Source organism: Lathyrus oleraceus, chromosome 4 (assembly GCF_024323335.1).
Source record: "Lathyrus oleraceus cultivar Zhongwan6 chromosome 4, CAAS_Psat_ZW6_1.0, whole genome shotgun sequence".
NCBI lineage: Eukaryota > Viridiplantae > Streptophyta > Magnoliopsida > Fabales > Fabaceae > Lathyrus > Lathyrus oleraceus.
The window spans coordinates 256795379-256867467 of NC_066582.1; the positions used below are offsets into that span (position 1 = coordinate 256795379).

The 72089-nt window shown below is 38.6% G+C and overlaps 1 protein-coding gene across 1 annotated transcript; it reads right to left on the reverse strand.

Annotated features, from left to right (window-relative positions):
- Window positions 1–42418: 42418 nt before the first annotated feature.
- On the reverse strand, window positions 42419–45329 carry LOC127074947 (BTB/POZ domain-containing protein At1g67900). Its single transcript, XM_051016371.1, has 4 exons — window positions 45106–45329; window positions 44928–44997; window positions 43593–44771; window positions 42419–43182 (listed from the first exon to the last, which is right to left on the reverse strand). Exons 1-4 carry the CDS (start codon window positions 45162–45164, stop codon window positions 42682–42684), a joined length of 1809 nt encoding a protein of 602 aa, XP_050872328.1. The 5' UTR covers window positions 45165–45329; the 3' UTR covers window positions 42419–42681.
- Between the last annotated feature and the right edge of the window lie 26760 nt (window positions 45330–72089).

Here is a 72089-nt window from a genome sequence, read left to right on the forward strand (position 1 = left end):
ATGGATGAGTTATGTTCTTGGGAAGTTGACCCAAAATTAGGGTTTCAGTCAAAATGACCTATAATGTCTTGGAATGGATGATGATCTTCCAAGATTCAAACCCAATTTTGATGAACATGAAAGTTGTTCATATTGTCCTTAAGAACATTGTTTCTCTTGGGATCATCTCCATTTGACCAACACACGAAAAGTTAGGTCTCAGTGCATTTCAAAATAGTAAGATGAATTGACTGATCAACTTCTCAAGTCCACAACTCATATCTTGATGAATTGATGATTGAGGACACTCAAATAAGTTCAAATATGCATTAAATGATGAATTAAATAATTTCCCTTGATTGTTTTTTATCATGGGCTGAGGTTGCTTCATGAGCAAGGCATTATTGGTGATCAGATGAATTAGGGTTTCCTTGGGAAACAAACCTCAAACCCTTTGACTTGCTTTGATCAAAATTATGAATTGAGATGCTAGGGAGGCATATTTGATGGATGAGAGCTTTGGGAACCATTGTCATGCTTGCCTTTATCTTCTCTTGGCCATATCATTGCACAAAGGATCACCTAGAAGCTTTTGACCTTGTGATTGCTCAAGCTACAAACAAAAGATGTTAGTGACATATTTTTGTGCTTTTGGTTAGTAAACAAAAATGAGAAAAGCAATGATATACAAATCAAGCATGCTTGGTGATCTCAAACCACTCACAAGAGAGATCTCACCCAAAGGGAAGGGGAACCCAGATGCTTATGATCCTTGAGGCTTTGCAAATGCAATGTTATGATGCCATGAGGGATCTTAGGGACAAAATTGGGGTCTTACAGTAAGACCCTAATTTTGACCCTAAGATCCCTCATGTTATTTTCATCATATGCATTAACATTTGGATCACACCTTAGCATCCTCCTTACCCCTTATTCATTGGGTTTGCATTGGGAGAGATCACCAAGCACATTTGATTGTATCATACTTCATTTTTCTTTATTTACTAACCAAAATACCAAAAATATGTCATTGTATAGTTTAACTGCTTTTGTAGGTAGTGGGTATGCTCACCTTTGATCTATCAAGCTCATATCTAGGGTTCAAGACCCTAAATGCAAGGATATCAATCAAGAAATGGTTTACTATGGATATAAGTATCATATATGGATCCCCATGATCTTCACATTTTATTTTGATCAAGAAATTGTCAAGAGTTTGAAGCTTGTTTACCTTGGAAGCCCTAATTCATCTAGGTATCTTGTGTGACTTCTTTAACAAGTTTCTTCACCAATTGGTCGAATATTTCAAGGTATACTTCACATTTCATCACCTTATGCATATATGATCCTCCATGAGTCCCAAAAGTCAAGAGAATATCAAGCTAGCAAGTTGGCTAATAGTGGTTGACCAGAGGAATTCAACTAGTCAAAACTGGGGTTCCCTAGACCCTATCTCCTACAATTTTTATCATATTAAAATGATTCCAAGCTTAAAGTTACTCTAAATGACATTACAATCAACTTTAATGTTGAGGTCAAGAGCTAGTTTTGCTTGGAAAGTCAGTTTTTATGGTGAAAGATTATAGGTCATTTTGTCTAAACCCTAATTTGGAGGTCAACGTCCAAAGATCATAACTTTCTCATTTTGTATTATATGAATACCATTCAAATTGAATGATCAAATTCAATATGTCTACTTCAACTTTGATGCTTGGAGGAAGTGCAAATTAAACTTGCAAATGCATGTGCCAAGAGGAAACATTATAGGTCATTTTTGGCCAATACCATTGAGCAAGTGATTTTCCTCAACTTCTAAAATGCATAACGCCTTCATCCCAAATCTAAATAAGGTCAAATTTGTAACCAAATTGAAGGTATTTGAAAGAGATACAACTTTTATGAAGGAACGTTTCTCATTTGAAGTCAATAGAAAAAGTTATTCAAGGTGGAAGAAGTGAGCATATGGCTTGGTACTTAGGATTTTTTTGATATGTTTGATTTTCCAAATTTCCACCTCAAAATTCATCATGATCCAAGCTTCAAATGAAAAAGTGTTCAATAAGCAATTTGTTCCTCTTGATCTAACCTTTCTAAAGAGTCCAAAATCATCTCATTTGGACAAAGGATGAATCACTTGCGCATGGGTTAAAGTTGAAGGACCATTTCGATAATATCTGTAGCACCTCAAATTTGCACCTATCATTGTACCTACATTCTCATATTAGGTCATAGTATAACATGGTCCACTGCATAGCATTGCATTGTCCCATTTGCCTCAAGTACAAGCCAATCAAGAGAATTAGGTCAAACTGATCAGGAGATCAGTCAACCAAGCAAGCAAGTATGTTTCTCAAGGAGCCAAGGCCTCAGGGTTGGTCTAACATGTTCACATGACTTGGGGATCCATTTGAAGTGTTTAGGGCAAGGATTGGATGTTCAGAAGTCATCAGTCAATGCACAATCAGTCAGAAACCCTAAAAGTCAACTGTTGGTCAACTGTCCATTTAATCAGTGATTTGATGATGGAAATTGGTTTGAGAGGTCTCATTCATGTCCATATAAGCCTCATATATCATGTCAAACACCACCATGGAAGAATTTGAAGCCAGATCAGAAATTTCCAAAAAGGGAAACTGGACCTGTAACTGAAACCTGCCAAAAATGGAAAGTCTTGATCCTCAAACTTACATCATGATACAAGCTTCAAATGAATTTTTGCCCAACATGAAAGTTGAAGATCTTGTTCTCCCATTTCCAAAAAGTCCAAGAACACTCAATTCCCATATATGGTTGGCAAGTTATGATCAAATCATTTTCAGAAATTCTTGAACTTCAAAAGGCCATATCTCTCAAACCATTTGGCCAATTTGGGTGGGGTTTTTTCCTACAAGTCACATTTGATCCCCTCTTTCCAAATATGTCATCATCATTCACCAAAACATCACCATGCAAAATGGCCTTTTTGAACTTGCCTTAATTAATTTCAAGTGAGTTGAATTTTGACTTTTCAGAATAATCATTTTTAAACCATTTGGCCAATTGAAATAGTTCAGAAATGTGGTTTGTGTCATGTTTGAAAGCCCAAATTCGTGCAGTACATACACCCATGCCAACTTGCTTGAAAATTGGAGAAAAGTACACTTTTTTACCAACTCTATCCCACATTTTCATGGACCTTGATTCAGTACCACAAAACAGCAGATATATATCATTTTTTCTGCCATTTTGAAAACCCTAGCAGCTGCCTCCAAACTCAGAAACTTCACTCATTCTCTCAAACTTCATTTTTTGCATTTTCCAAAATCTGCCAAAATTCTCAAAAGTACTGAGCCTTGCCTTGCTCGATTCACCATCCAAGCATCATTGTGGACACATTTCAACTGCCATTTCACAACTGGAAGGAGTTTTACTCGGCTGTTATTCCAACAAATCATCCATGGCAGAACTCGATTCAAGCATCTCCAAGGGTTGCTGAGCCAAGATTCTTCCTCCATCCACCTTGTATAAGCATAAAGAGCAACTGTTTCAAGCATTAAGGACCAAACAACCACAATCCAGTTCAGTTCTTCAAATTTGGTAGGTATCTCGAATCCTTTATTTCACCAAACTTTGCCATGCTTAGTGTAGGTCTTAGTATGCTGATTGTTATGAGCTTTGCATCATGTAAAATGGTTAAGTATTTAGCAAGAAATCTGGAAATGAAAGTTGATGTTCATATGAAGTTTTGTTCGATTCTCTCCCAATAGCTTGTTTCCATGAAAATGAGGTGTGGATTTGTCATGTATGAGGTTTGATGGTTCTATTGATATGCTCTTTGCTCATTTCTGGGAGTTTTTATTCTTGAAGCAAGTTGGATGTTGTTTTTGATTTCTGCTCGATTCATGATATATGTGATGTTTTGATGAAAATTGATGTTGGATTTGTGCTTGCCATGCCTTGATGAACATTTGTGTGTATTCAATTTGAAATTCTGGAAAAAATTCTGAAATTCGATTTGGAGGTGATGAAGATGCATTACTGTTCTTGAAACCCTAATTTCCATGAATGCCATGCCCAGAAAATTGCATTATTCACGTGCTGCATGCTCCTGTAGAGTCATGCACCAATCAGATCATTTCCCTGGCTGGCCCAAAACGCAGCCGTTTGAGTTAGTGAGCCACAAAATTACATCCGTGCCACTCTCCTTTAATTAATCCAATTTATTTCATTTTTTATTTCAATAATTATCTCACTTTGTTCATCAATCTTTGAAAAATCATATTTCACTCATTTCAAATCCAATTCTCATGGGAATTTTTGCATCATCTTCATCATGATCTCTACTTTTTTAACATATTTTTTCCAGATTTTTATGATCATTGGATTTTAAATGGCATTAGGGTTTTGTTCATGTGACCAATTTTTGTACACTTTGCCAAAACATTTGTGAAATGGTGATACTTTATCCAATGGCTGCCAAATATTTTGTGCTTAAACTAGACACATTCATGGTGATTTTGGTGTAGAGTTTGTGAATTTATCATTGCTGGTTTGTGAGTTATGATTTTTTGAATTAGGGTGTGACAATTTGTGTCACACCATTGATGTGCAACTTGTTGATTTTTATAGCCATGCCTATTGACCTCAAAATGGATTGAATTGTTGCATGATTGAGCTCTTGTGTGTCTAGTTCACATATGATTTTTCTTGGAATTATTTGTGGCATTTCCTAATTGTTTGAGATTTTCTCCCCTGTTTGACCAAAATGTTGACCTCATGTGATGCATGTTGCCATTTCATTTGTGAAATTCTCATACTTTATTAGATGGACATGAAATTTTACATGAGATAACTAGACATCCTCATCTTTGCCATGGTCTTAGTCCCATTCATTTATCATACACCATCTCTGATTTATGATTTTTCTAAGTTGATGCATGTTTGGTTGACTTCTTTGAGCATGTTCAAAATTGCTTTGACTTTCTGATTTTCATTGACTGCCTTCCACTTGTCCAAATGTGATGAAATTTGACATGCTTACCATGCTATGTGTTAGGATTGATCATGATTTATTTTATGATTTTTGGAAATGTTTGAGATTGCTTTTGAGTTAAGTCTTGCTGTTGACTTCTATGAGCTTCTAAATGCCACACTTTGACCTAAACTGTTCATGAAATGATGATAGTGATTGATATGAATGTGAACCAAAATTGGGATTGTTTCTTGATTGATTAAGCATGATTTGGAATGCTTGCCCTTTGCTGTTTTGACTTTTTCATTCTCTTTTGACCCTAGGCTTGCCCTAGTGGTCCGGTTACTCACCTTTGAGCTCATGTTTTCAGGTTGACCAACAAATGACCAATGAAACCAATTCTTTTTGATTGAGCTTGCTTAAAATATCATTGTCTAACCTCTTTGTTTTGTAGGTTGCTTGGCTCACATGCCTTAAGCCTTATGCCTTGCACATCCATTTGCTTCTGATTAACTGTTGATGTCTGTTTCTTTTTGCTTTGTTTGAAGTTGTATACTAATGTCTGCTTGACTATTTCAGGTGCTTTTAGTTGCTCAGTTCCTTGTGAACTTTTGCTTTGCTTTGCTTATATAAGCAACTTGCATTGAGGTATATTTCTAATCTTCATGTAGTCTGGAAGACCTGGCCTGTTACTTGGCCAGGCAACTGTCTGAAGTCCTCCTTAAGAGGCAATGTTTGTGGATGTTTAATTTTGTCCTTGCATAGAGTCAAAGACCTCCTAAGTGAAGAGGCAATTGGCAGAACCCAAGGGATATGCAACCTATCCCCTGCTATTCTGTGTGTCATCTGTTTTGCTCACACCACTGTGTTGATGCATTGCAGATACAAACCCAAGATCTTGTACAATTGTACAGTTGAGTCAGTTTTAAATGTGTAGAAGGGTTCCCACTTTCTGAACCCACACATTCTTGTCTTAAGCTCTCCCAGGCCAGGGATAAGAGCTGTGAAGTCTTATCTTCACTCACCTTTCATCTGCTTCACCTTAGCCCCTCAATGGCAAGGTTAAGAGCACATTCACCCAGTTCCAGAGGTTTGTTTGTTGAGGTTGATATGACCCCTCGACTAAAACCTAACCCTTGTTTGAGCCACTTGCTTGTGTATAGTGTGTGCTATCTGTGCTTGTATGTTTGTTTGACTTGCTTCCTGTGCAAGTTAGGGTTAGTTTAGACTTGCTTCCTGTGCAAGTTAGGTTTTGCTTGGCTTGCTTCCTGTGCAAGTTAAGTGTGTGTGTGGCTTGCTTCCTGTGCAAGTCATGTTTAGGATAGGCTTGCTTCCTGTGCCAGTTAGCTAGAAACCTTAACTTAGGGTCGATTTTGCATGACAACATCTAGGCTCGAGTCGTAGTCTCCCTAGTGTTGCGTCTCCCTCTGTTATCTGGTTAGGCTAGTCCTGTATCCCTCTGTAGGGGAACTACGTCGCCCTGATCCTCATACCAGATGAGGTACGTAGGCAGGAGATGAGCTGATCTCTCCGGGCGCCTGTGTCTTTGTTTTGTCTTGTTGTGTGCTTGGAAGTTGATGTAAGTCCATCGAGTGGCGTTCGGGTTCCAGTGTGTGTTTGTTGGTTCGGATGCTGATATAAGTCCAATGATTGGCATTCAGGCTCCACGTTTGCCTTTGCCTGTGTTTGTTTGTGTGCGTGTCAGCCGAGCTACGAATGCTCTGATTCTTCTTCGTCCAAGAAGATACGTATGTATAGGATGCGACATCCTAGCGAACATGTGTCGTTTCCCCAGTCCGAACTACTTCGACTCTGATGTCTATGCCTGATAGACTAAGTAGGCCCAGGATGCGATATCCTGCCGAGTCAGTTTCAGTCTGTTTTCTTGTGTCTCTTTCAGCCAGTGTGTGTGTGTTTTGAGCAGTGTTTTAGCAACCATTTTCCTTTCTATTGTGCGTGGATCCCGTCGAGTACGACGGATGCGTAGGGGTGCTAATACCTTCCCTTCGCATAACCGACTCCCGATCCCAATCTCTTTGGTCGCGAGACCATGTCCTTTCCTAGGTTTACTTCGAGCATTTCCTTTCCCTCTTTTGGGATAAATAACGCACGGTGGCGGCTCTGTTGTTCTTGTTTTCCCGCCGGTTTTTCGCGTGATGCGACAGCTGGCGACTCTACTGGGGAATAAGAGAAGTTGACCTATGCTGGTCCATCTTCCCTAAGCGAGTCTCTCCTAGCGCTCTCTAGGTTAGGGTTTTGGTTGCTGTTTGCTGTTGTATTTATTGCATTCATTTGTATATATTTGCATTTACTGTTTGCATTTATTGTTTGCATTAATGTTTGCATTCATATTCATCTGTTCACCTGGCTGGTTGTCTGTTTCTCTCTGTTGGGGTGGGAGTTACATGAGGTAAAAGGCCCAATACCCAGGCCATGAGTGAAATCTAGGATACTTAGGAATAGAGTGATTCATGGGAAGCGGGTGGTATTGCGCCACTTAGCGGAACATTGATATCACGAGCAGTTCAGACCCTGGTGGGATATTATCGTTACATACTTCGGGTGTGTATATGATGATGTTCTGCGAAAGGTTATTTATGCTGCGTTTCTCTCGACCTTACCCTGGCCTAGATGACACCCGTGAGTGGGGAGGGAATGATCATTATTACAGGTACAGTTGGTGACTTGTTGGTGACTTGTGATCCTGTTGGTGACTATTGGTTCAGAAGTTTGGGGTCTCAGATGACTTTGGGTTTCAGATGAATTTGTGGTTCCGAGTTCAAGCCGAAGCTTTGATCCTGTGTTCTGAGAGACACAGCCAACCAGTCGTGTCTGCATCATTTGCATCATAGCATATTTATTTTTCAAAAGAAACGCAATAAAAAAAAGAAAAAAAAAGGAAAGAAAAAAAAAAAAAAAAAAAACTAATCCCTGCATGCATATCATTTCTCAGGTACATTCCAGAGCTTGTTCACTGATAGAGATGGCAACAGTCCCAGAGTTGAAGCGGAAGACTTGTTCCTACAGCTTTCACCGTGAACCTTTGACGTCTCTGATTGAGTTGAGCAACCTTATGACCAGTGGTAACCAGAAGGGGTTTGTTGACCAGTATGGAGATATTCTGACACTGTTGAAGATGGTAGTCGATCCGGTGCCGTTGCAGACTCTTCTACAGTTCTACGACCCAGAGCTTCATTGTTTCACCTTTCAAGATTATCAGTTGGCGCCTACTCTTGAGGAGTACTCCATTCTGCTGAGTGTCCCGGTCCGGTATCAGGTTCCTTTCTTGGATGTGCCCAAGGAGGTTGATTTCAGAGTTGTTGCCAGAGCTCTCCATTTGGGTATCAAGGAAGTCAGTGATAGTTGGAAGTCCAGTGGGGATGTTGTAGGATTGCCTTTGAAGTTTCTGTTGAGGGTAGCTAGAGAAGAAGCAGAGAAGGGAAGTTGGGAAGCCTTTCATGCTCAGTTGGCCGTCATGATCTATGGGATCGTCCTGTTTCCGAGTATGCCCAATTTTGTTGACTATGCTGCAGTCAGTATTTTCATTGGAGGAAATCCAGTTCCTACTCTATTAGCTGACACTTACTATGCTATTCACAGTAGGCATGGTAAGGGTGGGGCTATCAGGTGTTGTCTCCCGCTTTTGCTCAGATGGTTCTTGTCTCTCCTGCCAGTCAGTGGACCTTTTGTGGATGCTCAGAGCACGCGTAAGTGGACTCAGAGGTTTATGTCTCTTACTTCCTATGATATCAGATGGCAATCTTACCGGATGGATGTGCGTAACGTCATTATGAGCTGTGGAGGATTCCGTAATGTGCCACTCGTAGGGACTAGGGGTTGCATCAATTATAACCCGGTTCTTTCTCTTCGCCAGTTGGGGTATGTGATGAAGGGAAGACCACTTGAGGCTGAGGTAGCTGAAAGTGTGTATTTTGAGAAACAGAGTGACCCGGCCAGATTGGAGCAGATAGGGAGAGCTTGGAAGTCTATTGGTGTGAAGGATGGATCTGTCTTAGGGAAGAAGTTTGCCGTTGCTATGCCCGATTACACTGATTGGGTCAAGGAGAGAGTAGAAACTTTGTTGTTACCCTACGATAGGATGGAGCCGTTGCAGGAGCAACCACCTTTGATCCTTGCTGAGAGTGTGCCTGCGGAGCACTACAAGCAAGCCCTGATGGAGAATCGCCGTTTGAGAGAGAAGGAGCAAGATACCCAGATGGAGCTGTACAAAGCCAAAGCTGATAGGTTGAACTTGGCTCATCAACTCAGAGGAGTGCGAGAAGAAGATGCTAGCAGACTGAGAAGCAAGAAGAGATCCTACGAGGAGGTGGAGAGCATGTTAGATGCAGAACACCGGGAGTGCTTGAGGTTGCAGAGGGTTGAGGCCAGCTATCAGAAGAAGATCAGAGACTTGGAGAAGCAACTCAGAGATAAAGACATCCAGTTGAAGAAGGAAGTAGACTTGAGACAGGCATCAGAGAACCACCTTGGAGGAGAGTGGTAGAGCTTAGACGACAACTGAAGGAGAAGATCACTCTTTTGCCAGAATGTTCAGAATGTGACCTGTTGATAGACCAGTGTCAGTACTTGAAGACTCTCATTCCGGGAGGCCGTTTGTCTTAGCTTGTATCTTTGATATGTATGTTGAGAATCACCTCCAGGCTTGTTGGATGGGATTCATTGTTGTACTCCGATTGTTTGGATTTTCTTTGTCGACTTTGTTGTATGATCCTGTTACTCATATAGATGAGGTTGTTGGTTTCACCTTGTACTCATCACTCTTGTGTATGTTGTTTCTGTGCTTCTATGTTGTTCTTGCTGCAGGTTGCCATCTTTTGAGGATGACTCAGGCTCTTTGAATGCCTGAGGAATGAACATATCATGTGCATCATACGCATCATTAGCACCATACTCATATCATTTTGCATAACAGGTGTTCTTGGTCGTGACTTCTCACTCTTGGTTCCTGTTCAGGCAGGATAGCTGATCAACGTCCGCACCGCTACTCAACAAGACTGAATCAACAGAGAGGTATGGATCAAGTTCAAGCTGAGTTGGCTGAGATGAAGGCTAACATGGCCCAGTTTATGAATATGATGCAAGGGGTTGCACAAGGTCAAGAAGAACTTCGAGCCATGGTTCAGAGACAAGAGGCTGCAATTCCACCGGTCAACCATGCTCCGCCAGAGGGAGGCCCGGTCAATGATAATAATGTTGCTGCTGCTGTACCCATCAACAACTATGCTGTAGGTGATGAGTTGGGGGGTATTCGAATCAACGGTCAACCTATTGCTCCAGATGCCGCTAATGCCAGAGCAGTCCGTGCCCCGGCCCGTAATCCTGTTCCGATTGTTGACAGACAAGAGGATATGTTCACTCTGCTCAGTGAAGACGAAGACGTTCTGGGAAGGGTTGATGAGAGGGATCGTAAAGTTGATGCCCTTGCTGAGAAATTAGAGCTATGGAATGTCAGAATTCTCTCGGTTTTGATGTTACCAATATGGGGTTGGTGGAAGGTTTGAGAATCCCTTACAAGTTCAAAGCACCGTCCTTCGATAAATACAACGGTACTTCTTGCCCTCGCACCCATGTGCAGGCTTATTATCGAAAAATCTCTGCGTATACCGATGATGAAAAGATGTGGATGTATTTTTTCCAAGATAGTCTATCTGGGGCTTCTTTGGACTGGTACATGGAATTAAAGAGAGATTCTATCCGCTGTTGGAGGGATCTGGGTGAGGCCTTTTTGAGGCAATATAAACATAACATGGACATGGCGCCTAGCCGGACTCAGCTGCAGAGTCTATGTCAGAAATTCGGAGAAAGCTTCAAGGAGTACGCCCAGAGGTGGCGTGAACTGGCTGCTAGAGTTCAACCCCCTATGCTGGAGAGGGAGTTGACAGATATGTTTATCGGTACTCTTCAGGTGTGTTTATGGACCGGATGGGGAGCTGCCCATTCGGTAGTTTTTCTGATGTTGTCATTTGTGGAGAGAGGACTGAGAGCTTGATTAAAACTGGGAAGATCCAAGATGCTGGTTCCTCTTCTTCTAAGAAGCCGTTTGCTGGGGCACCTCGTCGAAGAGAGGGTGAAACTAATGCTGTTCAACACCGCAGAGATCAGAACAGAAGTGAACACCGTCAGGTGCTGCAGTGACCATTCCGGCACCTCAACCTCGTCAACAACAACAACAAAGAGTTCAACAACCGCAACACAACAACAACAGCAACGTCCGTATCAGCCCAGACAAAGGATGCCTGATCGACGTTTTGATTCGCTACCCATGTCGTACGCCGAACTGCTGCCCGAACTACTCAGGTTGGGGATGGTTGAGTTGCGTACAATGGCTCCGCCTACAGTATTGCCTCCTGGGTACGACGCCAACGTCCGTTGTGACTTTCACTCTGGGGCACCAGGGCATCATACTGAGAAGTGTCGGGCTCTCCAGCACAAGGTCCAAGATTTGATCGATGCCAAGGCAATCAACTTCGCTCCAGTGCCTAACGTCGTAAACAACCCTATGCCTCAGCATGGTGGGCATAGAGTGAACAATATTGAGGGGAAAGAAGCTGAAGATCTGGTTGTTAATGTTGATGATGTTCAGACTTCTCTGCTAGTTGTGAAGGGCCGTCTGCTGAATGGGGGTGTCTACTCGGGCTGTGATGAGGATTGTTTGGGCTGTGCAGAATCTGAGAATGGTTGCGACCAGTTAAGGGCCGGTATCCAGGGTATGATGGATGAGGGTTGTTTGCAATTCAGTAGGGCTGTAAAAGATCGTGGAACAGTGTCAACTATCACCATTTACTTTAAACCGTCTGAAGGACGTGGACAAAGGGTCGTTAGTGCACCTGCAACAAATGGTACCCCAGTTACCATTTCCGTGCCTGTAACCATCAGTGCTCCAACTACTATCGCCGCGTCTGGAAGAAGGGCTGTTGAGAATAGTAGAGCCGTGCCGTGGAAGTATGATAATGCTCACCGCAGTTACAGAAGGGCTGAAAGTCAGACGAGACCAGTGAATCAAACTCCAGTGACAATTGGTTTACCGAATAGAGTTCCTGCAACTGTTGGTCCGGCTGTGGATAATGTAGGGGGTCCAGGAGGTTTTACCAGAAGCGGTCGTCTGTTCGCACCGCAGCCTTTGAGGGACAATAATGCTGAGGCTCTCGCCAAAGCAAAGGGTAAGCAAGCTGTGGTTGAGGAAGAACCTGTCCAGAAGGAAGCGCCCGAGGGGTCATTTGAGAAGGACGTGGAGGAGTTTATGAAGATAATCAAGAAGAGTGACTACAAGATTGTAGATCAGTTGAATCAAACTCCGTCCAAGATTTCTATACTTTCACTGTTGTTGTGCTCTGAGGCACACCGTAATGCCTTGCTGAAGATGTTGAATCTGGCTTACGTGCCTCAGGAGATTTCTGTCAATCAACTGGAGGGTGTGATGGCCAATGTGAGCACCAGGCATGGTGTAGGATTCACCAACCTGGACTTACCGCCTGAAGGGCGGAACCATAACAAAGCCTTGCACATCACCATGGAGTGCAAGGGGGCAGTGTTGTCTCACGTATTGGTAGACACCGGGTCGTCGCTGAATGTGCTGCCTAAGCAGATTCTGAAGAAGATTGATGTGGAAGGGTTTGTGCTTACTCCCAGTGACCTGATCGTTCGTGCTTTCGACGGATCCAAACGTTCTGTGTGTGGGGAAGTTACCTTGCCTGTGAAGATAGGTCCTGAGGTATTCGATATCATCTTCTATGTTATGGACATCCAGCCCGCCTATAGTTGTTTATTGGGGCGTCCATGGATTCATGCAGCAGGGGCAGTCTCGTCGACTCTCCATCAAAAGCTCAAGTATGTCTGGAACGGTCAGATTGTGACCGTGTGCGGTGAAGAAGAGATTCTGGTGAGTCATCTATCCTCGTTCAAATATGTTGAGGTGGATGGCGAGATCCACGAAACCTTATGCCAGGCGTTTGAGACTGTGGCTCTTGAGAAAGTGGCGTACGCTGAGCAGAGGAAGCCAGGTGCTTCAATTACTTCTTACAAGCAGGCTAAGGAGGTTGTTGATTCTGGCAAAGCTGAAGGCTGGGGCAAGATGGTGGATTTGCCTGTCAAAGAAGACAAATTTGGCGTTGGTTACGAGCCTCTCCAAGCAGAGCAGAATGGTCAAGCGGGTCCGAGTACCTTTACCAGCGCTGGGCTGATGAATCATGGCGACGTCTCTGCAACCGGTAGTGAAGACTGTGACAGTGATTGTGATCTGGACAACTGGGTTCGCCCGTGTGCACCAGGGGGGTCTATCAACAACTGGACGGCTGAAGAAGTGGTTCAAGTTACTCTTCTGACAGAGTAATTTTCTGTTGTTTTTTCATTTTGCATGAAAATCCTACGATCTGCCCAAGGCGTAGTGATTCATTGTAGGGCCTCATCATGTTTTAATGATTATCATTAATGAAGGACATTTTTTGAAATCAAACTTTGTGATCCCTGTCTTTCTTTTTTTGTTTTCATCTTTTTCAAAACAATAAAAATGGCAATGTTTTTGTTTTTTGTGACTTTATTGAACTCTTTTTCTAAAACAAAGCATTAAACATGCAGAAGCGATCTTATGGCATTCACTATGAACAGTTCTGTTATGGCTCAGTATGATTTCGACAATCCCATCTACCAAGCTGAAGAGGAGAGTGAGGAAGACTGTGAACTCCCTGCAGAATTGGTCAGATTGCTGAAGCAGGAGGAAAGGGTCATCCAACCTCATCAGGAGGAGTTGGAGGTTGTTAATTTGGGTACTGAGGACGCCAAAAGAGAAATCAAGATTGGGGCTGCTTTAGAGGACTCTGTCAAGAGGAGGCTGATTGAGATGCTGAGAGAATATGTGGAGATATTCGCCTGGTCATATCAAGATATGCCTGGGTTAGATACAGACATTGTGGTGCATCGATTACCTCTTAGAGAAGGATGTCCTTCGGTCAAGCAGAAGCTTCGTAGAACGAGTCCTGATATGGCAACTAAGATCAAGGAAGAGGTTCAGAAGCAGTGGGATGCGGGTTTTTGGCTGTTACAAGTTATCCCCCATGGGTGGCCAACATCGTTCCTGTGCCGAAGAAGGATGGTAAAGTCAGAATGTGTGTCGATTACCGGGATTTGAATAGAGCGAGTCCGAAAGATGATTTCCCATTACCTCACATTGATGTATTGGTTGATAATACGGCTCAATCCTCGGTATTCTCTTTCATGGATGGTTTCTCTGGATATAATCAGATCAAGATGGCGCCAGAGGACATGGAAAAGACGACATTCATTACACCTTGGGGCACGTTCTGCTATAAGGTGATGCCATTTGGGCTAAAGAATGCTGGTGCTACCTATCAGAGGGCAATGACGACTCTTTTTCATGACATGATGCACAAAGAAATTGAAGTGTACGTAGATGATATGATTGCGAAGTCGCAGACAGAAGAGGAGCACCTGGTTAATTTGCAGAAGCTGTTTGACCGGTTGAGAAAGTTCAAGCTGAGGTTGAATCCGAACAAGTGTACGTTTGGGGTGAGATCAGGGAAGCTTTTAGGCTTCATTGTCAGTGAGAAAGGGATTGAGGTTGATCCAGCGAAAGTCAAAGCTATTCAAGAGATGCCTGAACCGAAAACGGAGAAGCAAGTCCGTGGGTTTTTAGGGAGGTTGAACTACATTGCAAGGTTCATATCTCACCTAACTGCCACGTGTGAACCAATTTTCAAACTGCTCAGAAAGAATCAGGCGATCAAGTGGAATGATGACTGTCAGAAAGCTTTTGACAAGATTAAGGAGTATTTACAGAAACCTCCAATCCTTATACCTCCAGTTCCAGGGAGACCTCTGATAATGTACCTGTCAGTGACTGAGAACTCGATGGGGTGTGTATTGGGACAGCATGACGAGTCTGGTCGAAAAGAGCATGCCATATACTACCTTAGCAAAAAGTTTACCGACTGTGAAACAAGATATTCACTGCTCGAGAAAACTTGCTGTGCTTTGGCCTGGGCTGCTCGCCGACTGAGGCAGTATATGTTGAACCATACTACCTTATTGATTTCTAAGATGGATCCAGTGAAGTACATCTTTGAGAAACCAGCTCTCACCGGACGCGTTGCTCGTTGGCAGATGATTCTAACAGAATATGATATTCAGTACACGTCACAAAAGGCCATCAAAGGTAGTATTCTGTCAGACTACCTCGCCGAGCAACCGATTGAAGATTATCAGCCTATGATGTTTGAATTCCCTGATGAAGACATCATGTATCTTAAGATGAAAGATTGCGAAGAGCCTCTTGTCGAGGAAGGACCGGACCGGATGATGACAAATGGACACTGATGTTTGATGGGGCTGTGAATATGAACGGTAACGGTGTTGGGGCAGTATTGATCAATCCTAAAGGTGCTCATATACCTTTTTCTGCCAGATTGACGTTTGACGTCACCAACAACGAAGCTGAGTATGAGGCTTGTATCATGGGGATAGAAGAAGCCATTGATCTGAGGATCAAAACGCTTGACATTTTGGAGATTCCGCTCTAGTGGTCAATCAAGTCAATGGAGATTGGAATACGAATCAGCCGCATTTGATTCCGTATAGAGATTACACCAGAAGAATACTGACGTTCTTCAAGAAGGTGAAGTTGTATCATGTCCCCCGGGATGAGAATCAAATGGCTGATGCCTTGGCTACTTTGTCGTCTATGATCAAAGTTCATTGGTGGAATCATGTGCCACATGTTGCGGTGAATCGACTCGAGAGGCCTGCGTATGTGTTTGCAGCCGAGTCTGTTGTGATTGATGAGAAGCCGTGGTATTATGACATCAAGAACTTCCTCAAGACTCAGGAGTATCCTGAAGGTGCGTCGAAGAATGACAAGAAAACCCTGAGAAGGCTAGCTGGAAGCTTCTATTTGAATCAGGATGATGTGCTGTATAAGAGAAACTTTGACATGGTCTTGCTCAGATGCGTGGACAGACCCGAGGCGGACATGTTAATGCAGGAAGTTCATGAAGGTTCCTTCGGTACTCATGCCGGCGGACATGCAATGGCTAAGAAATTGTTGAGAGCGGGTTATTACTGGATGACTATGGAATCCGATTGTTTCAAGTATGCTCGGAAGTGCCATAAGTGTCAAATCTATGCTGATAAGGTGCATGTACCACCAAGCCCTCTGAATGTCATGAATTCGCCTTGGCCGTTTGCCATGTGGGGCATTGATATGATTGGGAAGATTGAGCCTACTGCTTCGAATGGACATCGCTTCATCTTGGTTGCGATTGACTATTTCACCAAATGGGTGGAAGCAGCTTCCTATGCTAACGTTACCAAACAAGTGGTTACCCGGTTCATCAAGAAAGAAATCATATGTCGTTATGGAGTTCCTGAGAGAATCATCACTGACAATGGTTCGAATCTCAATAACAAGATGATGAAAGAGCTTTGTAAAGATTTCAAGATTGAACATCACAATTCTTCTCCTTACAGACCGAAGATGAATGGTGCTGTAGAAGCGGCGAACAAGAATATCAAGAAGATTGTGCAGAAGATGGTCGTTACGTACAAGGATTGGCATGAGATGCTGCCTTTCGCTTTGCATGGGTACCGTACCTCAGTACGTACGTCGACCGGGGCAACCCCTTACTCCCTTGTGTATGGTATGGAAGCTGTCCTACCTGTTGAAGTGGAGATTCCTTCTCTGAGAGTTTTATTGGATGTCAAGCTGGACGAAGCCGAGTGGATTCGAACAAGGTTTAACGAGTTGAGCCTTATCGAGGAGAGACGGCTAGCAGCTGTATGCCATGGACAGTTGTATCAGAGAAGGATGAAGCGAGCCTTTGATCAGAAAGTGCGTCCTCGAAGCTATCAGATCGGTGATCTAGTTTTGAAGAGGATCCTCCCTCCCGGTGCAGATAACAGGGGCAAGTGGACTCCTAATTATGAAGGTCCGTATGTTGTGAAAAAGGTCTTCTCCGGTGGAGCCTTGATGCTTACAACTATGGATGGTGAAGACTTTCCGTCTCCTGTTAACTCAGATGTAGTCAAAAAATACTTCGCATAAATTGACCCGCTGGACAAAAAGAAAAAAAGAGTCCAGGCAAAAAAAGGGCATCCCGGCGAACCAAAAAACAGAAAGAAAAGGTTCGGGCAAAAATTAGGGATAAAATGAAAAGAATTTGTACACCCGGTAAGTCGAAAACCCGCAAGGGCGGCTTAGGCAAAAATGGGTATCCCGGTGGATTGAAAACCCGAAAGGGCGATCCAGCCAAAAGAGGGATTAAAGCGAAGACTACAGTCTGAGTTGTCTGTACTTCATCAAGCTTTGTCGTCTGCCATCTCGAAAGATGTGATCCGTCCAGTCATTCTTCTCAGAAAGCAAGGAGTTGGGAGGAAAACTGATGATCTGTGAGTTATAACAGAATTGGGAAATAGTGGATGCCGTGTTCACATTGCCATTAGGATAGATTTTTCCTTTTGTGCGCAATTACCTCTTTCTAGGAATTGCTCTCCCAATGTATTTGCCTCTTCAGGCACATTTTCAATCAATAAAAGTCGTTATTCAGATAAATGCTCTCTTTTTTTTTATTTTTACTGTTTTGTTTGCAAAAATGTCCGAATTTTTGATAAGCATTGCATATAAGAACATGAGGGCTACACAATAACGTGCAAGAAGATGAAACATTTGAAAATCATTTTGAATGTTGAGGACACTTGAGCGTATCTTGTCCATGTATCCCCTGGGGGCATTTCGTTGTGCTGTTTTTCAGATTGGCATCTGTGAGGACGTTTCTCAGCAGATATTTCCCCAAGCAAGTATGGAAGCTATCAGAGCTATGTTCCCCTGCGGAGACGTCTGGGGATAGTGCCTTCTATTCCCCAACAGGTTTAAGGATTTCCTATCCCCAGCAGGCCTGTATTTGCCGATTTCCTCCCCGAGTGAGGCAGGTTCATTGAAATTTATCTCCAGAATTTATCCTATCTGTGGACTGAAGGATATCCCCAGCGGAGTTTACCTCCCCCAGCAGCAGTGCTATTCTCCAACATGAGTGAGAAGTCGTTGCTCTCCTTGCAGAGTCTCCCCGCAGAGTTGGAGTACCCGATCAGTTTTGGCTCCCCAGCCGGAGTTTTTCATCATTTTTGCATTTTTGCATTTTAGTGATCATTGCATCCTCAAACTGCGTAGCATTCCCATTCAATATGGAGCATTACGCCATAGAAAAATTCAAACATATGCATTCATGTGTTAACCTCACCAGACCGTATCCCCGGCAGAGGCGGATCATTTCATTCAACATCAGCACAGCAAGTCTGCTACAGTTGCTCTTGACAGCATTCAGGATTGATATCCCCACAGAGGTTTATTACCTCACCCGTTGGCGACAGAAAGTTTGTTTCTCCCCAGTGAGACCCCCAGCAAGTGGTCAACCTTGCCTTGACATATCTAAAAAGTCGTTCTTGTGATACCGGTAAGTGTCATACTAGCACCCGCGTGTGTTTCTTTGTTTGGTGTCGGTAAACACCATTGTTTCGGTGTCTGTAAACATCGGGTATTCTCCCCAGTCATCAGTAAATGTCTGGTCATCATTTTTGGTATCGGTAAACACCATTGTTTCGGTGTCTGTAAACATCGGGTATTCTCCCCAGTCATCAGTAAACGTCTGGTCATCATTTTTGGTGTCGGTAAACACCATTGCTTCGGTGTCTGTAAACATTGGGTTTTCTCCCCAGTCATCAGTAAATGTCTGGTCATCACTTTTGGTGTCGGTAAACACCATCGCTTCGGTGTCTGTAAACATTGGGTTTTCTCCCCAGTCATCAGTAAATGTCTGGTCATCATTGTTGGTGTCGGTAAACACCATTGTTTCGGTGTCTGTAAACATCGGGTCTTTTCTGCAGTCATCGGTAAATGTCTGATAATCCCCAGCTAGAGATCCCCAGTAGAGTCATCGGTAAATGTCCTATCTGGTTTCCGGTTGCAAATATTTGTTTTTTCCCTTAGTGAAGTGTTCCCCGGTCATCGGTAAATGTCTGGTCGTTTTTGGGTGTCGGTAAACATCATCTTTCGATGTCGGTAAACGTCGAGTCTCATCCCAGTCATCGGTAAATGTCTGGTTATGTTTTGTTTCCTTGTTGATAAAACCAAGATCCCCAGAGGTCGTCGGTAAACGTCTTGTCTGATTACACCACAAAGATTTTGTTCCTCCCCAAGTGGAGACGCCATCGGTAAATGGCCCCGTATGCTTCGATATCGGTAAATATTGAATGCCCAGTTTTATCCGCCATCGGTAAATGGCCCCGTTCTCTTCGATATCGGTAAATATCAGATCTCCAGTTGCAGTAGCCATCGGTAAATGGTCGGGTTGAAGTTGATATCGGTAAATGTCAAGTTTTCTTTGAAGCCACCATTGGTAAATGGTCTTGCTTCCTTTTACATCAGAGTTGTTTCCCAGCAGCCATCGGTAAATGGTCTTGCTGAAGTTGATATCGGTAAATATCAAGTTACCAGCTTATAACCATCGGTAAATGGTTTCGCCTTTCTGAAGTTGTCAATTGCAGGCGTCATCGGTAAATGACGTGGTTCTTCTTGTATTATATCCGGCAGAGTGCAAATTTCTACGGTTCTTTGGTATTCAATCCCTGTGTACCTTGAAGTCTGACAGCCGTTGGTCTCATCCGTTCAGGTTCCCAGCTGATTGAATAGGGGCAGCTGTAGCACCTCAAATTTGCACCTATCATTGTACCTACATTCTTATATTAGTTCATAGCATAACATGGTCCACTGCATAGCATTGCATTGTCCCATTTGCCTCAAGTACAAGCCAATCAAGAGAATTAGGTCAAACTGATCAGGAGATCAGTCAACCAAGCAAGCAAGTATGTTTCTCAAGGAGCCAAGGCCTCAGGGTTGGTCCAACATGTTCACATGACTTGGGGATCCATTTGAAGTGTTTAGGGCAAGGATTGGATGTTCAGAAGTCATCAGTCAATGCACAATCAGTCAGAAACCCTAAAAGTCAGCTGTTGGTCAACTGTCCATTTAATCAGTGATTTGATGATGGAAATTGGTTTGAGAGGTCTCATTCATGTCCATATAAGCCTCATATATCATGTCAAACACCACCATGGAAGAATTTGAAGCCAGATCAGAAATTTCCAAAAAGGGAAACTGGACCTGTAACTGAAACCTGCCAAAAATGGAAAGTCTTGATCCTCAAACTTACATCATGATACAAGCTTCAAATGAATTTTTTCCCAACATGAAAGTTGAAGATCTTGTTCTCCCATTTCCAAAAAGTCCAAGAACACTCAATTCCCATGTATGGTTGGCAAGTTATGATCAAATCATTTTCAGAAATTCTTGAACTTCAAAAGGCCATATCTCTCAAACCATTTGGCCAATTTGGTGTGGGGTTTTTTCCTACAAGTCACATTTGATCCCCTCTTTCCAAATATGTCATCATCATTCACCAAAACATCACCATGCAAAATGGCCTTTTTGAACTTGCCTTAATTAATTTCAAGTGAGTTGAATTTTGACTTTTCAGAATAATCATTTTTAAACCATTTGGCCAATTGAAATAGTGTCAGAAATGTGGTTTGTGTCATGTTTGAAAGCCCAAATTCGTGCAGTACATACACCCATGCCAACTTGCTTGAAAATTGGAGAAAAGTACACTTTTTTACCAACTCTATCCCACATTTTCATGGACCTTGATTCAGTACCACAAAACAGCAGATATATATATTTTTTTTCTGCCATTTTGAAAACCCTAGCAGCTGCCTCCAAACTCAGAAACTTCACTCATTCTCTCAAACTTCATTTTTTGCATTTTCCAAAATCTGCCAAAATTCTCAAAAGTACTGAGCCTTGCCTTGCTCGATTCACCATCCAAGCATCATTGTGGACACATTTCAACTGCCATTTCACAACTGGAAGGAGTTTTTACTGTTATTCCAACAAATCATCCATGGCAGAACTCGATTCAAGCATCTCCAAGGTTGCTGAGCCAAGATTCTTCCTCCATCCACCTTGTATAAGCATAAAGAGCAACTGTTTCAAGCATTAAGGACCAAACAACCACAATCCAGTTCAGTTCTTCAAATTTGGTAGGTATCTCGAATCCTTTATTTCACCAAACTTTGCCATGCTTAGTGTAGGTCTTAGTATGCTGATTGTTATGAGCTTTGCATCATGTAAAATGGTTAAGTATTTAGCAAGAAATCTGGAAATGAAAGTTGATGTTCATATGAAGTTTTGTTCGATTCTCTCCCAATAGCTTGTTTCCATGAAAATGAGGTGTGGATTTGTCATGTATGAGGTTTGATGGTTCTATTGATATGCTCTTTGCTCATTTCTGGGAGTTTTTATTCTTGAAGCAAGTTGGATGTTGTTTTTGATTTCTGCTCGATTCATGATATATGTGATGTTTTGATGAAAATTGATGTTGGATTTGTGCTTGCCATGCCTTGATGAACATTTGTGTGTATTCAATTTGAAATTCTGGAAAAATTTTCTGAAATTCGATTTGGAGGTGATGAAGATGCATTACTGTTCTTGAAACCCTAATTTCCATGAATGCCATGCCCAGAAAATTGCATTATTCACGTGCTGCATGCTCCTGTAGAGTCATGCACCAATCAGATCATTTCCCTGGCTGGCCCAAAACGCAGCCGTTTGAGTTAGTGAGCCACAAAATTACATCCGTGCCACTCTCCTTTAATTAATCCAATTTATTTCATTTTTTATTTCAATAATTATCTCACTTTGTTCATCAATCTTTGAAAAATCATATTTCACTCATTTCAAATCCAATTCTCATGGGAATTTTTGCATCATCTTCATCATGATCTCTACTTTTTTAACATATTTTTTCCAGATTTTTATGATCATTGGATTTTAAATGGCATTAGGGTTTTGTTCATGTGACCAATTTTTGTACACTTTGCCAAAACATTTGTGAAATGGTGATACTTTATCCAATGGCTGCCAAATATTTTGTGCTTAAACTAGACACATTCATGGTGATTTTGGTGTAGAGTTTGTGAATTTATCATTGCTGGTTTGTGAGTTATGATTTTTTGAATTAGGGTGTGACAATTTGTGTCACACCATTGATGTGCAACTTGTTGATTTTTATAGCCATGCCTATTGACCTCAAAATGGATTGAATTTTTGCATGATTGAGCTCTTGTGTGTCTAGTTCACATAGGATTTTTCTTGGAATTATTTGTGGCATTTCCTAATTGTTTGAGATTTTCTCCCCTGTTTGACCAAAATGTTGACCTCATGTGATGCATGTTGCCATTTCATTTGTGAAATTCTCATACTTTATTAGATGGACATGAAATTTTACATGAGATAACTAGACATCCTCATCTTTGCCATGGTCTTAGTCCCATTCATTTATCATACACCATCTCTGATTTATGATTTTTCTAAGTTGATGCATGTTTGGTTGACTTCTTTGAGCATGTTCAAAATTGCTTTGACTTTCTGATTTTCATTGACTGCCTTCCACTTGTCCAAATGTGATGAAATTTGACATGCTTACCATGCTATGTGTTAGGATTGATCATGATTTATTTTATGATTTTTGGAAATGTTTGAGATTGCTTTTGAGTTAAGTCTTGCTGTTGACTTCTATGAGCTTCTAAATGCCACACTTTGACCTAAACTGTTCATGAAATGATGATAGTGATTGATATGAATGTGAACCAAATTGGGATTGTTTCTTGATTGATTAAGCATGATTTGGAATGCTTGCCCTTTGCTGTTTTGACTTTTTCATTCTCTTTTGACCCTAGGCTTGCCCTAGTGGTCCGGTTACTCACCTTTGAGCTCATGTTTTCAGGTTGACCAACAAATGACCAATGAAACCAATTCTTTTTGATTGAGCTTGCTTAAATATCATTGTCTAACCTCTTTGTTTTGTAGGTTGCTTGGCTCACATGCCTTAAGCCTTATGCCTTGCACATCCATTTGCTTCTGATTAACTGTTGATGTCTGTTTCTTTTTGCTTTGTTTGAAGTTGTATACTAATGTCTGCTTGACTATTTCAGGTGCTTTTAGTTGCTCAGTTCCTTGTGAACTTTTGCTTTGCTTTGCTTATATAAGCAACTTGCATTGAGGTATATTTCTAATCTTCATGTAGTCTGGAAGACCTGGCCTGTTACTTGGCCAGGCAACTGTCTGAAGTCCTCCTTAAGAGGCAATGTTTGTGGATGTTTAATTTTGTCCTTGCATAGAGTCAAAGACCTCCTAAGTGAAGAGGCAATTGGCAGAACCCAAGGGATATGCAACCTATCCCCTGCTATTCTGTGTGTCATCTGTTTTGCTCACACCACTGTGTTGATGCATTGCAGATACAAACCCAAGATCTTGTACAATTGTACAGTTGAGTCAGTTTTAAATGTGTAGAAGGGTTCCCACTTTCTGAACCCACACATTCTTGTCTTAAGCTCTCCCAGGCCAGGGATAAGAGCTGTGAAGTCTTATCTTCACTCACCTTTCATCTGCTTCACCTTAGCCCCTCAATGGCAAGGTTAAGAGCACATTCACCCAGTTCCAGAGGTTTGTTTGTTGAGGTTGATATGACCCCTCGACTAAAACCTAACCCTTGTTTGAGCCACTTGCTTGTGTATAGTGTGTGCTATCTGTGCTTGTATGTTTGTTTGACTTGCTTCCTGTGCAAGTTAGGGTTAGTTTAGACTTGCTTCCTGTGCGAGTTAGGTTTTGCTTGGCTTGCTTCCTGTGCAAGTTAAGTGTGTGTGTGGCTTGCTTCCTGTGCAAGTCATGTTTAGGATAGGCTTACTTCCTGTGCCAGTTAGCTAGAAACCTTAACTTAGGGTCGATTTTGCATGACAACATCTAGGCTCGAGTCGTAGTCTCCCTAGTGTTGCGTCTCCCTCTGTTATCTGGTTAGGCTAGTCCTGTATCCCTCTGTAGGGGAACTACGTCGCCCTGATCCTCATACCAGATGAGGTACGTAGGCAGGAGATGAGCTGATCTCTCCGGGCGCCTGTGTCTTTGTTTTGTCTTGTTGTGTGCTTGGAAGTTGATGTAAGTCCATCGAGTGGCGTTCGGGTTCCAGTGTGTGTTTGTTGGTTCGGATGCTGATATAAGTCCAATGATTGGCATTCAGGCTCCACGTTTGCCTTTGCCTGTGTTTGTTTGTGTGCGTGTCAGCCGAGCTACGAATGCTCTGATTCTTCTTCGTCCAAGAAGATACGTATGCATAGGATGCGACATCTTAGCGAGCATGTGTCGTTTCCCCAGTCCGAACTACTTCGACTCTGATGTCTATGCCTGATAGACTAAGTAGGCCCAGGATGCGATATCCTGCCGAGTCAGTTTCAGTCTGTTTTCTTGTGTCTCTTTCAGCCAGTGTGTGTGTGTTTTGAGCAGTGTTTTAGCAACCATTTTCCTTTCTATTGTGCGTGGATCCCGTCGAGTACGACGGATGCGTAGGGGTGCTAATACCTTCCCTTCGCATAACCGACTCCCGATCCCAATCTCTTTGGTCGCGAGACCATGTCCTTTCCTAGGTTTACTTCGAGCGTTTCCTTTCCCTCTTTTGGGATAAATAACGCACGGTGGCGGCTCTGTTGTTCTTGTTTTCCCGCCGGTTTTTCGCGTGATGCGACAATATCAAGTTCCACTTTTCATACATGAATGCATGGCTTGACAAAATGATTTCAGCATGGCTTACACTTAATTTTGGACCTTGGTGCATCACATGATGGGCCTATCACACGCCCATGCAAGCATGCAGGAGAGGTGTTCAAGTTTTTCCAAAAATGGAAGTGTTCAATTATCAATCACACTGGCATATAAATAGAAGCTCTATTGCTCAGAAATAGAGACCTCATGCACACGCTTTGATTCAGCAACCCTGAACCCTCACCATTAAAGGATAAGCTTAAAGATTTTCTTTGAAAATCGAGTTTGAATCTCCCACTATTTTTGAGATTGAAACTCCAAGAGTTCATCCCTTTCCTTGATCCATTTCTATTCCATCAAGCATCTGAAGCAAGGCCAAGCATAATTAAGAGCAAGATCGTGCTAATCTGAAGCTCCATTGAAGGTGATTTTCCAGATTTTTCCACTCTTCGATTCTCTCTTATTTCTCCATTATTCTTGTTGATTTTTGGTTGTCTGAAGTCCTACCAATATAGGCAACAAGATTGAGTTGCTTAGAGGTCAAATCAAAGCAACTCAGATCATGATCCTCAAAATTCAACTCCCTGTATCTTCTTATATACTTGGAGTTAGACAAAATTGAGGCCAGATTCGAGCTCCTGAGCATTTTTTCTTTAAATCCATGTCTTGCTTTTTCATTTTGGTGATGGTTGAAGGTGGACCAGTCCGGTGAGGTCCACCGAAGATGAAGACCGGAGCTATGGCTCCGGCGATGTGTTGGCAAGTGTTTGAACCACATGATCCATTCAAAATATTTTAATCTTGAGTGTTGGTTGTGATTACCAGGTATGTTGCGCAGTTGACTAGTGACCACATGGAACGCGCGTTGTGATGGTCCACATTTTTTGAATTTTTGAATTTTCCTTTTAATTTCTTATTTTTAATTAATTCATATTAATTTCATTATTGATCTAAAAAATATGGGACTTTCACCAAAAAATTTCAAATGTTTTTCTCTTTCATTTTCTGAATTAAAATTATTTTTTGGATCAATATTGATATTTTTCATGATTCAATTGTTTTTGTGCATATTTTTAATTGTTTAAAAATACTTCTGACTTTTCAAAAATAATGAAATTTTTTCTCCAAGGTCCTTTGACTTTGTTTGACCTATGATAGATCTCTTGGCCATTTATTTTGTGTTTTGAAGAGGTTTTAGGTTTTTAATAAAATATAATTTAATTTAATGCATTTTAATTTGATTTTTTATTGTTTAATTGTGTGGAAATTATGTTGAGCTATTTTTTTATTGACTTCTGAAGTTTGAATATTGTGTTTGGGCCTTGGTCAAGGTTTATTTGATTTTGTTGGATTAAAATCATTGGATTTAAGGGATTTTTGAAATATACATTTTATCTCCCAAAATGAATGAATGATTTTAATTTGATAAAATTCCTCCCATGACAAATTTGTGTGTGTCTCATTTCCCCTCCTTCTTCATCTTCAATCTCATTCTATCTCATCCATTTTATTGACCAATGATATCTCTATATCCTAAGGCTAATTGGTTCATAAACTAATATAAGTATGGATGAGATTAGGTCCACCCTTTTATCATATTCTTTTTAAGTGTGGTATATTTTAGGAGTATGGTTTATTATACCATATCTCTAACATGCATTAACACTAAAATTTCCATTGCCCGACCTCAGATAGTTGTGACTTCTACATAAGTTCAATTACGATTGCTTAACATAGCTCTAAATTTTGACCCAAAAGCATAACATTCGAGTAAGTGAGATTGTAATTGTCCCCCATTTCATGGTATTGTGTGGAAACTTGGCCTTTTTTCCTTCCTTTGGAAGATGTCTTGGTTCAAGGATCCATGCTTGTGAATATAGGATTGAGTGTTCACCAAAGAATGAGTTAAACAATTGAAAAGCAAAAATAATAATAACATCTAATCAACTAACATTTTACTAACTTTTAATTTCAAGTCATTTACCCTATGCACTTTAAATTCAAGCCCTTTTATCATTTGTCATTATTCATATCATTTAACTTGTTTATTTTAATGTCATTTTTACTTTGCTCACTTGAGCCATGTATTGTGAATATATTGTGATTGTATATACTTGTTTGTGTATTTTGTTTGTGTTTGTGGTCTTAGGACCTTAATGTACATAATAACAACAAAAACTTTTAAAAAATGTTTGTGTGAACTGTTGTATTTGATCTGAGACTTGGACTTAGAATTAGGCAACACTCCCTATGCAAAAGGACTTGGCCAATGCCAACTTTTTTGAAGCCAAGTCATTGTGAATTAAACTTTCATCTGATGCAGGTATTAAGATCCCTATGAGTTCATCTGCTATATGGTCTTGATGCAAATGTTACTTTGAACCTGTGCCTAATGCCTATTTCTGAGTCATTCAAGGAGTATGACATCTGATACATGGGAGATTATTAAGAAGACTATGAAGTTGCTAGCTTGGATGTGGCTATCTTTATTTGATGCCTTGCTCTTCATCTTGCTTGCTTATTGATATTGCTTGATTTTAAAGTCCAAAGGAAATGTGGGTTTCTATATGACATTCTTGTCAATTGAATTGCATCCCATTGGTCAGATATTTTTAACTCTCAACTTTTAAATTTTTGCTTAGGATTAGTCTCTTCATCTCCTCCCACTTCTTAAATTTCAAATCTCTCCCCTCTTTCAAAACCTTCTTTGCTTGTGATTTTGAAACTTAGACTTTATTGCAAATTAGAAACTTTGGCTTTATGCCATTGCATTTTTGAACTCTTTTTCTTAATCAAACTTGTAAATGAACTTAACTATATTTACTTAAACTTTCAAAAGACAACAAGAACTAACACTCATTCAAACTCTTTTAGGCCTTTTGTGCCTCTTTCAAACTTAAGTTTTTGTTAAAAGCAATTCACTTACTTTGAAATTGATACCACGAACTACGAGGTTTTGATCCCTCATTTTATGTTGATGCGTAGGCACAAGTCCGAAGGTCTTGTCAAACACAAAAATATAATTAATGAATTCTTTTCTCAGCCCCCCACTTTATTTATTGCAAACATCTTTTATGCCAAAACACATACACACATAAAAAAGGGCTCCCTAGGAGTACCTAGGACACTTTTGGTGCTAACACTTTCCCTTTGTGTAACCAACCCCCTTACTTGTAATCTCTGGCATTTTATTAGTTTTGATTTGAAAACTTCTTATCTTTGGGTTTTGTTCGTACTTTTCCCTTTTCCTTTGCAAACAATAAAAGTGTGGTGGCGACTCTGGTTTTATCGGTGTTAAGCTTACCCATAACTTAATGGTCATGAATTTACCGCTACAGTCAGGTTATGGCTTATGCTTAGAGACATTTGAGATTTCATGAAAGGAATTACCCTACACATGATCTTGAGCTGACAACATTGGTATTCATGTTGAAGATTTGGGGGAACTACCTATTTGGCTCCAAATTCCAAGTGTGCAGTGATCACAAGTGTTTGAAATATTTATTTGATGAGAAAAGTCGAATATGAGGCAGGGGAGATGACTTGAACTTCTGAACTCTTTTTCTTAATCAAACTTGTAAATGAACTTAACTATATTTACTTAAACTTTCAAAAGACAAAAAGAACTAACACTCATTCAAACTCTTTTAGGCCTTTTGTGCCTCTTTCAAACTTAAATTTTTGTTAAAAGCAATTCACTTACTTTGAAATTGATACCACGGACTACGAGGTTTTGATCCCTCATTTTATGTTGATGCGTAGGCACAAGTCCGAAGGTCGTGTCAAACACAAAAATATAATTAATGAATTCTTTTCTCAGCCCCCACTTTATTTATTGCAAACATCTTTTATGCCAAAACACATACACACATAAAAAAGGGCTCCCTAGGAGTACCTAGGACACTTTTGGTGCTAACATTTTCCCTCTGTGTAACCAACCCCCTTACTTGTAATCTCTGGCATTTTATTAGTTTTGATTTGAAAACTTCTTATCTTTGGGTTATGTTCGTACTTTTCCCTTTTCCTTTGGAAACAATAAAAGTATGGTGGCGACTCTGGTTTTATCGACGTTAAGCCTACCCATAGCTTAATGGTCATGAATTTACCGCTACAGTCAGGTTATGGCTTATGCTTAGAGACATTTGAGATTTCATGAAAGGAATTACCCTACACATGATCTTGAGTTGACAACATTGGTATTCATGTTGAAGATTTGGAGGAACTACCTATTTGGCTCCAAATTCGAAATGTGCAGTGATCACAAGTGTTTGAAATATTTATTTGATGAGAAAAGTTGAATATGAGGCAGGGGAGATGACTTGAACTTCTGAACGATTATGTTTTTTATTTGAGTTACCATTCGGGTAAAGCTAATATTGTAGCTGATGCAATGAGTAAGAAGTTTTTACACAGGTCGATGCTTATGGCTCGAGAGTTAGAACTGCTTGAGAAATTCAAAGATATAAGTTAGTGGGTGGCGAAACTCCTTGTAGCGGTGTATTCGTCACTTTATGATTTATTGATTAAATCAAAAGCAAAGCATACAAAGAATCGAGTCGCCACCGCACTTTTATTTATCCAAAGAAATGGCTAAAAAGCGAACAAAAGCCTAAGAAGTTTTACACATAGAAAACTAATGAAAAGATCAGAGATCTGGGTAAGGGGTTAATTACGCAATGGGAAGGTGTTAGGCACCCAAAACGTCCTAGGTACTCCTAGGGAGCCCTTTTCACAACTTGTTGTATGAAATGTTATTTGTTTATGAAATATTTATTGTGCAAACATGATTGAAGGGATGAGAAAAGAATATACAAGTTATTATTTTTGTGTTTGAACGGATGAACTCGTTGCCTACGTACCTTTCCATGGAAGGTAAGGATCAAAACGCCGTAGTTCGGCTAAAAGATTTCCAAAATATGAGTGGATTCATTTTAAAACAAAAGCCCTAAGGTCTTTCGTTATCCACGGGAGAAAACTCAACCTTATACAAACAACAAGTCCACCATGTGAGAAAAGCTTCAACTTGCTAGTGAGGGGTTAACCCTATAATAAGAAAGGAAGTCTTACAATTCAATCACTAAGGACAAAAGGTGAGATTAACATCAACCAACTAGGATAAATCAAATCTATGGCTAATGTATGAAAACTTATCAAGAATGGACAAAGCCACAAAACAATTGAGTGAGTGAAATTAACCAATTAGGATTATTCACAAAAATGGTCAAGATATGATTAGGATTCAATTCAAAAGAAGTATTATGAAAATGAAGTTTGAAAAATCAGAGGCTTAAGGCCTAGGTTTCTAATTTGAAAGAGAAATGAAAATGTTTGCACAATAGTTTTCAGGTTTTAGATTAACATGCAAATGGAGGTTTAAAGAAACAAAAGGTGGGAGGGTGAGGAAGTAAAACTTCTTAGATGTTCACCTCGTGAGATCATATGTAGATGATTCAAGTGATTCCTTTGGAAAAGGCAACAAGCAAATAACAGATGGACAAAGTAAATGGATACCTGATGCCAATCAATGGACTTATTCCAATCTCACAAAACAAAATGGATACCGGATGCCAATCAATGGACTTACACCAATCTCACAAAACAAAAATGGATACCAGATGCCAATCAATGGACTTACACCAATCTCACAAAACAAGACGGATACCAGATGCCAATCAATGGACTTACACCAATCTCCTACCATATCATAGGAAACAACTGCCAATCAATGGACTTATGCTTGCCTCCTCCATGTACAAAACAAAATGTCACAAAGATAATGAACAATGTTTATGAAATGATATACAAGTAATGATGATAAATGCACAAAGGCACACATAAGAAAATATGCACAGATGAATCAAGTAAGCAGACAAACAAGTCAATTAGCACACACTATATACAATCAATTAGGCTCAACCAAGGTTAGGCTTTACAGCCAACTGGAATGGGGTATTTTGAGCTCTTAACCCTAACATTGAGAGTTAGGGTGAAGCAGATGAAATGGAGATGAGGGGTGTGCCTCATAGCTCTTATCCCTGGTCAGGGAGAGCTTTGATCAATGGAAAGTGTGGGAGTTCAGAAAGTTGGAACTCTTCTCCACAAATGATTGACTCTATAAGATCTTGGGTTATTATTCACCATGCATCAACACATGGTGTGAGCAAGGTGAATGACACACTGAGTAGCAGGAGATGGATTACACATCTCTTTTATCTGCAATTGCCTCATAAGAGGGCTTTTCCTGCTTGGCACAAAGTTAAACAATCACAAGCATTGCCTCTTAAGGAGGGCTTCAGACAGGTGCCTACCAATAACAGTAGGTCTTCCAGACTACATGAAGATTAGAGATTATACCTAAGTGGTTAAGCGACCAAGCAAAAGCAAAGTTCAAATGAACTTAAAGCAACTTAGGTACCCGTGGAAACACTAAACAAATCAGTATAATACTCAGACAATCAGTCAATAATCAATAGGCAACAGACAATCCCAATGTACAAAATGTGTAAGCCAAAAGGCAAACTCAAATGAGTTAGCATCAACCTACAAAACACACAAATGTTAGTAAACAAAAGCAAACATCAATACTCAAATGATGAAGCATCATCAACCATGGCATTTGGATGCTTAAACCTGAAATCAAAACTCACAAGTAAGCAACAAACCACTAGGTCAAAGCCTAGGGTCAAAGATGGAGAAAAAATTCAAAACAGGGGCTGAAATTTAACACAAAGCAACTTCAAGCACATATTGACAAATCCTAAAAAGGCTCACATCAAAATCATTAACCAAATGCATTTCATGATCAAGTGAAGTTCAAGACAATTTCAAAGCTCATATGTGATCATCAAGAATGAAAAATTCAAATCAAAACAGAAATGATTCAAATAAATCTGGAAAAAATCACGCATATTCAAGACATCTAACATGATCAACATACAAAAAATCAGGGGAATCAGAGATCATTTGGCATAGAAATCAAGTTGCACAAGTTGAACAATCAAAGGTGTGACACAAATTGTCACACCAAGTTAGCACAAGCATAAAACAGCAATGGTAATTGAGAAAAATGTCAAACCAAAACCAAAATGTCCAGCAATGTGTCTAGATTCATCATGAAAAATTTCAATTTCATTGGATTATTTTTGAGCATTTCACAACAAGATAAGCAAGGCAAGGTCAAATATGCATACATGCTCACATATCCTAGCACCAAATAAAATTCAGCCAAGCACAACTTTGGAAATCATGATGATAAAAAACTAGATAGAACAAGGAGCATTTTGCAAAATATTGGGATGAATTTGGATTAATTTTCAATTTGTTATGATTTTTCTAAGTTGAAGAAAAATTTGAAGTTCAAAAATGAGCATGGCATAAAAATGGGAGGGAAAAGGAAAAAATGATGAAGCATTTGAATAAAAGCGCCAGCCAAGGATCGAAGTCAGTGTGAATTTGAAATTGGAGCGCGCGCATCCAAAACGGTACCATTTCCTGTAAAACCCTAGCGCTGCATGGCATTTCCAGATTCGTAGCTAATGCATGAAGATTCGTAGCAAAACGGTAGCGAACTGGTAGCGAACCTGGAAAGCTCAAGATCTTCATAGGTTGAAGATGAAGATCATGATGATCTTCATCTGAATTTCCAGATTCAAAAAAAAATGTCCAGAAATCAACAAAATTAACACCAAACGATTCATCATGTCATGTACATTCAAGATCAACAACCAAAACACGTAAAAACATCAAAACAAACTCGGATCGAAGAAAATCATTTCAACATGTCAAATATTCAATCATCCATAACTAACTCAAAACAACACCAAATCACACGATTCAAAGCTCAGATTTATCAGGACAACAAGATCTACAACAACATAGCAATGGATTTTGGAATTAAGAGATGCGAATTATGACCTCTTGAAGTGCAGAGCCTTTGAATCGCGCGCTATAAGCTCAGCCAAGCCTCAAATATCCTCTACAATGCCTAATGAAGTGATTGATGATGAATTTGAAGCTCCAGCATACACGAATCCACCTCAATTTGCAAAATCCATGGAACCTTCAAGCTTTGAATCTCCAAATCCACAGTTGACTTTGCAGTTGACTTTCTAGGTCTTCGGATGATCTGACAATGTTCTGATGAAATTCAAGCCTTTACCACTTGGGATTTTGCTTCAAAATGACATCATAACTCATATGAACTCTTATGAATGATTGTGGGATCCAAATCTCAAGAATGACCACCATCTATTGCTCAATGAATGCCTTTAATTGCCTTGACCAGTTATTGCTTCATCTGCAAGACAAAGGTTAGATGACATATTTTTGTACTTTTGGTTAGTGATTAAAAGAAAAACAATGATATACAAATGCAAACATGCTTGGTGATCAAGAACCACTCTCAAAAAGATAACCCACCCACAGGGAAGGAAGCAAGGTGTCCAATGATCCTTAAGGCAATGCAATGATATGATATGATGCCATGAGGGATCTTAGGGACAAAATTGGGGTCTTACCCTCCTAACAGTGTGAAGTTTGGTATGTTGAAGCTGACGTGTGGTATCCTTGAAGAGATCGGAGAAGTCAGAGATTGGAGAAGTCAAAGATCGGATTTGAGTTTGATAGATCGTCTCACATTAATCAACCAAGGTAACGAATGCGATTTCCGAGTTGATTAAAATGGTGTGATGATGTTCAGAGATAAAGTTTGTGTTTCTGATGTACCCGAATTTAAGAGGAGTATTCTTGAGAAGGGTCACAAAAGTGGATTGAGTATTCATCCTGGTGCTAAGAATATGTATCAAAATTTGAAGAAGATATTTTGGTGGCCAAGAATGAAGAAAGATGTTGCCGAATTTGTGTATGCTTGTTTGACCTTTCAGAAGTCAAAGATCGAACATCAGAAGTCGTTGGGTCTGATGCAACCATTGAATATTCCAGAGTGGAAATGGGATAATATTTCCATGGATTTTGTCACACGTTTAGGATGCGATTCAATTTGGGTGATTATGGATAGATTGACCAAATCGGCTCATTTGGTATTAATGAGGATAAATTGTCCTTTGCAGGAGCTGGCTGGATTGTATATTGATGAGATTGTGAAGCTGCATGGTAATCCTTCAAGTATTGTGTCAGATAGAGATCTGAGATTTACATCGAGGTTCTGGGAGAGTCTGCAGGCGACTTTGGGTACTAAGCTGAAGTTGAGTTCTTCTTATCTTATGTAGACGGGCGGTAAAATAGAGAGGATTTTCCAGTCTTTGGAGGTCTTGTTGAGGGCTTGTGCGCTAGAACAATGAGGTACTTGGGATATATATTTATCGTTGATTGAGTTTACCTACAACAATGGTTTCCATTCTAGTATCGAAATGGACCATATGAGGTATTGTACGATGGGAGGTATGGAACTTATTTGTGTTGGTATGAGTCAAGCGAGAGTGTTGTGCTCGGACCTGAGATTGTTTACTTGTGCTCGGACCTACATTTTGTTGGTCCGTACCAGATTTTACAGAGGATAGTAGAGATGGCCTATCAGATTTCTTTGTCGCCGCTGCTTGTTAATCTTCATGATATGTTTCATGTGTCCCAGTTCAGGAGACACATTTTAGATCTATCTCATGTGATCTAGGTGGATGATGTGCAGGTGAAACATAACCTGACTGTTGAGGTAACACCTGTGCGAATAGAGGATCGAGAAGAGAAGAAAATGCATGGTAAATAGATTACCTTAGTGAAGGTAGTTTGGGGTGGACCAGTTGGTGGGAGCATGACTTGGGAGCGTGAGAAGCAGATGAGGGAGTCGTAACCGACTCTGTTTTCCGCAGGTAATTTTCGAGGGCGAAAATTTCTTAAGTGAAGGAGAGTTGTAACACCTTATTTTTTTATTAGATATTTTATATATTTTAACTATTTGAATTATGGATTTTGATGATTTATTTTATGCTTAAGTTAGGGGTATAAAGGGATGATAGAAGTAAGTAGAATAATTTAGAATTGTTTTGATAATTAAAAATAATGTTTTATTTATTTTTATTATATTAATTAGTGAAGATAGAATAACCGGGCCAAATATGAGAAATTGAGAAATTTAGTGGGAGGAAGGAATATGAGATAATTAAGTTTGGGCCAAGTTGGTGATTTGGAAAAGTTTACCCTAAAAATAAAAAGTTAAGAGGAACCTAGGTTTAGGGAGATTTTCACAGTACGAGACATTTGAAAAAAATGAGCAAAGAGGCAATAGGAAAGGTGATTAAGGGAAGAGAGTGAAGATTTCAATCATAATTTTTACAAGGAATTCAGGTAAGGGTGGGAACTTGTTCCAATAGTAACGGGTATGGTAGAAGGGTAGAATGAAGGAACCCTTAACCTCCTTAGGGTTGGGTGTTTTGATTCATAATTTTGAATTTGGATGTTATGATGGTTGTTATATGATGAATTTCGTGTCCCTTATGTGCGTATATTTTTTTGATTTTATGATTGAACATATATTCACCATTGTTGCAATTTTGAAGGTTTTAGGCATAATCTTAAAACAATGATTAGATGATTTAATTGTGTTAAAACTGTAAATTAACTTTAAATAATTAGAATATTGCATGAGTTATAATTTTCTGAGTGCATGGCTTTTTACTGAGTCGAAATCGGAGGTCCGGAAGGCCTCCAACGATGAAAAACGCATAAAATTATGCATTTTGTCCGTCACGACCGCACTCAGGGCGAGAGCCTTTTTTGTGTTTTTCGTTCGAAATCGTTTTGGCCATAACTTTTGATCCATAAGTCCAAATCGAGTGTCATTTGAAGTGTTTGATATCTGAAATAGAGGGCTATAATTTTGTTTTAGTGATAAAATAATTTTGGTGATTATTTCATGGATGCTTTTGGGGTTGAAGAAGATGAAAATTGTGTTGGAAATTTTAGAAAACAACAACTTTTTAGTAACGCTTTCGTGGACGGTTTTGATCATAACTTTTAACTTGTGAATCATTTTGGATTGGGGTTTGAAGTATTAGAAATCTGACTCTTAGAGATATAACATGATGGTGATAAGTGAATTTTTTAAGTATTATTCCTATGCCTACTGTGTTGGTGAAGTTTTGTTCATACGTTCGATTAATGAATTATTGACATATGCCAATGATTTTGGTCATAAGTTTTATTCTGTAAGTCTGATTTTGATGTCGTTTGAAGAGTTAGAAAGCTAATGCTCATACCTATAACATGGTAGTGATTGTTGAGATGTTTTAATAATATTAACATGCCTAGTATGTTAATAAATGTATTGGTTATATGTTTGGTTGATGAATCGTTGCATTGTTGTAATATCATGGTGTGATGATTATGTTGTTATGTCGATGATGTTAAGATGTTGACAAGTTACTGCTGTTTGTTGATATTATTAATGTGGTAACACGTATTGGTTGTTGCATGATGAATGATGTGATGCATAAATGATGAGATGTGTGTGGGGATTCTTTAGGTGGACCTTGTTGTGTTAATGCATATTATTTGAGAGTCATGCATCTTGGTGTACGGGCTTTAGTCCAATTTTGGTGAGCCTCGATTCTATGGTGATGGATCGGGTGCGAGTAGCTAATTCCTATTATGAGGGATTAGTGAAGCGTTACCTATGTTGATGGTAACGAGTTTTGATGAGCCTCGGTCTTATTGTGATGGATCGGGTGCGAGTAGCTAATTTCTATTATGGGGGATTAGTGAAGCGATACCTATGGTGATGGTAGCGATTTTGGTGTGCTCCGGTTCCAAGAGGGAATTGATCATATGGTGGGGATCATGGAGTGAGATGAACCTGAGTGTTCATATTTGGTACCACATGCATGTCGAGTCGGTGTTGAGTACATTGCATAAGTGCTGCATTTGTATTGGTTATTGTTGATGTGTTGTTGGATGAGATGTTGTTGCATATGATGTTAATGATAATTGAGATATGGTTTTGTATGATGTTGATGATAATTGAGATGTTGTCGTGTATGATGTTGATTATGATTTGGATGTAAGAATGTGATATATTGTTGTGCATGATTGTGTAGATGTTATACTTTATTCTTCATTCTATATCGTTATTATTGAAATGAATTCTCATCCCTTCTGTTTGAATATTTCCTTTACATGGGAATCATGCAGATACTCAAGAATAGTATTGCTGAAGTAAGTGGAAGGTAGCTCTTAGATTACTTCTTTATTTTGTCGCTTTTACTAGTGGCACCTTGCTCTGATCATGTAACATCAGGTTGGGTTAAACACTTATTTTATTCCTTATGTCTGATTATGTTGAAGTCATAAGACTAATTTTGTTGTTGAGAATTGTTAAGATGTTGAGTTGATTGATTAGAATTCTCTTATTTTGTTATTGCAATTAAAGTTGAGACTAGATGTTATTACTTGCTTTATCTTCCATAATTGTGATGATAATTCCGATGCGATGATACTTTAAAATGGAAGTGAGCATGCAATGACAAGTTATGAATATCTTATTTTGTGAATATATAATACTGGTCAGATGAGAAGGATATCGTGTAAACGTCCCAGGTATGATTCAGATAAGTGGGATGTCGTGTAAACATCCTTATTACAAATGTGTGTATTGAAATTTACTGTTGAAACATGTGTTACGGAGCAGGTCATGTGTGTTATGAATGTGTGACATGCTACGTGGTTTTATTTTATATTTAATTTACATGATAAATTATGTGCGGGATTTAGGGTGTTACAAGTTACACCCCAACTAACCTCTAATATTTCCAATCAAACACAAAACCAACTGAAAATCAAATTTACCATAAATTCATTTTAATTTGCATTTCAACTAACACACAATTCCACTTATTTTCCCCTATAAACTAAAACAATCCCAAATGAATTAAAATCCAATCTCAACCCCTCTTAAACCTATCACATGGATCATGGACCAAGTGTTCAAAATGATTGAACCCTAATTGTTTTAACCACCTTTCCCTCCATTTCACTCTTATTTAAACCCATCCATTTTCACTCATCATCAACAATAACCCTAAAGCTACTTTATCAATATCACTCCACAACACCCTCACTTCATAGCTCATATAGAAGCAATTAAAGTTTCAAATTGAAACTCTAATTAAGCTTGAGCTAAGCCTCACAAGCAATGAACACACAACAACAGATTCACGCATAACATACAAAGAAATAGAAGAAATAAAAGGAGAAAATAACACAACAATACATAAGCGATAGAAGAATCACAGGAAGACACAAGTGTAAATCATACATGTAGAAGCATAACCTTGGTCGAGCTCCTCTTTCATCCATTTCGGTACTTTAATGTCTTGTTTTTGCTTTCCCTCTTCATCTTTGACCCATATTGTTACTGATTGCTTGATGGTTCATTTATCTCGCTTTTCCGCCATGATTGTTCCTTGAAACTTAGGGTTTAATTTAGGTTTTTGAGTTTCTAGGGTTTATGTTCTCGGTCTGATCTAGGGAACTAAGTTGATTCGGAGAGGATTCAAACGTGAGGTTCATAATTCAGGTGATGAGAGAAAGTTATTGGTAATGTTTTCTTTAGGTTTTGGGAGGCCCTACTGTCGGAGGCGATTTTCGACGCGGCAGGGCAATTTTCGTCGACCAGATATGAAAGAGAATATGGAGATGAGGCTGAGGGCGAAATGGAAAATGAGGGTAAATCTTCTCCTTTTCTCCCTTTCTTATTCGCTTCGTGGGATTGGGTCTATGTCCAAAGCCTTTTTACTAATCATGCATCCAACATTGCAACTTCACCCCTTGTTGACTGAAACAAATAACATTGGGCCTAGAACCAAGGCCCAAGGCCCCAATTACTGCTTAGCACCATTTTTTCCTTAACATACCCATCTGAAAGCATCATTAACTCAATCTTTGGGCCTCCAAAGGTCCATATTGTCTCTTTCTAGTAAAACCATATGTGGTTCTTTTTAGGAATTAATTATTTTTAAGGATATTATTTTTAGGAGTTAATTTTATTTTTGTTTGATTCACGTTAGAGTTAATCTTGTTTGTTGTAATAAAAATAGGACATTATTTCTTTTTAATTGGTATGGGCTTAATTTATTACTTTTTAGTAGTTGTGATTTAATTCTTAAGTGGCCAAAATGAATAGTAATTGCTATATGGATTATTTTCCCTTTTTTGTTCAAGCCTTCATCTTTCGTATTAAACCACGATAATCAATTGTATTAAGTTGATTCTCCTATAGAAGAAAAGTGATTGATTGGGTTTGGACCTTCTCTTTCTCCAATTATTTGGGCAGTGCAGTAGAGCTCCTTGTGCAAATAATAGTCTTCCATTAATGAACTTTGCCTTAATTCGCTACATATTTTTCACAATAATTTAGAAGAAAAAGGATTGATTGAGTGTATACTTTCTCATTCTTCAAGTGTTTGGACACTGATGTGGAGCTCCTTGTATGAATACTCGTCTTTAGAATATAAACAATCTCAATACATCAAACTTTATTTTTATCTTAGGGTAAAATTCAATAAAAAACTTTCACAAACGAACATGTTATATCCATTCTATCGCAATACAAACGAACGTTTAAGTCTCCCATGCATGAGAAAACAAGCAACGTTTAACTACTAAAATGTGACATTAGCGTCATTCAATAAAATCAAGCAACAAACACTTATTTTTTACCAGGAGCTACGAATCTCTGATTTTCTCATTGCACCAAAAGAATACGTAGGCACGAGATTACTAAATCTTGGTGAGCACATTAATTAAAAACTTTTTTCCCCTTTATTAAATTTTTTATAAGAAACCAAATAATAAATTAGTAATCACAAGTAACTTTTAGTTAGCACTCGTATACGCAAAACAATTAAAATGGTTCCCGTTAAGTACAACAGATGTGAGGGGTGCTAATATGTTTCCCATGCATAACCGACTCCCAACCTCACTCTTGGTTGCGACGACCATTCCTTTTCCATTTTCTTAGAGGATTTTATCAATATTTTCCCTTTCATTTGGAATAAATAAATTTCGACGGCGACTCTGTTGTATTTCGAGCGTGCGATGCGTTCGGGTATTTTTCGCAGAGCAATAATGAGTAATTGAATCGTTGAAAGCTACCATATCTTCTTTGCCAAACAAATTCAGATATGTCTTTCTAAGACCTAAAGGCTCCAACACGTCTTCATAAAGGACGTTGTAAGAGCTTTCGTCGTCTACCAAGAGTCTTGTCAAGACTTGATTGGCGATAACAACCGCGATAGCTAGAGGTAGTTCGAAGTTCATGATTCCGTCGATGTTTTCTCGATCTCGGAATCCTAATTTTTACCGACCAACTTGCTGAATTCTCGGATCAATATCCAACAAGAAACAATCAGAAAATGGAGGAGCATTGGACGTGGTGATGCTTTGTAGCACGTCGATCAAGGTGAAGGATTGGATCTCAAACGAAATCATATTTCTCGATCATCTTCACAGAAGTTTGCTTACGCTCAATTTGTTTCTAGTACAAGCCTTTCTTTAGATCCAGAACGAGTTGTTCTTGATGAAAACGTGGAATTCAAAAACCAATTCCTACATACGGTGTCATTGTTCTATTTCGGAATCATAAATAAATGATATAACTCCACATAAGAATTAAAAATGAAGCGAGTTAAATCACGATTGATTTCGAATGGTGGTGTTGGTCTCCTTTACAATGGTATAGAATGAATTTGCATGATTAGCACTATAATATCCAAGTTAATTTAAGATTCAAGATGAAAATATCATAATGTGAAGATCATAAAATGTACCTATACACAGAAAAAAAATGTTTATAGCTTTGATTGAATAGAATAAATCAACATAGATCCTACTCTTTTAGACCATGTGATTGTCCCATAACTGAAATCAATTTTGAAAATATAAAACTAAAACAAACATGTCCAAAATCTCTATACCTCCTACCAATAAAATATATCTATTTACCAACCTAATCCTATGATGAAGTAAGTTAGGTAAGAATTTCCATTAACACACAATACTAGCTTGAATGTAAAAAGTAACCACCTAAATAGGTTCGTACCAAATTTAGTTTATTCTAGTAAAATCAAGAAGCAATGATCAATGATATATGCGAGGAAATTCATGCAAGCATGCTCGTAAAATAGTTAGTCATGGTCAAAGAAACTATAATGACTAGTGATCATGATTGCAACAATGATGATGTGACCACCACTTTCAGTCCCCCACTAAAGAGTATATACTATTTTATGCTTTATGAGTTATCTTATGGCTTCGTTGAATCTCAAAAGGTATAGTTCTCTCACAACCTAGAGGGTCAGTTTTAGTTACTAACTGGCCATTCATCATGGAACATAATTCGATTCAATAATTATAAAAAAAAAACGAATTTTTTGACAAGTAGTTAAGAAATTTGAGTAGAAAGGAGGTTGAAAACGACTTCCATATAACAAATCTATTTCAATTAAGTCAACTAGATACCTAAATAATTAACAGGAAAACAAAGAAACTTACTGAAGTGTTATTGTTTCAAATAATACAGCTCAGAAACTGTTAAAAATCCTATATATATATATATATATATATATATATATATATATATATATATATATATATATATATATATATATATATATATATATATATATAAAAAGATATTTTTTATTTTACAAGCCTGAACCCACATTTTCTAAGATGACACCAAAGCCTGATTAAGATTTGATGCGATGCAACCGAATTAGTGATTTCTACTATCGGGTCATAGTGTTGGGCCGCCCCTATTAGTAGTTTCTACTATTGATAGGGGTGAGAAATGGATATGCTCGCTGGTTTTAAGTCTGCAAAAAATAGGACAGAAATTAGAGAAGTATAGTTGAAGGAGTGTGCCTAAACTCTTATGCCGTCCCTGCGAAAAAGTGATGGCGATGTGGAATGTGCATGCGGGTATTACTCTCTTAAAAATTAAAAATTAAAAAATATTCTTGTAAATATCCATGTCTGCAAAAACAAAAATGTAACGAGACGAACATATTAGAGGATATAGACATAAAACTTTAACCTGTCTAGCGAAAAAAATATTGACAAAACAAATATGTCTGGCAGGTCAGTCTCGTGTTACCACCATTAACTATAAAATCATAGTATTGGATGTGTTAAAAATTGTACATCAGATAATATTAGATAACATGCTAACTAATTTTATATGTTACAAGTTTATCTGTTCTGCTTTTTGGTCGGGTTTGTAAACTATAATGCACATAATTTTGCTACCAATAATAACACATTGAATAGTTCCACCCACAATAGGTCAATGAAAAATCAATGCTTATATGAAAACAAAATAAGCGCATGCATAACCTTAATTATTTGCGACAACGTTCCAATTCCAATTCAATTTATTTAACATATATTCAATAAGGACGAGATTATGTTCGTGGATACAAATAAATAAGACAAAAATTATTACAATATTGTTTTGTCAGACATGTGAAAATACCAAGAATATATCTGTAACAATGTCTAGGGACCCAATGAAATGATCTGCTCCATATGAACATACCAACGTTTGGCGAATCATAAACAAAGACAGCACAATTGGCCCTACACTAGCTTTAAATTTTGTCGTGGTCGCGAATACTCGGCAAGATTATATTGCAATGTAAATACAGATAAATGACGTTGATTCAATCAAAATTATTGTGATGGTGTTGCGAACACATTGTGATTGAAATTATGGTTGCAAACTACAATTTAAAACAATTGACTATCCTATTCATCGCTTACATCTCAGATGAAATTGCAACCACCTTGGATAGTTTGATGGTTAAATATGATTAATGCGGCTACAATCTCATTCACAAAGATATTAAAAAACAATGAAATCACAGTGATAATTATATATGCATTCTATTTTCTAATAACTAATGATATTATCAAGCTTATTGTTATACATACATAACATGAACACTGCACATTTGTATTCATTGATTTTCCTAGAAGTTACATAGCTTTTACAAAAGAGAAAAATACAGGATAATATGCTACACCCTAAATTTACCATTCACAAACAGAAAAAATTGTAGAAAAAATATACTCAATTCTTTTGAGTTGTGTTGCCATTGGTAGACCAAAACTTACTAAACATTCGTTTAGGCTTAGTAGGATGAGAACAAAAACCTTTAAATCTAGAATTTCTTCCGAATCCATCGCATACCACATCGCTACTCTCGTCGAAATCATCCTCATCTATTTTCATCCTAAGAGTTGAGTTCTTTGTTGATTTTGGTGCCTTGAATGAATTAGCATTCCAACTCTCATCAGTGTTTATGCTTGTAGTTGTGCTTAATTGTGCTGCATGTGTCGATGGATCGATTCCGTAAGCAGTGAGTAATGCTTTGATGTTACTTGGCATTTTGGTGAGTTTGCCATCTGATGCTGATGCTCTAGCTTGCTCAAAGAAGAGAACCTGGACAACGAGTCTTAGTGGTAATAAATCGTTCTGTGCAGCGTGCGTACATGATTTCATGGACAGTTTTTTGCAGTCTAAAACTCGGCATAATCTTTTCCGTTCGGTCTTGTTGAGTTCTGGATGAGCCTGCATTTTTCAGGAAACGTTGTATTAGAGATTACTCAAGATCCGTTATACCAACACAATCGGGTCACTTGGGTCATGCTCAAGATATAGGACTCTCGAATATGTCATGTCCAAGACACGTGTTAAGTGTGTTAAGCGTTATTCATCAGATGAGCTGCCTATATTATCCAAATGACGGATCTCAATTAATGGATGATAATCAGATCAAAGACATGTTCGATGTCAGACATATGTCATAGTCAGACTAAACATGACACTGAGACATGTGATTATATTTGATCATTTCATTTTCTCAAATTATACTAGTGTCGACGTATTGTCATGTCGGTATCATGTTCGGTGTCAGTGTTATGTTTCATATGTCATATTGCGGTTATCATGAAAACAAAATAAATTCTTGAATTGTTTACCTTGAGATAAGTATCAATTGCACTATACAGATCATCATGATCAAATCTTGCGAATTCCGGTACACCTTCAGCAATAGTGACGAACTTCTCAAGAGGCAAATTCACATCCTTAGCTACCTCTTGAAGATACCTATCAACAAGCTTCGCCACTTTCAATTTCGAACTATGCGATGCTGATGAAGATCTTCTACTCTCTTGCAATTCAAAACCAACATCCTCAGCTGAACGTGACCTCCTTTTATCAAATTCCAACCTCGATCTTACAGGACTAGTCGGCGGACTTTGACCTAATTGCAACATAAACTCTTCCAACAATTTCATCACCAGATCCACATCACCAACCAGTAGAAGGTCATTAACTGTTGCTTCCTCCAATTGAAGTCCTGCTCTTTTAACTAACTCTGTCTTCGAAGACAAAGACGAACTCAAAACATTCGCTACTTTCAGTAGTTTAATCAGAAAGCTACACGAAACAGCGCCTTTTTCACCCGGAAGCAGATTCACTATCGATTCCAAAACCAAACTCTTCTTCGAAGAAGCCATTTCACTTGCTGAATCAGAATCAGAGCCGATTTTCGGTAACCATCTAGATGCATAAATTATCAAAGCATCGCCAATGAGATTTAGCGGCATCCTTACATCAGACTTTAAAGCAATCATGATTCTCCAATAAAGATCAATGCTCAATTCTGCTAAATCTTCACCCCACCATCTTTTTCTCATCGATTGTTCTCTCGAACTTTCTACTCCACTACAAGACACATCATCATCATCATTGCAAACCTTTCTCAAGACCTTTGAACAAACAGCTCCAATGCATCTATTCGTAATCGACAACTCCTCCGACCACAAATGCAACGCTTTCGTCGCTTGTAGCGCCACAATCGAATCTTTCCAACCGTAAAGTATGCACGAATTAAAGAAAACCTCAAGCTTATAGATCAAGTTACCCTTATCCGCATCTTCCGTCATTTGCAAATACTCCGCGGCACATCTTGCAGCTACAATGTTGTAAGGACTTATAGTAACTGTAATCCTATAGCAGAATTTCGCGCAGAGTTCAAACGCCTCAACTCCACCCGGAAAATCGGGTAATTGTACTATCTGACAATTCGACGACAAATCAAGTGACTCCGAACACAATCTTTGTAGATGCAAACATTTTGATAACAATGGAAACTGAAAATAATCAAAATCAACTATTTAGATACTTTAATCAACAATTCAAAAATCTAAAAGCCTCTGTTTGGTTCTGCAGTGACAAAAATTTAATCGATTTTGAATATTTTCATAACAATTTGGTATCATAAACTTCATAAAATTTAAGAAACATACCTTATGAAGATGATATCTAGTTCCTTTAACTTGAATTATGATGTCACTTGAAACATCAGAAGAAATTGACCTAAAAATAAAGATTGAAAAAATTTCATGTTATTAATTAATATTACTTACTATAAGCTAATATATTATCATAATCTAAAAGAGAGGAAAAAAAATTAAATTAAATTACCTTATTGAGTCTGTAGTGTAGAAGGTATCTGGACGAGAACCTAGTTTCATAAACTTCATAACTTTGTTAAATTTTAATGTTAATAATATCTTCTATTTTTTGTTAAATAATATGATATCTACACTATGAAGAATTTATCATAAGTTTATTATATAAAGTGTTGGGAAAAATAATTGAAAAGTTGAAGAGATTTGAAGAGAGAAGAAAAACAAGAAGTTTGTTGTGGGAACAAATAATGTAAAGTAGTTTAAATAAAGAGTGGCGGAAAGAAAAGGTTAATTAACGAAAATTAGGATTTTAAAACAATTTGAAGTTATTTAACGCTATAATTGGAGGATTAAAGTGAAATGCCAATTGTATTTTACTGGATTAAGGTTAAGATGTGATTAGAGGGTTGTTGTTAAAGTACTTAACACAAATTAACAATAATAAAATATGAGGAAATAATAGTTGGTTGATTATACACTGATTGATACTGAATTTAATAGAAAAAATTACGATTTTATTCTCTAAAATACGATTCAGAGGGATTATAATTATTTGATGGATTATAATCATTTGATATTAAAAATTATATTAATAAAATATATAAAATCTTTCTAGAGTTGGAATAAACTCTAATTTAAATAAAGATTTTTTTTGAACAAGATTAGGTGAGTGGATTTAGACACTCTTCCACTAGGAGTATGGATTCTGTTAATCATTCATAGGGAAATTCGACCTCGCTGCCATTCGGAATATGGATTATAATAATCATATCATAGGGAAATTCGACCTGAGGAAATAATGCTACTATTCTTTTTTTATTCTTAACTTTTTTTCTCTCTTTTTATACATCACTATCACATTTTTATCGTATACTAGAAAAAATGTAATGACTAGATAAAGAATATATTGCTGGAGAAATGATAATAATTTCCTTACCGGAGATTGCCTTGTTTTTCTTAATTTTTCTTTAGTCTATTTTTATTTATTTTTTAATTTTTTAGATCTTGCGTTGGGGATTTGGTGTAAAATATGAATGAGAAGAGGATAAAAATGGTATGATAAAAGTTGCACAAAGTAAATTTTGAAGCGTGTGTTTACACTAAGTTTTAGATTCGATTCGCCCCACCAATTTAGGTAAATTGAATGAAAATGAATAATCCGTCGAATTCACATAACAATATTTTTGAAACCTTAACATGAATCACACATTCAAACATTCACATTAAGCATATATCAACGATGTTTTACATAATAAAGTTCTCTCATTTATTCTCATGCACTAGAAAAATAAAAGAATGATTTAGATATAATTTTTGACACTTTAAACAAGTAATTTTAGTGTCCTTTTATGTCTAACAAGTGTCTCTATTTATACAAAAATCTTGTATCCATTGGTGAGAAGAAACAATGTTTTAAATGATTTATAGATGACAATTCATAAACAATATATATTTATAACGTTTAACAATATCATGAAACAATGTGTCGATCTAGTGGTAGTGCTTTAGGTATGTGCGCATTATAACCAAGGGTGCTTGGGTTTGAGTATGGCGAAATTGCGTTGTTAAAATATGGTTCACAAATCCTTATCTCATATTTTGACATACGCATGGACTTCGAATTCTAAGGGATAACATCCACCTTAAGAATCGTCGATTCCTATTGGACTTTAAACCCATTGCAAGACTTTTACCCATATGGGATTTCCATCCACCATGAGATCCACCGCTTTTGGGATTCAAACCCAGGTCATTCAAGTATTGGTGCATACATCTCAATTCTTACTCTATATAAGCATCACAACTTGGGATGGTACAATCAAGGGGTTATTTATGACTATGTTATTAGATAAAACACAACATGATTGTATTCGACAATCACAAGGTGATCACATTCACAACAACAACGCATATTCCATACAATTCCTAGTTGTTAGTTGGGATTTTTGACAGGAAGAAAAGCCTCAACAAACAAGGGCAAAAACGAAAAATCTTGGTTCGATCAGAATCTGGACTTAGTAAAAATTTTGGATGTTGTAAGAGACATTTTGACTATGTGGTAGCATCGACCGCGTAGGTCTTACGATAGTGGAAAATCGGTTGACAAGGCGGTTATTTAGGTGCACAATGTTACGTTCCAATATCAATATCTGCCTGTGGGTTTCCTTCTAAAGAGACACGTGGAGAAAGCACAAAGACAGGTTGCATGCAGAGCCTTACGTGGCAAAAACGTTAGGGGTAGTTATTTCATACTTGTATTTATAGGAGTTCATAACGTTGAATTCAGGGTGTTCATTGCATTACAAAAATCTCATTGAAAACTCAAAGTATCAACATATAGAGAAACGAGCGAATGGATGAGAGAATGTAAGAACTGATGAATTACCAACCTTTTGCTTTTAATGTAAAGTTTCTAGTCTTACTACTGTTTCACTTTGCCTTATTTCATTTATCTTCAATATTATCCAAGTAATTCCATTCAACATTTCCAGTCTTTATCTTTTCTTTTATACACTTTTGAAGTAGTCGAAGTCAATGTCTCTCGTTCTTACGGTCGCCTAAGACCCTATTTTTTCTACAAAGTCGAAAACAATCATTTTAACATAAGAGAATAAAAAAACAAGGTGGTTATCTGGAACTATGTCCTAGGATTCACTGGTTAATCCTACAAGTAACCCTCAATTTGGAGTGCAACGGTTGTTTACCATTTTTCAGCGTAAACAAATTGGCACGCCCAGTGGGACATATACTAAGTTTCCTATCTGTTTATAGATTTTCTTGTTTTCTTTCTGTTTAAATAGTGTTCTATTTTAAAAGTCGTTTGTGGGCATTTTATATGCAATTAAGAAGTGGTAAAGCTTTGTCTAGAATGTCTCGTCCTCCTGTAGATAGTGCAAGTTGTAACACCCCTTTTTCTACCCCAAAATACTTAACATATAATCAGAGTGAATAAGCACGCATATAAACAAAAGGGCGTCACATCGACGTTTTCAAAAACTAAAAGCTTTCAAAAACCCAAACATCATTCGTCATCAATATACAATACACCTAATCATTTAAAATAACACATTCCAATTATCATGAATATTCCAGAATATGCGTTCGCAGCGGAAAATAATGAATACTCATGCATTTCATCAAATGATCCATGTCCCATACCATGATCATCTCTCAATAATCTCTTCCAAATAAACTAAAACCATAATCAGAATATTTGGCACTATGGCTTCTCAACAGCAATTGCAAATAAGAGAAGGAAAGCTCTTGAGTTTGAGAAAGATGAGCATGTGTTTCTTCGAGTTACGCCAATAACGGGTGTTGGTAGAGCTTTGAAGTCGCATAAGTTGACGTCGCGTTCCATTGGTCCTTATCAGATTTCCGAGAGGATAGGTGAAGTGGCATATCAAATTGCATTACCACCATCACTTTCTAATCTTTATGATGTGTTCCATGTGTCTCAATTGAGGAGGTACATTGCGGATCCATCGCATGTTGTTCCATTAGATGATGTTCAAGTGCGGGATAATTTGACGGTTGATACATCACCTATGCGAATTGAAGATCGAGAAGTGAAGAAGCTTCGAGGTAAGGAGATTGCTTTGGTGAAAGTAATATGGGACGGAGTCGCCAATGGCAATATTACTTGGGAACTCGAGGATAAGATGAAGGAATAATATCCGGAGTTGTTCGTTTGAGGTAAATTTTCGAGAACGGAAATCTTTTAAGTGGGGGAGAGTTGTAACAACTCAATTTTAGTATTTATTTATTATACTATTATTATTATATTTTATTTTAATTATGTGGAGTGTTAATTAATTAATTGGTTGTTAGATAGTATAATAATTGATTATATTTATTAATTTTGGTGTGTTAATTAATTATTTAGTTGATATGAGATATAATTAAATAATTGTATTAATTAACTTAGTGTGTATGTGGGGTTAGTTTAATTTAATTGAACTAATTAGAGATGTTTAAATATTAGGTCTTATTGGGCCTATTAATTAAATTAGAAGTATCATGCTTTAAGCCCAAATAGAATACTAGTATATAAGAGGGGAGGAGAGTGAGAATTATGATTCATTTGATCATTTGAAGGCAATAGAGAAAGAGGAGAGGAAAAGTAAAGAGAAGAGCTACGGTTTCCTGATAATTGAAGAGGTAAGGGGGGAATCTTTATTATTATGGGTTAGTATGATTAGGTCAATGGGTAGATGTATGTTTAGGTTAAAATCCCTAATTTTGTATGGTTGTTTGAAATTGTTAGGTTTTGATGAGTATGCTCGATTGTGGTGATTGATTGTGTTAAAACTGTAAATTAACGTTATATATTTAGAGTATTGTGTGAGTTATAATTTTCTGAACGTGTGACTTTTTACGGAGTCGAAATCGGAGGTCCGGAAGTCCTCCAACGATGAAAACCGCAGAAAATTTTGCATGCTGTCCGTCACAATCGCGGCCCTTTTTTATGTTTTATTGTCGAAATCGTTTTGGTCATAATTTTTGATCCGTAAGTCCAAATTGAGTGCCGTTTGAAGCGTTGGATAGCTGAAACAGAAGACTATAACTTTGTTTCAGAAATAAAATAATTTTGGAGATTATTTCATGGACGCTTTTGGGGTTGAAGAAGATGAAAATTATGTTGGAAAATTTAGAAAACAACAACTTTTTAGTAACGCCTTCGTGCACGGTTTTATTCATAACTTTCAACTCGTGAATCATTTTGGGTTGGGGTTTAAAGCATTAGAAAGGTGACTCTAATAGATATTATATGAATGGTGTATTTGTTATGAATGTGTATATGTACCATTGGTGGATTGTGAATGATACATTGTTATGAATGTGTATATGTACCATTGGTGGATTGTGAATGATATATTGTTATGAATGTGTATATGTACCATTGGTGGATTGTGAATGATATATTGTTATGAATGTGTGTATGTACCATTGGTGGATTTTGAATGATATATTGTTATGAATGTGTGTATGTATCATTGGTGGATTGTGAATGATACATTGTTATGAATGTGTATATGTACCATTGGTGGATTGTGAATGATACATTGTTATGAATGTGTATATGTACCATTGGTGGATTGTGAATGATATATTGTTATGAATGTGTATATGTACCATTGGTGGATTGTGAATGATATATTGTTATGAATGTGTTTATGTACCATTGGTGGATTGTGAATGATATATTGTTATGAATGTGTATATGTTGGTGGATTGTGAATGATATATTGTTATGAATGTGTATATGTACCATTGGTGGATAATTCATAGAGTTGAATTATGGTGATATGTGGAATGTTAAGATGGTAGAGATGATCTTAATTGCATATGTATTGGTATTTGTACATTCATTCATGGCATGCATGGTCGGCTTCATAGTGGAAGCGGTGAAACTGTGGGTTCACATGGTAGCACACGTTGATCCTTAATTGGAAATAGGCGTGGTAGATAGACGTTGATCCTTAATTTGAAATAGGCGTAGCAGACGTTGATCCTTAATTGGAAATAGACGCGGTGACTTGGATTCTAGATGTTGAATCGGAAAGCGGTGGAACGTTGGGTCCATATAGACGTTGATCCTTAATTGGAAATAGGCGTAGCAGACGTTGATCCTTAATTGGAAATAGACGTGGTGGCTTGGATTCTAGATATTGAATCGGAAAGCGGTGAAACGTTGGGTTCACATTGAGGTACCGCATGCATAGAGTCACATGTCTTGCATTGAGTCACATTAGAGTTATGTGATAATTGAGTGTATGCATTATTGTGATTGTGATGTGCGTATGAGATATGGTAATTGAATTTGATGATGTTTGGATACATAACTTGACAACATATATGATTATGTGATAATTGTAGTTATGTGTATATTTGAGAATATAATATTGGATTTTAATATTGTACTCCTTGAGTGTGATGGATGTTTGAAACATGTGAAATAGATGTTGGTGAATATTATTTACATGGTTATATGAAGTGTGATGAATTCCATTAATTGTTGATTTGATCATTGTGCTTGATTATACTTCTTCATAATGATTTGAATTCTCACCCTTTCTGTTTGAATGTTACCTTTACATGGGTATCGCGTAGATACTCAGGAGTAGTAGCGCTGAAGTAAGTGGACGGTAGCTCGCTCGAGATTAGCTGGAGAGTTCCCGTATTTTAGTTTGAAGACTAGGTAATGAGTCAATGCTCTGGTCATGTAACACTGGGTATATTAGTAGTATTGAACTCGTATCCTATTGGATAAGTATTATGTTATTACTTGCGAACATGCTTATTTGCAATTGTTGTTGAGAGGCCATAGTGCCAAATATTCTGATTATGGTTTCCGTTTATTTTGAAGAGATTATTGAGAGATGATCATGGTATGGGACATGGATCATTTGATGAAATGCATGAGTATTCATTATTTTCCGCTGCGAGCGCATATTCTTGAATACTCATGATAGGTGAAATGTGTTATTTGAAATGACCAGGTGTATTGTATATTGATGATGAATGAGGTTTGGTTTTTGAAAGCTTTTAGTTTTTGAAAACGTCGATGTGACGCCCTTTTGTTTATATGCGTGCTTATTTACTCTGATTATATGTTAAGTATTTTGGGGTAGAAAAAGGGGTGTTACATTAGTGGTATCAGAGCCTGGTCGACCAGTTGGTTAATAGTCGTTAGGGTTTTCAATCCCGTTGTATTTGATTTGTGTATCTGACACGATCGATATTGTTTGTATGGTTTATCTGATACCATTAGTGGTATCAGAGCAGGTCGGTCCGTCCGGCCAGGTTGTTTAGTTATGTTTGTTCCCTAGTATGCGACATGTGTGTGAGAACACTATCGATGCTTGTTTTATTTTCCATTTGCAGGTTGGGAATGAAATAAGTGGGGGAGAAGCGTCTGCTTATCTTGGATGTTCCAATTGTATCGAGCTTGGACATTATGTTGTGCCTGCAAGAGTGCAGTGGGCCAGTTAACCTGTTTTGAGAATGTTGTGCTTTTCCTGAACCCGAAGAGAGGTCGGATTCGAGGATGGTGTTGGTTAGAAGTTAATCGGGTGTATATCAACTGTTTTGAGAAGAAGCAGACATTCGGAGTTGAAAGAGTTGAAGAGTCAACTTGAAGACTTGCTTGAGAAGAAGTTTATTCGTCCTAGTGTGTCGCCGTGGGGTGCACCTGTTCTGTTGGTCAAGAAGAAAGAAGGTTCTATGAGATTATGTGTTGATTATAGACAACTGAACAAAGTGACGATTAAGAACAAGTATCCACTTCCGAGGATTGACGATCTGATGGATCAGCTGGTTGGAGCTTGTGTGTTTAGCAAGATTGATTTGAGGTCTGGGTATCATCAGATTCGTGTAAAGGCTGAGGATATTCAAAAGATTGCTTTTCGGACAAGGTACGGTCACTACGAGTACTCCGTGATGCCTTTTGGTGTGACCAATGCACCTGGTGTATTTATGGAGTATATGACTATGATTTTTCATGATTATCTGGATAAGTTTGTTGTTGTGTTCATCGACGATATATTGATTTATTCTAAGAGTGAAGAGGATCATGCCGAGTGTAACACCCCGATAATAATATGGTAATTATTTAAATTAAGTTAATAATATATTTATTAATTTAATTAGATAATTGGATTATTATTATTATTATTTTGGAATTATTGAATTATTATTTTATTGGGATAATAAAATAAATTGGAAAATATATAAGTGTGAAATAAAGAAAAAGAGCCCAATTGGTAAAGAAAAGGTTTTCACGTGAAACAGAGAAGCGATTGAGAAAGAGGAGAAAGGGCAAAGAGGCAGAGCAAGAGGAAGAAGATTGGAGAAGAGAAGAGCTTGGAGCTTAGAGATTGCCGGATTAACTCAGGTAAGGGGGGTTTATCGTCGTTTAATGGGTATTATGGGTTAGCATGTAATGGGTAGTGATAAACCGTTGAATTGACCCTAATTGGGATTGTCGAATGCTGAAAATTGTGATGGATATGTTGTGTAAAAAACTGAAATTGAACCTGTAATTGAGTGTGTTGTAATTTCCCTAACGTATAGCTTTTTACGGAATTGGAATCGGAGGTCCGGAAGTCCTCTAACGGCGGAAAATGCGGAGAATTCTGCATTCTGCTTTGTGTTAGCGCAGGAACTACTGTTTTGTCTGCGTTAACCGGTTAACCCAGGGTGTTAACCGGTTAACACTGTTACGAGTTGAGAATTAGTGTTGTTTTGCCTGCGTTAACCGGTTAACCCAGGGCGTTAACCGGTTAACACTGTTAAGTTTTGGGCAGTAAGCGTGTTTTGCCTGCGTTAACCGGTTAACCCAGGGCGTTAACCGGTTAACGCTGTTGCAGAGTGGAAAAATTGTTAGTTTAAATGTTGTGTGCCTAATTGGTGGTTGCCTATATCAGTGTGTGATATGGTAGGGATTATTTCCCGCTGTTCCGAGCAGTATAGGTATTAGTAGAGTGTGCTAATACTGTGTTCATTTATTTGAGATGATATGATGTTTTGACAAATGTGTTGATGATGAATGATGATATGCATAACGTTGCGAATGTATATAGTATGCATGTATTTGTGAATGGGCTGTTGTATGGCTTAGAGTGTGAGCATGTGTCCATTGTGAATTGTTGTTGATGTTGCATTGCTAGATGATTAGCATGTATAGCATAGCCCTTGGGGTTGTAGCTAATTCCCATGGTGAGGAATTAGTGAGTGAATTATTGTGGATTTGTTGTCGATGTTTGCATGCTAGGTGACTAGTGTGCATAGCATAGCCTTTGGGGCTGTAGCTAATTCCCATGGTGAGGAATTAGTGAGTGAGTCACTAGATCTCAAATGAGTGGGACTAGTGAGCTTAGTAGCCGTATCTGGATTTGATCGGTGAGCTTGAACTATATGTTCAAGAATAGTCGGTACCGCATGTGTGGGGTCTCATTGCATAATGTATGTGTGGCGTATAATATGAATGGATGTATTCCAATATTATACGTGTGGTTGTATTGACATTGAGTATGAGTATGATTGAGTTGATATTGCCGTTGCTGAATGTGTAATCTGATTTGGGTGATGAAATGTGATATTTACTTAACATGACATGATAATTTATAATGCTTATTATATCGATTGAGGAACTCACCCTTACAACTATTTTTCAGGTAACGAGCAATGAGTTGAGTAGAAGCTAATGCTTGGAGTCTAGTGTAGTCTCCTTAGTGGGTCGTGCTCTGATAGATGTAACATCGGGATGGGATGTTTTAACTTGTTTTAAATGTTTTATTGTTAGTTATGAACCATTTTACATGTAAAGTTTTACATGATTGATGAGATTTCTATCCGCTGCGTTTTATGCAAATGCTTATGTTTTGAATTAATAAAAGAGCATGACCGTTATATTGGTGAATGGTGTGTAGTAACTGTGTGACACCCTTGATTGCATATTACTCTGATTGACACTTTGTTATTTTAATTAAATAATTGGGGTATTTAGAAGGGTGTTACATTAGTGGTATCAGAGCATAGTCGGTCGAGTCGAGTCGTAATTATTCTGTTTCTCCTGTACGGGATAGGTGTTGTGTAACCCTATCAGTACTTATTGTTTTAGCTTGTTGGATTTTCAGAATAGAGATGGCTGGAAGAGGTAGAGATGACGCTGCGATTGCTGAGGCTCTGGGTATGCTAGCTGGAGTACTTGGAGGAAATCCGAATGTTGTGGGAATGGGAGCTGCTCGTCAATTGAGTGAGTTCCAGAAGAACAATCCTCCAATGTTCAAGGGAGCATACGATCCAGATGGCGCTCAGAAGTGGTTGAAGGAGATCGAGAGGATCTTCCGAGTAACTGAGTATGCCGATAACCAGAAGGTCAGGTTCGGTACGCATATGCTGTCAGAGGAAGCTGATGATTGGTGGGTTGCTACCCGCACTGAGTTGGAATCTGCTGGAAATGCTGAGATCACTTGGGCTGTGTTCAGAGAGAGATTCCTGAGGAAGTACTTTCCAGAAGATGTCAGAGGAAAGAAAGAGATAGAGTTCTTAGAGTTGAAGCAGGGTAACAAGTCTGTTACGGAGTATGCTGCTAAGTTCACAGAGCTGTCGAAGTATTACACTCCCTATAATGAGGCTGCTGGAGAATTTTCGAAATGTGTGAAGTTTGAGAACGGGTTACGTCCCGAGATCAAGCAGGCTATTGGATATCAACGGATCAGAGTGTTTTCTGACTTGGTGGACTGTTGCAGGATTTTTGAACAGGATTCCAAAGCCAGAGCAGAGAGCTATCAGCAAAGGGTTGATAGAAGAGGCAAGAATCAGAATGATCGTGGAAAACCGTATGCAGCTGGCAAAGATTTCCAGAGGCAGAGTGGGATGAAGAGGCCTAGTGGGGGAGACTCTAGCGCCCCTACTAAGTGTTATAGATGTGGTCGGGCTGGACATCGTGTCCATGAGTGTACCAGTGCTGAGATGAAGTGTTTCAAGTGTGGAAAAGGTGGTCATTTGGCTGCAGAGTGCCGGTTGAAGACTGTAACTTGTTTCAACTGTGGAGAGGTGGGTCATATCAGTCCACAGTGTCCTAAGCCGAAGAGAGAGAACCAGTCGGGAGGCAAGGTCCTTGCTTTATCGGGTTCTGAGACTTCTGCAGATGATCGTTTGATCCGAGGTACGTGGTATATTAATGGCTTTCCTCTTGTAGCTATTATTGACACAGGTGCGACTCATTCCTTTATATCTTTGGATTGTGCTGTGAAACTTAAGTTAGAGATATCTGAGATGCATGGTAGTATGGTGATTGATACTCCTGCAAAGGGTTCAGTGACTACTACTTCAGTTTGTTTGAGTTGTCCTTTGAGTATTTTTGGTAGAGACTTTGGAATGGACCTTGTGTGTCTTCCACTAGTACAGGTTGAGGTTATCCTGGGTATGAACTGGTTGGTGTTTAACCGAGTTTCTATCAATTGTTTTGATAAGACTGTGATCTTTCCTGAGGTTGAGGAAGGAAAGGATTTGTTTCTATCAGCGAGGCAGGTGAATGAGGAAGTAGCAGATGGGGCAGAGTTGTTTATGCTGTTAGCGACTTTGGAGGCTAAAGATAAACTGGTGATTTGTGATCTAGCCGTGGTGTGTGATTTTCCTGATGTGTTTCCTGAAGAAGTGAATGAATTGCCGCCAGAGCGTGAAGTTGAGTTCTCGATTGATTTGGTACCTGGTACTAGACCGATATCGATGGCTCCGTACCGTATGTCTGCTGTTGAGTTAACTGAATTGAAGAGTCAGTTGGAAGATATGTTGGATAAGAAATTTATTCGTCCGAGCGTGTCACCGTGGGGTGCACCAGTGTTATTGGTTAAGAAGAAAGAAGGTACTATGAGGTTGTGTGTGGACTACAGGCAACTGAATAAAGTGACGATCAAGAATAGGTATCCTTTGCCGAGGATTGATGATTTGATGGATCAATTGGTTGGTGCGAGTGTGTTCAGCAAGATAGATTTGAGATCTGGGTATCATCAGATACGTGTGAAAACTGAGGATATTCAGAAGACTGCTTTCAGAACAAGGTATGGACATTATGAGTATTCTGTAATGCCTTTTGGTGTGACTAATGCGCCTGGAGTATTTATGGAGTATATGAATAGGATTTTCCATCCGTACCTAGATAAGTTTGTTGTGGTGTTTATTGATGACATTTTGGTGTATTCGAAATCTGAAGAAGAGCATGCTGAGCATTTGAGAATGGTTTTAAGAGTTCTACGAGAAAAGAAGTTATTTGCTAAACTGTCAAAGTGTGAATTTTGGTTAGAAGAGGTTAGTTTTCTTGGTCATGTGATTTCAAGAGGTGGTGTTGCTGTTGATCCTTCTAAGATAGAAGCGGTGTCTAAGTGGGAAGCTCCGAAGTCTGTTGCTGAGATTCGCAGTTTCCTGGGATTGGCTGGTTACTATAGGAAATTTATTGAGGGATTTTCTAAGTTGGCGTTACCGTTGACGATGTTGACTAGAAAGGGGCAAGCATTTGTTTGGGACTCAAAATGTGAAGAAGGTTTCCAAGAGTTAAAGAGAAGGTTGACTACTGCTCCTATTCTGATATTACCGAGTTCGTCGGAATCATTTGAGGTTTACTGTGATGCTTCATTGTTGGGTTTGGGTGGTGTGTTGATGCAGAATAAGCAGGTTATAGCTTATGCTTCGAGACAACTGAGAGTTCATGAGAGGAAATATCCGACGCATGATTTAGAGTTGGCAGCTGTGGTATTTGTTCTGAAATTATGGAGGCATTACTTGTATGGGTCAAGATTTGAGGTTTTCAGTGACCATAAAAGTTTGAAGTATTTGTTTGATCAGAAAGAGCTGAATATGAGACAGAGAAGATGGTTAGAGTTTCTGAAGGATTATGACTTTGGTTTGAATTACCATCCGGGTAAAGCAAACGTAGTAGCTGATGCATTGAGTCGGAAATCATTGCATATGTCTATGTTAATGGTTAAGGAATTGGATTTAATTGAGCAGTTTAGGGACTTGAGTTTGGTGTGTGAGAGTACTCACAATAGTGTTAAATTGGGAACGTTGAAGTTAACGAGTAATATTTTGGATGAGATTAGAGAGGGTCTGAAATCCGATATGCTTTTGGTTGATAAGTTGACTTTAGTGAATCAAGGTCAAGGTGGTGAATTCAGAGTTGATGAGAATGGCATTTTGAAATTTGGTAATCGGGTGTGTATTCCGGATGTTACCGAACTTAAGAAGAGTATTCTTGAGGAAGGACATCGTAGTGGCCTGAATATTCATCCGGGAGCTACGAAGATGTATCATGATTTGAAAAAGTTATTTTGGTGGCCGGGAATGAAAAGAGAAATTGCGAGTTTTGTTTATTCCTGTTTGACTTGTCAGAAGTCGAAGATTGAGCATCAGAAGCCGTCTGGGCTAATGCAACCGTTGACTATTCCAGAGTGGAAGTGGGATAGTATCAGTATGGATTTTGTGTCTGGTTTGCCGAGGACAAGTAAGAATTTTGAAGCTATTTGGGTGATTGTGGATAGATTGACGAAGTCGGCTCATTTCATTCCGATCAGAATGGATTATCCGTTAGAGAGATTAGCCGAGTTGTATATTGAGAAGATTGTAAGTTTGCATGGTATTCCGTCTAGTATTGTTTCGGACAGAGATCCTAGATTTACATCGAAGTTTGGGAAGGTTTGCAGAGGGCTTTGGGAACTAAGCTGAGATTGAGTTCTGCATATCATCCGCAGACTGATGGTCAGACTGAGAGGACGATTCAGTCATTAGAGGATCTTTTGAGAGCTTGTGTTTTGGAAAAGGGAGGTGCTTGGGATTGTTATTTACCTTTGATTGAGTTTACCTACAACAATAGTTTTCATTTGAGCATTGGTATGGCACCGTTTGAAGCTTTGTATGGTAGGAGATGTCGGACACCTTTATGTTGGTATGAGTCCGGTGAGCGTGCTGTGGTTGGACCGGAGATTGTTCAACAGACTACGGAAAAGATTAAGATGATTCAGGAGAAGATGAGAATTTCTCAGAGTCGTCAGAAGAGTTATCATGATAAGAGGAGGAAGTCACTTGAGTTTCAAGAGGGAGATCATGTGTTTCTTCGTGTTACTCCGATAACTGGGGTTGGGCGAGCTTTGAAGTCGAAAAAGTTGACACCTCGATTTATTGGTCCTTATCAGATTTTGGAGAGGATAGGAGAGGTAGCCTATCGTATCGCTTTACCGCTGTCGCTTGCGAATTTGCATGAGGTTTTTCATGTGTCTCAGTTGAGGAGATACATTCATGATCCGTCGCATGTAGTCCAAGTAGATGATGTACAGGTGAGAGATAACCTGACTGTTGAAACATCGCCTATGAGGATCGAGGATCGAGAATTGAAGCAGTTGCGGGGTAAAGAGATTGCCTTGGTGAAGGTAGCTTGGGGAGGACCAGCAGGTGGCAATGCGACTTGGGAACTGGAAAGTCAGATGAAGGAGTCTTATCCTGAGTTATTCGATTGAGGTATGTTTTCGAGGACGAAAACTCTTTTAGTGGGGGAGAGTTGTAACACCCCGATAATAATATGGTAATTATTTAAATTAAGTTAATAATATATTTATTAATTTAATTAGATAATTGGATTATTATTATTATTATTTTGGAATTATTGAATTATTATTTTATTGGGATAATAAAATAAATTGGAAAATATATAAGTGTGAAATAAAGAAAAAGAGCCCAATTGGTAAAGAAAAGGTTTTCACGTGAAACAGAGAAGCGATTGAGAAAGAGGAGAAAGGGCAAAGAGGCAGAGCAAGAGGAAGAAGATTGGAGAAGAGAAGAGCTTGGAGCTTAGAGATTGCCGGATTAACTCAGGTAAGGGGGGTTTATCGTCGTTTAATGGGTATTATGGGTTAGCATGTAATGGGTAGTGATAAACCGTTGAATTGACCCTAATTGGGATTGTCGAATGCTGAAAATTGTGATGGATATGTTGTGTAAAAAACTGAAATTGAACCTGTAATTGAGTGTGTTGTAATTTCCCTAACGTATAGCTTTTTACGGAATTGGAATCGGAGGTCCGGAAGTCCTCTAACGGCGGAAAATGCGGAGAATTCTGCATTCTGCTTTGTGTTAGCGCAGGAACTACTGTTTTGTCTGCGTTAACCGGTTAACCCAGGGTGTTAACCGGTTAACACTGTTACGAGTTGAGAATTAGTGCTGTTTTGCCTGCGTTAACCGGTTAACCCAGGGCGTTAACCGGTTAACACTGTTAAGTTTTGGGCAGTAAGCGTGTTTTGCCTGCGTTAACCGGTTAACCCAGGGCGTTAACCGGTTAACGCTGTTGCAGAGTGGAAAAATTGTTAGTTTAAATGTTGTGTGCCTAATTGGTGGTTGCCTATATCAGTGTGTGATATGGTAGGGATTATTTCCCGCTGTTCCGAGCAGTATAGGTATTAGTAGAGTGTGCTAATACTGTGTTCATTTATTTGAGATGATATGATGTTTTGACAAATGTGTTGATGATGAATGATGATATGCATAACGTTGCGAATGTATATAGTATGCATGTATTTGTGAATGGGCTGTTGTATGGCTTAGAGTGTGAGCATGTGTCCATTGTGAATTGTTGTTGATGTTGCATTGCTAGATGATTAGCATGTATAGCATAGCCCTTGGGGTTGTAGCTAATTCCCATGGTGAGGAATTAGTGAGTGAATTATTGTGGATTTGTTGTCGATGTTTGCATGCTAGGTGATTAGTGTGCATAGCATAGCCTTTGGGGCTGTAGCTAATTCCCATGGTGAGGAATTAGTGAGTGAGTCACTAGATCTCAAATGAGTGGGACTAGTGAGCTTAGTAGCCGTATCTGGATTTGATCGGTGAGCTTGAACTATATGTTCAAGAATAGTCGGTACCGCATGTGTGGGGTCTCATTGCATAATGTATGTGTGGCGTATAATATGAATGGATGTATTCCAATATTATACGTGTGGTTGTATTGACATTGAGTATGAGTATGATTGAGTTGATATTGCCGTTGCTGAATGTGTAATCTGATTTGGGTGATGAAATGTGATATTTACTTAACATGACATGATAATTTATAATGCTTATTATATCGATTGAGGAACTCACCCTTACAACTATTTTTCAGGTAACGAGCAATGAGTTGAGTAGAAGCTAATGCTTGGAGTCTAGTGTAGTCTCCTTAGTGGGTCGTGCTCTGATAGATGTAACATCGGGATGGGATGTTTTAACTTGTTTTAAATGTTTTATTGTTAGTTATGAACCATTTTACATGTAAAGTTTTACATGATTGATGAGATTTCTATCCGCTGCGTTTTATGCAAATGCTTATGTTTTGAATTAATAAAAGAGCATGACCGTTATATTGGTGAATGGTGTGTAGTAACTGTGTGACACCCTTGATTGCATATTACTCTGATTGACACTTTGTTATTTTAATTAAATAATTGGGGTATTTAGAAGGGTGTTACACCGAGCATTTGAAGGTTGTGTTATCGGTGTTGAAAGAGAGGAAGTTGTTTGCTAAACTCTCTAAATGTGAGTTTTGGATGAGTGAAGTTTAGTTTTCTTGGACATGTGATTTCGAGTGGTGGTATTTCTGTGGATCCTACGAAGATTGAAGCTGTATCTCAGTGGGAAGCTCCTAAGTCTGTTGATGAGATTCGAAGTTTCCTTGGTTTGGCTGGTTATTATAGGAAGTTCATTGAAGGATTTTCTAAGTTGTCGTTACCGTTGACGCAGTTGACTAGGAAAGGTCAAGCTTTCATTTGGACTTCGCAGTGTGAAGCGAATGTTCAAGAGCTTAAGAGAAGGTTGACTACGACTCCTATTTTGATTTTGCCGGATCCGTTAGAACCTTTCGTTGTGTATCGTGATGCTTCTTGGTTAGGTTTAGGAGGTGTTCTGATGCAAAAAGGGCAAGTGGTAGCTTATGCTTCAAGGCAACTTAAAGTTCATGAGGTTTGATGCAATCGTTATCTATTCCCGAGTGGAAGTGGGATAGTATCTCTATGGATTTTGTTTCGGGCTTGCCGAGAACATTGAGTAATTGTGAGGCGATTTGGATCGTTGTGGACAGGTTGACGAAATATGCTCATTTTATTTCGATGAGGATGGATTATTCGATGGAGAGACTTGCTAAGTTGTACATCGAGAGGATTGTGTGTTTGCATGGTATTCCGTCGAGCATTATTTCGGATAGAGATATGAGGTTCACTTCGAGATTTTGGGAAGGTTTGCAAAGTGCTTTGGGTACGAAGTTGCGGTTAAGTTCAGCGTATCATCCGCAAAATGATGGTCAAACGGAGAGGATTATTCAGTCACTTAAAGATCTTTTGAGGTCTTGTGTTTTGGAACAAGCAGGAAATTGGGATAGTTTCTTGCCTTTGATCGAGTTCACGTATAACAACATTTTCCATTCGAGTATTGGAATGGCACCTTTTGAGGCTCTTTATGGTAGAAGGTGTAGAACTCCTTTATGTTGGTACGAATCGGGAGAGAGTGTTGTGGTTGGACCCGAGTTGATTCAAGAGACTACGGATGAGATTAAGATGATTCAAGAGAAGATGAAGGCTTCTCAGAGTCGTCAAAAGAGTTACCATGATAAGAGGAGGAAAGTTCTTGAGTTTGAGAAAGATGAGCATGTGTTTCTTCGAGTTACGCCAATAACGGGTGTTGGTAGAGCTTTGAAGTCGCATAAGTTGACTCCGCGTTTCATTGGTCCTTATCAGAATTCCGAGAGGATAGGTGAAGTGGCATATCAAATTGCATTACCACCATCACTTTCTAATCTTCATGATGTGTTCCATGTGTCTCAATTGAGGAGGTACATTGCGGATCCATCGCATGTTGTTCCATTAGATGATGTTCAACTGCGGGATAATTTGACGGTTGATACATCACCTATGCGAATTGAAGATCGAGAAGTGAAGATGCTTCGAGGTAAGGAGATTGCTTTGGTGAAAGTAATATGGGGCGGAGTCGCCAATGGCAATATTACTTAGGAACTCGAGGATAAGATGAAGGAATCATATCCGGAGTTGTTCGTTTGAGGTAAATTTTCGAGGACGAAAATCTTTTAAGTGGGGGAGAGTTGTAACAACCTGTAAGACCCCAATTTTGACCCTAAGATCCCTCATGGCATCTGAACATTGCATTTGCAAAGCCTCAAGGATCATAAGCATCTTGGTTCCCTTTACCTTTGGGTAGGACCTCTTGTGAGTGGTTTGAGATCACCAAGCATGCTTGAATTGTATATTATTACTTTTCTTATTTTGTTTACTAACCAAAAGCACAAAAATATGTCACTAACATCTTTTGTTTGTAGCTTGAGCAATCACAAGGTCAAAAGCTTCAAGGAGATCATTGGTACAAAGATATGGTCAAAATAAGAGGAAAGCAAGCATGGTAATGGTTCCCAAAGCTCTCCTCCATCAAATATGCCTCCCTAGCATCTCAATTCATCATTTTGGTCAAGGCAAGTCAAAGGGTTTGAGGTTTGTTCCCCAAAGAAACCCTAATTCATCTGTGCACCATAATGCTTTGCTCTTGAAGCAACCTCAGCCCATGATCAAATGCAATCAAGGGAAGTTCTTTAACTCATCATTTCATGCATATTTGAACTTATTTTAGTGTCCTCAATCATCAATTCATCAAGATATGAGTCATGGACTTGAGAAGTTGATGAGTCAATTCATCTTATTATTTTGAAATGTTCTGAGACCTAACTTCTTATGTGTTGGTCAAATGGAGATGATCCCAAACGAAACAATGTTCTTAAGGACAATATGAATAATTTTCAGGTTCATCAAAAATTGATTTGAAGCTTGGAAGGTCATCTCCCATTCCAAGACATTATAGGTCAATTTGACTGAAACCCTAATTTTGGGTCAACTTCCCAAGGACATAACTCATTCATTTTTTATGATTTTGAGATGGAATAAAATGCATTAGAAATCTTAAGATGTCTACTTCAAATGTTATGTTGAACAAAATTTCAAAATCTCAAAGGAAATACATGTGATAATGCAAAACATTATAGGTCACTTTGGACCAAATGCATTGAAAGGCAAAAAAGTCCAACTTCAAGTGCCCATAACTCTTTCATCAAATATCCAAATGAGGCAAAATTTAGTCCATTTTGATTGTCTTGAAAAGATCTACAACTTTGATGTTGGAGGTTGTTTCATTTGGGGCTTGCATCATCAAAACAGAGGGGCTTGAACATTTGCCAAATTTAGAAACTTTGCCTTTTCATGTTTTGCACCTTGCACTTTAAACTCAAATTTCACCAATTTCCACACTTCAAATGGATTTTTGACCAACATATCAAATGTTCCTTACATCAAAACCTTTGCAACCATTACTCAAATGCTCATGTTTGGATTTGGCAAATGGCATTTTCAAAGAGGAGAAGTTTTAGGCATGATTATGCATGACATATTGAAACTCATTATACAAGCTTGTGCATTGCCAATTCCACGACCATTTCAGCTCAGTTATGATTCAGAGTGCATTTGGCATTGAATTTGGGCCTTTTGAATGATCATGCAAGCCCATGCAATGAATATCCAATTCCATGCACACGGCTTTGATCACACTTACCTTGCCTTTCCATCTATAAATAAGAGCCTCACTCCATTCAAATTTCATTCATGAATCAACCTGAAATGCTGCTGAACTGAAAACTGAGCCACACCTAAAGGAACTATTCCAATTTTCTTCAATTTCTCATATCTAAAATTCAACTAAATCAGGTTGAATTTCTAGATATAAAGTTCCTAGACCTCTCTCTCATACTCCATTGATCTTATGTTTGGCCAATGGAAGCAAGGAAGCAAGCTCAAATCTCCAGAATTCAAGGTTGTTCTTCAACTGGTTTTTTCTTCGAAACTCACCAATTATTGATCTATTTGCTTGGATATTGTGTTGGCTGAAGTCCTCTTCATAGAGGCAATTGTTTTGAGTGCTTAATTGTTGAAATCCATGAAGTTCACATGAACACCACATAATTTCCATCTCTGATTTCTCTCAATATAGAGATCTAGAGTGGAATTGAGTGGTACAGGGATGATGTACATCATCCCAGCTTTCCAATGATGTATGGATCGTGTATTTTGGTTAAGCTTTTGAAACCTGCAATTTCTGGACTTCGTCGGAGCTCGCCGGAGAAGACGGTGGTGTACACCACCGTCCACCTTTCTAGTTTGAATCTAGGCCGTTGATGATGATTTCCAGATTGAATCATGGCCTTCCATTGTTATGACTTGTTTTAATGTTATGTGTGGTGCTGTTGACTTGGACTCATGGTGAGCGCGTGCCTCTGGACCATTAGATGCGCCACGTCAATTAATGAAACCACATCCAACGCTTCCTGATTTTTCTTATTTCTTATTTTCTGATTTTATTTCTTTTATTTCCATTATTTTCAAAAATTCATATCTTCTTCATTTTAAATCCAAAAAATATGGGACCAATTGCATTCTTCTCCAAATAATTTCTAGTTTCTAATTTTGATTTTTAATATTTTTTATTTTGTCATTTGATATTTTTATGAATTTTCTCTTTTCTGGTTATTTTTAATTCATTTTAAATAGTTTTTGATATTCAAAAAATACAAAAATATTTTCCTAACCTATTTGAATGATGATGAATCTATGAAAAATATTCTCATCAATTTTTTAATTGATTTGAGATTTATTTGAGATTTTAGTTCAATAAGGTTATTTTTATTCATTTTTAATTGATTAAAAATGGTTTCTGACTTTTAAAAATGCTGAATTTTTTTGTCAAACCTTGTTTGACCTTACTGTACTTAGGATAAATCACTTGGACCTTTCAAGGTTGATTTGAAGTGATTTTGAAGTTTGACCTTCCTTTTATTTTTAATTCAAGTTTATTTTAATATTAAAAATGCCAAAAATATTTTGTTCATTTCTTGACTTCCAATCTTCATCTCACTTCTGTTTTTTATTGTTTGACCATGATCCTCAATGTCATTGGTCAACACTTGTTGATTGGTACATTTTATTTCATTTAATGCACTTTATTCTTTCCTTTTTCCTTTTCCATTATTCATCTCTTTCTTCTTCTTCTTCTTTTTCTTTTTTTGATCAATAAGTTGAAGGTTGATAAGTTAGCATTGATTAGGGAGACTTAACCTTCCTTGATTCAAATCTAATTCATCTTGATCAATTGATCAAGTGAATGGCTTTGCATTAAGGATAGGTTGTTTCCTAAGTTATGCAAAAGACTTAAACCAATACAAGATCAATTCTCTTCTTCTTTTTGGCATGGAAAGTTGTTGGAAGTTGGTTAACTAATCAAGACTTCTAACTTGTGTTGTTGCCTACATTATTATTGACCGGCCTCAAATAGTTGTGACTTCTACATAAGTCCAATTACGATTGCTTAACATAGCGCTAAATTTGCCTTATGGCACACTAACTACTAACACTAACCATTAACAATTAACATTTACTTTTTGCACTTTACTTTTATGCAATTTACTATTCTTGCACATATTACCCATTTGCTTTTCCTTTTGCTCACTTGAGCACATGTTTATGTTAATGCCATTTGCCTTTTGCTCACTTGAGCACATAATTGTGTATATACTATTGTGCTTGTGTTTTGTTTTGATTGTTGTGAACCAAATGCAAAGAATTGGACAAATGGACTTAGACTTTAGGACTTTCCCTATGCAAATTTGAAGTCAAAGAGCAACTAGGCATTGGCCCTTTAGAATGCTTAAGCTTGAATATGAACATTGAAAGGACCATATTCTAAACACCCTCTTGTCCATTCTTCGATTGTATTATAGAATATTTTGATGTGTGTTCTCTTGTGCTAGGAGTTCCAACTTGAGCTTAATTGAGGAACCATTACCATGAGCTTCCAAGAGAGAGAGATCCAAGATACATTGAGGAATCTTTCCAAGAGTTCATTTGACTGTTGATTGCTTGAGTTTATACTTGTGTGATTACTTATTCCAAAGGATGGGAGCTACTTGGATCATCAATATGATCTCAAGAGAGGAACTCCATTGTGGTTTTGTTTCTTATTCCTTACCTCTTGCATGCTTAGGACTTTATCCCTTCTTCTTCTTCTCTCCACTCTAACCCAAGCCAAAACTTTTGTGCAAGCATCTAACACTTGTTTTCAACGATAGAAACCTAAGCCTTATGCTTTTGATTTTCAAACTTGCTTTTCATAATACTTATTTTGAATTGAATCTTTAAGTCAACTTTGACCATTTTGTATATACTTCTAAGTGGTAAATATAACCCATCCAAATGTCTTTTTGTGGTTTCAATGGCCACTTTCTAATCAAAACTTTTTCATAACCTTTAGCTATTAGGTTTGAGTTATCTTTATGGTAGATGTAATACTCACCTATATCCTTAGTGATGGACAATGAGTCTTCCATGCTTATTATAGGGTTAACCCCTCACTAGCATGTTGAAGCTATCCTCACATGGTGGATTTGTGGTTTTAGGTTGAGTTTTCTCCCTTTGATAACAAAAGACCTTAAGGCTTTTGGACCAATCAATTCACCAACTTGTTTTGAGATTTTTACCCCGAACTACGAGGTTTTGATCCTAATCTTTTTTTAAGATGGTACGTAGGCAATGGGTTTATCCATCCAAACACAAAAATGTAAATAACTTGTATATTCTCTTCTCATCTCTTCAATCATGTTTGCACAAACAAATTTTCACAAAACAACAACCTTACCACAAGTATGAAAAGGGCTCCCTAGGAGTACCTAGGATGTTTTGGGTGCCTAACACCTTCCCATTGCATAACCAACCCCCTTACCCAGATCTCTGACTCTCTTTTACTAGTTTTTGATTCGATAAAACTTTTAGGTTTTTGTTCTCTTTCTAACCATTCCTTTGGATAAATAGAAGTGCGGTTGCGACTCGACTTGTATGATTTACCTTGGATTTAGTCAATATCTCTAATGGTAACGAATACCCCGCTACACAACCCAATTTTAGTATTTATTTATTATACTATTATTATTATATTTTATTTTGATTATGTGGAGTGTTAATTAATTAATTGGTTTTTAGGTAGTATAATAATTGATTATATTAATTAATTTTGGTGTGTTAATTAATTATTTAGTTGATATGAGATATAATTAAATAATTGTATTAATTAACTTAGTGTGTATGTGGGGTTAGTTTAATTTAATTGAATTAATTAGAGATATTTAAATATTAGGTCTTATTGGGCCTATTAATTAAATTAGAAGTATCATGCTTTAAGCCCAAATAAAATACTAGTATATAAGAGGGGAGGAGAGTGAGAATTAGGATTCATTTGATCATTTGAAGGCAATAGAGAAAGAGGAGAGGAAAAGTAAAAAGAAGAGCTAGGGTTTCCAGAAAATTGAAGAGGTAAGGGGGGAATCCTTATTATTATGGGTTAGTATGATTGGGTCATAGGTAGATGTATGTTTAGGTTAAAATCCCTAATTTTGTATGGTTGTTTGGAATTGTTAGGTTTTGATGAGTATGCTGGATTGTGGTGATTGATTGTGTTAAAACTGTAAATTAACGTTATATATTTAGAGTACTGTGTGAGTTATAATTTTCTGAACATGTGGCTTTTTACGGAATCGAAATCGGAGGTCTGGAAGTCCTCCAACGATGAAAACCGCAGAAAATTCTGCATGCTGTCTGTCACAATCAGAAGGCTATTTTTCTGAACATGTGGCCCTTTTTATGTTTTATTGTTGAAATCGTTTTGGTCATAACTTTTGATCCGTAAGTCCAAATTGAGTGCCGTTTGAAGCGTTGGATAGTTGAAACAGAAGGCTATAACTTTGTTTCAGGAATAAAATAATTTTGGAGATTATTTCATGGACCGTTTTGGGGTTGAAGAAGATGAAAATTATGTTGGAAAATTTAGAAAACAATAACTTTTTAGTAACGCCTTCGTGCACGGTTTTATTCATAACTTTCAAGTCGTGAATCATTTTGGGTTGGGGTTTAAAGCATTAGAAAGGTGACTCTAATAGATATTATGTGAATGGTGTATATGTTATGAATGTGTATATGTACCATTGGTGGATTGTGAATGATACATTGTTATGAATGTGTATATGTACCATTGGTGGATTGTGAATGATATATTGTTATGAATGTATATATGTACCATTGGTGGATTGTGGTGGTGGTTCCATTGTGTGCTGTTTGCCTCTGTTGTATAAGTGGTTTATTTCTCACTTACCGCAGACGGTTGCCTTCAAGGAGAACAAAGGATGTCTACGGTGGTCCACGAGACTTATGTCTCTCACTAATGATGATATCTCTTGGTACAGCCGTGTGTATGATGGTGTGCAGATTATCGACTCTTGTGGTGAATTCTCCAATGTACCTCTTCTTGGTACATGTGGTGGGATTAACTACAACCCTGTTTTGGCACGTCGTCAGCTTGGGTTCCCCCTAAAGGATAAACCTAATAACATTCTGTTAGAGGGTGTGTTCTTTCAGGAGGGTAAAGATCCCCAAAGTTTGAAGGGCAGAATGGTACGCGCTTGGTGCAAGATTCATAGGAAAAGAAGGAAAGAGTTGGGTCCTAAGAATTGTGTTGCTATGGAGCCTTACACTGCTTGGGTTAGGAAGAGAGCGTCTGAGTATCTCATGCCTTACGATTATCCAAGACATACACCGTTGGTTATGGCTGGGCCTTCAACCCTCCCTGACCAAGGAGTAGAGGAGTTGAGAGACGAAGACAGATCACGTGTTTGTATCTGTGAAAGAGAGGAGTTGCTTCAGCAGATCAAGGAGAAGGATGCTTTGATAGAGTTCCTCGAACATCAGGTTATTGATGATCCTGATGATGCATGGACCTCTCTACTTCCTCAGTCTTCCAAGTTTTGGAAAAGGAAGTACGATCGACTCGCCAAGGAGAAGGCAGATATGGAGGCATCCTACGAGAGGGAGGTGAAGAGGCTTCGTGCATCTTATCTTCCTGTGTCCAGGGCTTTGGACGATTGCTTCTAGGGATCCATAAGATGTTTATTTCCCTTCTCTCTTGTATTATATTTGGTTACCAAAACTGTACTTCTTTAGTGTAAAAATGTTTCCAGATATTATTTGATGAGATATTTCCATATGTGATAAATGTTTAATACTTCCAAACTTTGCAAATAGAACCCTAAAGTTCCTTTGAAATAAAAACAAAAAAAAACAAATCATGTGCACAAGCATTGCATGCATCATGTGTATAAACAGGTTTTGTTCTCGGCTTCTTGTCGTGTGGTATAACTTTGTGTTCTTCGTTTATTTTGAAGACAAGTTGACTCACTGGTACTACACCAGAGCCAACATTTCAAGACTGATGGATCATTTGGAACAAGAGAACCGCGAGCTGAAAGAGGAAGTGGCCAGATTAAGTGCCTTGATGGAGTCATTCATGGCTGCCCAGAGCCAGTCTTCTCCGATACCTTTAACTCCTCCCCAGAGGACAGTCATCTCTGAGATTGTCTCTTCGACTGTGCCCGCAGCCAGTGCACACTTTGCTCCAACGGCCATGCCAGCCGGATTCCCGTGGGGGATGCCTCCCAATTTCATGCCCGAGGGTTCTGCTCCCACCTTTGCTTCTATGTCGGCATCTAGCCCGGTCCTTGCTGTTCCTCCTCCTGTCGTGCATACTCTGCCCAGAGTAGACGACACCATCTATCATTCTGAGCCGTCTGAGGGCCCATATGTCTATGAGAAGATGGACGCTATGAACGATCAATTTCTTGAGCTTCACAAGGAATTGAAAAATCTCAGAGGAAAGGATCTTTTCGGCAAGTCTGCTGCCGAACTCTGCTTGGTTCCTAATGTGAAGATCCCTGTGAAATTCAAGGTCCCTGACTTTGAAAAATACAAGGGAAATACTTGCGCTCTCAGCCACCTGGTCATGTATGCTAGGAAAATGTTGACTCAGACCGACAATGACCAACTGCTCATCCACTACTTTCAAGACAGTTTGTCTGGTGCTGCTCTGCGTTGGTACATGGGTCTAGACAGTGCGAACATCCGATCCTTCAATGATCTTGGCGAGGCCTTCGTCAAGCAATACAAGTACAATGTGGATATGACTCCCGATAGGGATCAATTGAGGGCCATGTCCCAGAAGGACAAAGAAACATTCAAAGAATACGCCTAGAGGTGGCGAGAGGTAGCAGCACAGATCGTGCCCCCGCTAGAAGAGAAAGAGATGACTAAGATCTTTTTGAAGACCTTGAGTTCTTTTTATTATGAGCGGGTGATTGCCAGCGCTCCTTTTGACTTCACCGAGATGGTGAACATGGGGATGCGACTAGAAGAAGGGGTCAGGGAAGGGCGCCTGACCAAAGAGGAAGGCTCTTCTGCCAAACGTTATGGGGCGTTTGCGAAAAAGAAAGATGGAGAGGCACGTGTTGTGACCTCCCATATGAAACCAAGAAGACCCTCTGTGAGGAGGAAGACCGTGCGTCCCGCCGGTAACCAGCACCAGGTGGCTCATATAGCACCTGTCTTCAGAGATAATCAACAGTACCAGCAACATAACAATAATCAGCAACCACCACATCCGCAATATCAACAACAACAACACCGTCCGCAACAGCAGGCCTACCAGCCTCGAAACAGTAATCAAACCAGCACGAGTTACGAGGGGAAAAGGGTCACCTTCGATCCTATTCTGATGACGTATGCAGAGTTATATCCCTCTTTGATAGAGAGGAAGTTGATTACTCCGTGAGACCCACCGGCTATGCCTACTAACCCCCAGTGGTGGTATAAGCCCGAATTACACTGTGTTTACCATTCTGGTGCTCCCGGCCACGACGTGGAGAATTGCTACCCTTTGAAGACCAAAGTTCAAGACCTTGTGAGGTGTGGCATTCTGTGTTTCGAGGATGTAAGTCCTAACGTGAAGAAGAACCCATTGCCCGAGCATGGGAAATCTGTCAACATGGTCCAGGGTTGCCTTGGCAAATACAAAGTCAAATACGTCAGTCATATTCGACAATCTCTGGTCGAGATGCATCGTTTGCTATGTGATTATAGTCATTATGAGCATGACCACGATAGATGCCGAGTCTGTTCTGTTAATCAAAGAGGTTGTCGCCAGGTACGCAAAGATGTTCAAGAAATGCTGGATGAAAGAGTTATTGAGATCCTTCAAAATAGAAATGGTGACGAAGATGAACTTGAAGTCAATGTAATTTCTCCGGTATTCCGGATACCTGAGCCTGTTGTCATCAAGTATGATGGTAGCAAGCAGAAGGCTTCTCCTTCTCTCATCATTAAACCGGCCAGACCAGTACCATACTCTTCTGAAAAGGCGGTCCCCTATCGCTACAATGATGTAGCAGTGGAAAATGGGAAAGAGGTGTCCTTGCCTTCTGTAACACCCTTCTAAATACCCCAAAATATTTAATTTAAAATAATAACCTATCAATCAGAGTAATTATGCCCCGAA

Coding starts and splice junctions, on each gene's coding strand:
- LOC127074947 (XM_051016371.1), bottom strand. CDS start 45,164: ATGAAGTTTATGAAACTAGGTTCTCGTCCAGATACCTTCTACACTACA. Junction 44,998..45,105: donor TACACTACAGACTCAATAAG/GTAATTTAATTT, acceptor CTTTATTTTTAG/GTCAATTTCTTCTGATGTTT. Junction 44,772..44,927: donor CTAGATATCATCTTCATAAG/GTATGTTTCTTA, acceptor GATTATTTTCAG/TTTCCATTGTTATCAAAATG.